At 40.1% G+C, this 72,089-nt stretch overlaps 1 protein-coding gene across 1 annotated transcript; it reads left to right on the top strand.

The window, feature by feature from the left end:
- The first annotated feature begins 49,559 nt into the window (after positions 1-49,559).
- On the top strand, positions 49,560-52,522 carry LOC118839504 (phospholipase A2, membrane associated-like). Its single transcript, XM_036746973.1, has 4 exons — positions 49,560-49,599; positions 49,896-50,040; positions 52,023-52,129; positions 52,380-52,522. Exons 1-4 carry the CDS (start codon positions 49,560-49,562, stop codon positions 52,520-52,522), a joined length of 435 nt encoding a protein of 144 aa, XP_036602868.1.
- The last annotated feature ends 19,567 nt before the right edge of the window (positions 52,523-72,089 follow it).

The following is a 72,089-nucleotide window of genomic DNA, read 5'->3' as shown; positions in this document are numbered from 1 at the left end:
TTTGAAGTACAATATTCCTGAATTTCAATTTCATGCCATTTTCACTAAGTACTAAAGTGACAGCACCTGATCCTGCCCACAGCTTTGCCTATGATAGGTGTCCTAAGCAATACCAGGAATTGTGAAAAGAGCACCAGGTTAAAAGGCAAGAGCCTGGAGGTTTTGTCCCAGCTTTGCTATTTATTCCCAAAATGACCTTGGGCTACTCACTTACTTTCACCATTCCTCTGTACCTTTTTCTATAAAATTAAGAACTCATACCAGAACATCTCTCTGGTCCCTTATAGCTTGAAATCTCTGATACTCTTTTTAAGCCCCTCACAGATCTAACATTCTGCATTCTAAGATCCCATGTACCTAGAAGATGTTGGAGGGAGAGAGAAGAAAAATGACCTAGAGGGCCTCATACAAAGAGGCAGACTAAGGGAGATGGGACCCACTCCTGGAACAGCGGATGAGAGTTATCTTTTTCAAAAGAAACAAGGAAAAACAATCGCATTCTTCTTCCTTCTTCATTCTTCTTTTATCTTTTTTTTCCTCCTTCTTCCTTCTCTTCCTTTTTCTCCTTGCAGTATCACAGTACGTTAAGAATATTTTCTTAGATGAGAAAATCTAGGAAAAAGAGAGACAAAGGATGGAGAAACAGTTGAGTAAATATCAATGGAGGAAAAACCAGAATATTGTCAGTGGAGTATACCGCAATCCACCTAAACAGAAAGAGGAAATAGATGAGGCCAATCTAGAAGAAAAGTTTCCAAGCCTGGCCTGAGAGTATGTTGTAGTATGGGGAGTGGTGGAAGATGGGGGACTTCAGTTATACATACATCTCCTGAAACTCTCTTAGTCAAAGCAAAGCAACTAATAATTTCTTGTGTTGCCTGAATGATCATTTCAGTCACCAAAAAGGAGGAGGAATCTATTCTGCTTTTCTTCAAGGAGTAACTAGGCACTGCAGTAGAAATGAATGGAACCTTGGAGGAAGTTACCACTCCATTTTTGAGGAGTCAGTCAGTCAATAAACATTTATTATGCACCTACTAATTGCTTGGCACTGCATAGGACACTGAGAAGGACAAGAAAGCCCAGCATAGTCTCACATGCAGCCCAGATTTTAAGTATATTTCAAAGAGTTTAGAGGGCTGAAGAAAGGCAGGATCCCATATCCTAAAATTCTACAAGGAAGGTCAGCCCAGGAAATATAGGTCATTCCCAAGAATGAAATTCTGAAGGCACAAATGGAAACAATTGTGCTGTTAAGTAAAGGGGAGAGTCCTCTAAAGAGATTGGCGTGAGTGTATAGGGAAACCAATGAACAGCCTAGATATTTAAAAGATGAACAGAAGAGGGAGGAAAGGAATGATAGAAACCAAAGTGAGTCACAGTCCTATATACTTAGCGTCACTTAATCAATTAATCACTTACAGCCAGGCACTGTGCCAAGTGCTGAGGGTACAAAGAGAAAGCAAAAACTGTCCCTATTCTCAAGGTCTTGCATTGTAATAGGGGACACCGCATAGACATAAATCAGTCCACAGCATTGGAAAATGAAATTTCAGAGGCAGAGGCCCTAGCAGCTGGGAAGAATAGCAAAGACTCCTACAGAAGGTGGTGCTTGAGCTTCATCTTAAAGGAAGCCAAATATTCTAAGAGGCTGGGGTAAGGAAAGAGAATATTCCAGGGATTGGAGAGAGCCAGGACATAGGCAAAAAAAAAAAAGGAGATGGACCATTTGTTATGCTAGGAACAGCAAGTCGGCCAATACGCCTGGATACAGAGTGAAAGGAGGGAAGGAATGTGTTAAAAGATGGGGAAGTCAAGAAGAGGCCAGATTGTAGGGCTTTAAAGGCCAAAAAGAGCATTTTATATTTGATCCTGGAGGTGACAGGAATTTACTGAGTGAATTGCTGGGGCTTATGGGGCAAGAGTGGCATGGCCATACCCACTCTTAGAAAAATCACTTTGGCAGCTGAGCAAAAGATGGACTGGAGCGGGGACAGACTGGAGGCAGGCAGACCCTCCCACCACCAAGTTATTGTCATAGGCGATAGGAGGCTGCAGCAGGGCAGTAGAGAAGATGGGGAGGAAGAAAACATCTGGAATAGCTACTGGGTTTCTTGTGAACAGATTGTGAGGTTTTGTTTTCTTATCCAAGCAATCATTTGGTTTCTTTTTGCTAGATTGCTGCACCCATTCATATTGAAAGTTAGGAGATGTAGGTTTATATTTTCCTCCATTTGTCTTTAATCTCCCTCCACCCCCACCCCCCACCCAATTAGGACTTTTGGGCTGTTGTTCTTCTTCCTCAGTAAAGTCACTACTTTGTCTAGCTATTCTTGCCTGATCTACTTCAATGCTGCCTGATTCCCAGAGGCTCTCCCTCCCATCCCCCTCCAATCCCACTTCCTTACATATGACCCCTTTCTCTCGTTTTGGAGTTTTACTCATTCATTTCTTTTTCTTTCTTCTCCTCCCTTCTATTTCCCATTCAGTTAAGTAGTCAAGTGAAATCCCCTTCTTTTCCTCCCTTCAATTTCTTTAGGCTTTAAAAAATTTTTTCTTTGCCCTTTTCCAAAAAGGATTTCTTTTCCTTGCTCTATTCATTAATTTTCTTCCCTATCTAATTCATTGTCCTCATATTTATTTATTTCTTCTTTAGTCTCTATATTCCTGACAGAACGAAAGCTTCTAAGGCACCTATTTTAAGTTCCATCTTCTTCAGTTCCTGGATTATTGCCACTCCCTTCTCCCACTTCTTTTCTGTACCTCACTCTTAGAAGGATCAATTCCTGCAGGGAAATGCTAGCTATTGTTAGCTGTGATTAATTAAATATTACCTCTTATTAATAATATTAGTGATGTTAATAATAGCTAGCATTGCTGTCGCTGCTTTTATTATACCCATTTTACAGATGGTAAAAATAGTTAATATTTCTGTAGCACTTGCTATGTGGCAGGCACCGTGCTAAATATTTTACAATTATTATCTCATTTGATCTGCACAACAACCTTGTGAGGCAGGGATCATTCTTATCCACATTTCATAGATGAGCAAACAGAGGTTAAAAGACTAATCCAGGGGCCTATAGCTAAGAAGTGTCTGAGGCTAGATTTGAACTCAGATCTGCCTGACTCCAAGCCCAGCACTCTAACCACTGAGCCACTTGGAATTGTTGTTGCTGTTATCATTATAATTAGTATTATTAGTATCTCTCTGGCATTAATTGGAAAAACCAAACAGTATCTGCTTCTCAAGAAATTGCCAAAAATGCGAAGAAATGAAAAATCAATGAAAAAGGCATTTATTAAACTCTTCTGCATTAGAAGTTGTCCCAAGTGCTAGGGACACAAATAAAGCAAGCAAAATGGTCACTGCCCTCAAGGAATTCCCATTCAAATAGACGGAGATGACACACAGCCAAGCACTAGCATTGGAAAGCCAGGTTTAACAGAGTCAGGGAAGGAGACAAGGTATGAGCATAGCACAAGGGTCTGGCACTATCCAGGAAGGCTTACCTGTCAGAGTCTGGGGACAGGAATCCAAGTCCCAGTGGGCCACAGGGCAGGAAGCATGGATTGGAGCTGGCTGGAATGTTGTGTGGTGGCCTGGCTCTGGGCAGTGTAGGAAGAAGGCTCATCTATCAGTCCAGGGTTTTAGGTGCAGGAGTCCGAGTTCCAGTGGGAGGAGGAAGTGAGCCAGAGTGCAGGTAGCAAGGTTTAGAACTCAACCAGAAATCTTCAAAATATCAAAACTCCAGGGAAATTCAGAGAATTCTCTTAAGAAGACTTTTAAAAATCTTGGATTGGGTGACTAAAAGTAACCCTGAGGGATACTGTTCTCTAGTTGCCTGATTCTGTTCACTAATAAGGGTCAGATTTATGGTCACCCATTCTCCTCAGAAGGAATGTGCTCCAGCCAACACCAGAAGGCACTCTTGGCCAACACCAATCTATCTCCAGCTCTCTGAGACCTGGCTACCTCTTACCCTTTGTTCTGTACCTTTTATGGGTGGCAATGCTCATCTAGTTAACAGACCTCTTAGAAGGGTTGGTTTGTATAGATTTATCCAGTTAAGACCCTCAGCTCAGCCTCCTGCCTACTCTGCCCAGTTCCCTTCCCCGCTACGTTTCAGTGAATGTCCATCACATAAGCATGGCATAATGCATACAGTTATGTCACAAGCATTTAAAAGACAAAAGAAATAAACTTAGGTATACTAAATACTTAGTCTGAACCCACGACTTCTTTCCACACTAGGGTCTGCAGGCAAATCAAAACCCAGGACTTTAAGGAACATACTTCATCCAGGTGCTCAGATTCAAATAGCTACGTTCAGGCCAAAACACCAGGAGTTTAAAAAAGACAAAGTTTGGGTCCTCATGCTCCTTCAAATGGTAGTTCACACCCCTTCCCCACACCTCTCCCCACTTAAGATCTTTCTTAGAGGTTGATTGCTCCTTGGGAAATCTCATCTCACTACCGTTGCCTCTGTCTCTGCCTCTTGTCTCTTCCTGCCTGCAATCCACTACTCCACTCTTGACCTCGCCATCAAAGTCTCATCCCAGAATGGATCCATGCTTGTGGCCATTTGGCCTCCTCTACCCTCTTCCTGAAATGTGGCACTGCCCCATGTACTCTGAAACATCCCAAAGGCTCCTCCCCTCTGGCTCTCACCATATCATCTCAGCTTAGATAGGTACCCATCAGACTCTGACAGACTCCCTCCTCTGCTTGCCAGCTCCAGAGACTTTTCTTCCCCTTTAGTTACAGCAAGAAGGAGAGAACAGATCAGTTAGAGGAAGAGTTCTAGGACAGCATTTTTAAAAATCAGCTTCAAGATGCAAGATGTGAAGGACATGACTAGGCAGCACTTCATCCCCAAAGGGGTCTCTGGGTGTTAGTGGAAAGCAGGCTCAATTGGAAGCCAACAGCGTGACATGGCATCCCCAAAGCCCCTTGGAAGGGCTATATCTTCCAGGAACAGGGTGGTAATGATTCCACTCTATACTATGGCCTGGTCAGAACACATGGGAGATATAATGTTCAGTTCTGGGTATTACTGTTTAGGAAAGACATTGCTTGATGAGCTGAAAAGCATACAAAAAAGCATAACCAAATGATTGAAAGCCTTCAAAATTATGTCGTGGGTTCCAAGACCAGCTGAAAGAAATGGGGGTGTTTAATCTGGAGCAGATTTAGGGCTACCATGACACCCGCCTTCAAGTATTGTCATGAAGAAGAGCTATTGATCTCCTTAGTCCCAGAATGCAGAAGTAGGAACAGAGTGGGAAAATTACAAAAGTAGATTAAGGCTCAATATCAGGGACAATTTCCAAATAATTAGAGCTGTCCAAAATGAAATGGGCTCTCTCAGGAGGCAGTGGGTTCCCCTTCACTAGAGATCTTTAAACAAAGGCTAACTAACCACTTGTCACATAAGATGTAGAGGGGTCCTTTTTCAGGTATAGGTTAGACCACAGGTTCCAAAGTGGGCAATGCCACCCCATGGAGGGCACTGGAATAATCCAGAGGATCAGTAGTAGCCTTGGGCGTAGTTGGTCAGTGTTGAATAAAAATAAGGGGACAGTGGAAGCATAAGGAAAGAAAAGATAAGAAAATTTTGAAAAAACATTTATACGTTTCATCTGTTGTGTAACAGAGTTAAAGTTGCAGTGATTACATTATTTTCCAAATAAACACACAAAAGGCACAGTACAACCCATCAAGTGGTCACGTCTTCCAACAGGTCTTATAGGCAAGTGTATCGTGCATTGTTGGAAAGACCAGCATGCGTTGGCAGGAAGATGTGCATGTAATGGCTTGTTTACAATATGATACCATGTGGTTATGTGATGCAATATTGCATCATCAAAATTTCAATGCAGGAAAAACCCCACAAATTTACAATAAATTATTAAATTTTAGATGCATCACTTTTAAAAATAGTTTATATTTTTTGAAATGCTCCAAATTTAAAAAAAATAACATTAAAGGTTTAAAGGAAGTAGATTTCCAGGGGGTACTGAGTAATTTTTTTAAAGGAGGCAGTAGGCCAAATAAGTTTGGGGACCTCTTGGTGGGACCAAGTGGTATCTGATCTCTCTTCTAACTGAAATCCTTTGATTGTTGATTTAATGTCTTTCATCTAAAATGGGTTATGACTTCATGATTCTAAATTTGACTTGAGGGTCTCCATTCTATTATTTTAGTGAACCCTCAACCACAGTCAACATCTGTTACTCTGGCCCTGGTTGCCAGAGTTCCCCATTGCCACACACAAGAGTCCCCAGATGCTTCCTAATTCCTGGCTGTGCCTTCATTAGATACTAGATCTAGAAGCAGAGAAAACCCTAGAAATCCTCTATCATCACTCTTGCCATTTTGCAGATAAGGAAGCTAGATCCCAGGAAGGTTAAGTAAATTGCTCAACATCACATAGGTTATGAGAAGCATAATCAGGATTTAAGCAGAGGTCTGCTGGCTCCACACCCAGGGCTCTAGCAGCTTTACCAGGCTGCCTCTGCCTTTCTGAAACCCATTCCCCTCTACTCCTGTCCTAAGGAACAGAGCACATTTACTAACCCCTTTGCTCACGTGTTAGTTACTTAAGGTGAGCAGAATTTCAGCCACTGTGGTAGGCTTTTAGGGGGATGCTCTTGGAGGGAGGAAATCCTTTCAATGCCCCTTCATCTTTCCTTATACAGGCCTCTTCCCCCCTACCCCTACCCCAACTCTAAGGTCTGTGGGTTATGCAGCCATGGTAAGAGGTCATGGTTCAGAAGTTATGAGGTTGGCACTTACCAAGTACCAGGAACCAGCACAGCACAAGTACTATCTTCATCTTGGTGACTGTGGGGAAAAGAGAAGTGGGGAAAGGAGAAATGGGGAGGTGGGGGACAGGGAGGGAAGGTGAAGTGGAAAAAACCCGGTACCCTTCAATCATCCCTTCAGACCAGACCCTGTTATTCTAGTCACCTCCCACCTGACTCTACCCCACCCATTTCTGAGAGGGGCCTGCATTTCCTGCTACTTTCCTCCTCAGGTTCAGCCCTCACCAGGATCTTTCTCAAGCTCAGTCCAAATATGGACTCCTGTCTTCTAGGAGTGCAGTCCCTCCCCACACTGTGCCCCTCATGATGAATTCTCTTCACCCATAACTTCTTTTCACCACTTCAAACTAAGCAGTGTGACCCAAACAGTTCTGAAGGCAAAGAAAATTCTGTTTGTCACAGATAAGAGCTTTTTGTTGAGCCTGACGCGTTTTTTTAAAAGCCTCTTGCCAGGCTCCCTCAAGGCCCTGGGATATGTCCTTATTTCAAAACTAAGTAAGGCTTCCTTTCCTCATCTTATTTTACCTCCCTCATTTATGGAACTCGTTAATTCTAAGTTAGCATTGTACCCAGAACCACCCTGTGGCATACCAAGAAGGATCGTAGGATTTAGAGTTGAAAGGAAACTTGGATGTTGGTTAATCAAATTTTCTTATTTTAGATAAGGAAGCTGAGATCCAAATTTGGCAGAGGTTCCTGAGGTCCCGGTAGTAGGAAGGTAGGAGAGATTTCCCTGACTTGTCCATGTCTAAGAGCCAGCTCACCCCCAGATGCCCTAACTCCCATCTAACTGAAACTCTGGGTTCCAGAGACATTGTTAAAGGTGGCCAAGGCCTGAACTTTAATGGCTCAGGAAAGCAGACTCCTCTGTTAGTGAATGTAGGGGCCTTCAGGAGGTCCTATCTTCTCCTGCACTTTCTTTCTTTGTGTTCTCTTCTTCCCTAGTCTCCTGACCAATCCCAACCCCAGTGTCTCTGTTTAGAATGGTGATGCTCACCTGGAAATACTTGGACAGAGGGCATTTGGGAAGAAAGAACCAAGGATGAAAGAGGTGGAAGAAGCAGAAAGCAAAAATGAGATCCCAGGTGAAGAAGGTATTTTATTTGACTTGTCACAGAATGAAAAGCTACGTCAAACAAGGAAGAAAGTACATCAAACAAGGAAGAAAGTACATCAAACAAGGAAGAAAGTATTGGACTGACTCCTGAGGTCTACAGCGGTTATGATAATAACACCTTTCAAGATCAATAGAGACAGACAGGCTGATAAGTAAACTATAGACTACAGGGCTGGAGGATCAATGGGCTGGACGGGGTTGGGTTGGGTTGGTCTCCCAGAAAACTTCCAGGGTTCCTTCCAACCACAACCTGGAACTCATCTCCCCAATCCCTGTTAGGAATTGGGGAAGCACATGAGTAATAGCTGGGACCATTAGGGCCCAGACAAAAGCAATGATTTCCCTCTAATCTGAAAAAAGAAACTAGGCATGGCACCAAGGAAAGAGTACTTGTTTTGTAGTGGGAAAACTTGGATTTGAGTCCCTGCTCTGTCAATAACCAGCTGTGTGACCCTGGTCAAGTCCCAACAACTCTCTGAGCCTCAGTTTCCTCATCTGCAAAACAAAAGAACCTAACTAGATGACCCTCAAGGTCCCTTTCAGCTCCAGATTCTGGGATCTATGACCATCCTTCTCAATGGTGTCTCATCCTTCACTATCTCCCCCGTAGCTCATCTTACCCCATTCACATTCTACCCTTCACAGTAGGGGTAGCCTGCACAAGAAATTCCATTCACCTGAGATCCTTCTTCCTGTGGATGAGAAGCCCAAATGGCAGCAGGTACTGAGATTCTTCCTGCTGGTGCTGTCTCATTTATATTGGCCTTTATATCATCATCTTCTAGCCTTTTTCCCATAGCACTGGCAGTGCCAAATACAACTTTTGGCTATGTTTCTTCTATGCAACAAACCTCCTTCGTCCCTTTCCAGGTCCCCTGCAGGTATTTCGCGTGCAAGACAAACTGTTTCCCAAAGTATATCATGTTGGTTTTCCTGGGAGAGGGCCAATGAAAGATAAACCTGGGGTCAGGAAGTTGTTTCTAATTCAGGACTCATTGGCATACTTTGACATTCTTTATATTCTCTTTTCTGGAATTGAAGCACTGCTTCTGAAAACAGGGGGACTCAGAGGTACTTGCCCCTCCCTAACCTCTACACATGCATACAATTTGGACCATGTTAATTCAAGGGGGCTTGGTTCGTGATGAAAAGGGATTCCCTTATCTCTTACTTTCAATGTACTCTTTTTACTCCTTATCTCTTACTTATCAGGTTAAGTCCTCTATTTTGGCATCCTGGGGACAATTTTAATTATGTTAAATTAGATTATGGCTCACAAGTGTAGGAGTTTACAGAAAAATGAAGGGTAAAAAAAAAGTATTCAATTCACAATATGAATCAGCTTATGAAACAAGTACTTTATTCCTACAAACAAAGGCATGGTAAACATAAAAGACTGGCAGAACATATTAACAGAACAATTAGGACAGAATTCAGGAACATGACTTATAACTGCAGTTACAATCATCTAGAAGGCTGAGACTTAAACATGATCAGAACATAGGACAATTTCCAGGCTTACTAATTTGTCATCTTAACTTTCACTCCACCTCCTGACTGCCTTGACAAGATGCCTAGATGCCTAGAAAGATGGCCAGGCATGGGCTAGTCCTTGGTATCGACCCCACTGATTTAGAAACTTCCCCTGCCACGAATTAGCTCCAACCCAATGAGTTCCAACGTGGCTAGACCTCTCAAATTCACAAGGATGCTTCCGAGCCTGGACACATCCATTTTGGGCACCCATTCACATAAGATCAAGAGACAGGAAACACAAAAGAGGCAAAGGCTATATACCAGGGACTCAAGTTCAGGTTTGGCTAAGCAGAATATGCCTCATGGCCACATGGAAGTCAATGGGGAGACTGTTAGGAACTATCTCAAAACAGATCTCTCTGGCTTTGCAGCCATAAAGTAAGGGGGAGGGTGAAGGGGGAAGAGTTAGAGCAGTCTTTTTTGTACTGCACTGAGTCATCATTCCCTCTGTCTCAGCAGTCAGTCAAGAGACTCTTTTCCACCTAGGTACAAGCCCCTCCATGATAAGCCAAGTCACTCATGGCTGAAGGCTGGCTCCAAAGCAATCACTTGGTCAACCAGAACCAGTAATGACAAATCAAGACCCTTGTTACACTTGAAGAACAGAAAAAACACCTGCCAAAGGGACTTGCAATGTTTGCCTGTTGTGACTTATCTTAAGGGTAAGTCTCTACTTACCATAACTTCTACTAGAGGGGAAACCATTCTCAGTGAATAGTTGAATTAAATCTGGAATCTTGTCAGCCAGTTGCAGTTTTAGGGACTGAGCTAAGTCACCGTAAGGGTCTTAAAGGATAAAGTTCCCTCAGCCTGGGTGTAGAAATATAAACAGATAATTTATAGATGTCTATTCACATTTACAGGCTCCTAGGTGACATATTGGATACAGCGCCAGGCCTGGAGTCAGGAAGACTTATCTTCCTGAGTTCAAATCTGGCCTCAGACACTTAGCTGTGTGACCCTGGGCAAGTCATTTCACCCTGTTTGCCTCAGTTTGCTCATCTGTCAAATGAGCTAGAGAAGGAAATGGCAAACCACTCTAGTATCTCTGCCAAGAAAACCCCAAATGGAGTCATGAAGTGTCAGAGATAACTAAAAAAACCCTACTAAACAATAAATTCACATATACGTACACATATTTGGGTATATATGCCCATGTATTTACATAAGAATATATGTGTATGTGTACATACATATCTGTATAAATGTGTTTTGGGGCTTATGTCTATGACTTTGTACATAAGTATGGTACAAGTGGAGCCCTTTCATTTTTATGAGCCTCAGGTAAGTACATTTGGGAAATATTCCTTTCTGCAACAAAGATCTAAAAGGGAGCAAGCATGATAGAAAAAGTTTGCATTGTGTTTTTTTTTATCTTAATTCCATGTTATTAAATCTACGTGATTACAATACACTGTACCCTGCGGGGATAAAAATTATTCAACCTAATAAGAAAGACTGAGGCAGAGCTTTGAGCCAATGGCACTTTATTAAAGGGTCCATGGTCCCCTCTAATGAAGTGGACCTCAGATCTCCCTCATAATCAGAGATGCCCCCTTCTTCCAGGGCCCTATTTTTATAGAATTAGATATCTCAACATTCAAGAACAGCTATATTAATTACAGAATAATTCCATTGGTTGATATATGATGCATAGGTTAAAATAAGCAAAATGTTACATCAATGGGGTCACAGGTTGGGCAAAGCAGGAAATATCTCCACTAAGTGGCCACTCGATGGATGGGCTTCTCCTTAGGTTAGGCAGAAACGAGACATACACTCCAAGAACATATGGAGGGAAGGGGGTGGAGGGAGGACTTTGCACACCATGCTACCACTCATGCTTGCTTTGCTCATGGAATTTGAGCAAAACAGGATGGAGATATCTTTGTCAGCATTCTTGTGGCTGCGCAAGTGAGCTACACAGCTGGTAAACAAGTAATGAATATTATTACATTAGAGTTTGAGCTATTATAGGGCTCTTCTATTAGAATCTATATTCCTATGTGACTTATACCAAGTATGGATTAACACATTGCTTATTCTTGCCCAAATATGCAAAAGAAGCATGGCAAAATACAGAATCTCATTGGTTGATAGACCTTGTTCTTCACGGTCAAAAACGACATGTTATGGAGGGGGTGGTGTCACAGATTGGGTGAAGCATAAGGGTAATGATTATAAGTTCTGTATATTTGACCCCAGAGCTGTGAGTTGAAGATTGTTAAGTTCACTTCTTAATTATAGGAAGTTAATGAGAGGCCCTCCACCCTTGTTTTTCCTTGTCATAGCAACCAAGCCCAATGTGATGGAGGTGACTCAACTACATGGAAAGTCACCTAATTTATTTTTGTGCCTCTGGACCATTCGCTCTTGTCCAATGTTAGCAGGTGATCATCTTATGACCATCTTATGAATACATAGTGGAGATGCCCCATGCTTCACAAAATAGATTGATACTAATTGGAATAGAGTAGTGGTCCTCAAAGAATGGACTTTCTCAACCTGAATCTTTGGGTGGTGAGGAAAGACCTGAGAGAACAGGCAACAAGCCAAAAATGCAACTAGCAGATTTCTTATTTTAATCTTTGGTCAGTATTTTATCTCCTAAAAAAGATGTGTGTGGGTCTGAGACCACTACTTACATTAAAACTAGACAGAAACTGTTCTAGAGAAAAGGCAAAAAGGAGTTTATTGCTTTCTCATGAGAAAGACACACCCAGGGTAGCCCAAGATGATGCCAGCATGTGTGTGTGTGCGTGTGTGTGTGTGTGTGTGTGGCATACAGCTCAAAGCAAGTTATATAGACCCTAATACAGAGTTCCTCCCCACCACTGGCTCCTCTTCCCATTGACTGGGTTTGGAGCTCAAATTCTAAACGCAGAATTTTCTCCCCAGTAACAGAGAACAAAGAACAAAAAGGCAGGGACTGTGCATTCAGCAAAAAGGGAGTAAAAGCTAGATAAATGGGACCTTGCAGGTGTCTGTCTCCTGATGTAATTTCTTGTCTCTGTTTTCTCAGCAAATAAGTCTCTAAAAATATAGGAGGGGTGCAGGGTGGAGGTGGATAGCACAAGAGGTCAGGTCTTAGCCCATGCTGAGGTGGCTTCACTACTTCAGCATTCTACTCAGATGGGAACCTAAAAGCCAAGGCGAAATAATGTACATGGTAAGACACCTGTTGGGGACAGGAAAAATCACCAGAATCTATTTAGGATATCAATCAGCTACAATTTTTAATCACTGTGTTGGCATGGCAAATCTAAAGGAACAGCTTAAGTAAAACACCAAGTGGTACCTATATCAGATACCGCATTCTACAAGGTGTTCCTAAAGTTTGGACACATAGGCAAAAATGCATATTTCGAAATATTTGGAATATTAACAGAGCATAGCCCCCTTGACTTCTTTTTCTGGGGTATGCTAAAGGAGAAGGTGTATTCAATGAAAATCACATATGCAACACATTTGATTGAACACAAAAGAGAGTGAATGTGCTAAAATTGACAGCAATGTGGAGTTATTGCATTGAGTTCACGTGAATCTTGCAAAGCGCATCAACCTTTGCATCACAAATGATGGAAATCACACTGAAGATGTTATTTGTTAATATTCCAATTAAATAAAATGTTGTTGAAAATTTCATTAATTTCATTTCTTGAAAATATGCATTTTTTCCTATGTGTCCAGACTTTAGGAACACCTTGTATGCTCATTCAAACCCCTGGCTGGATTTTTATCAATGAAACTACACGTATAGGTCAATATACCAAGTAAATACTACAACACAGTATTACCACCATGTTAGAGTCACATTTACTTACAAAATCTATTGGGAACAAGTAGGAAGGATATGTGTTTGTGTGTGTGTATGTTTGTATGTATGTATACACACACGCACACGCACACACACACATATATACATACATATATATATATATATCAATGTGCTTAAGCATGTGTACATGAATTATTGTGTATTGCCATGCTATAGTGAGGGCCCAGTTGAGATTCTCTAACAAACGTGTAGTGGATCCAGTCAACAGGGTTTCATGATTCTCTCCAGCTCCTTACAGTAGCATGTGAGTAGGAGTGAAGGCAATGGGTGATGGAAGTAATCAAAGTGGGAAGCTTAGCAGGGTGAGATTGGTGATAAGGTTAAGAGACAAGGGACTTGAGAGAAGAAAATAGTGTAGAGTTGAATGAGTTCACCAAGAAGTCAAGATGAGGAAGGAAGGAATGGGTAAGGATTTGGTCTGGGAAAGAACTGAGGGGTGGAGGAACTAGAGGTCATAATGATTCCAAAGAGCAGGATTAGGGACTGCATGACTGAGAGTGAAGTAGAATGACAATGGATTATTATCACCTAGGGGAATTTCAGAGTTCACAAACATGAAAGTAGCGTTTGTTTTTTTTCTGTGTGATGGCAGGATCAAAGGTGTGATCATCTCTGTATGTAGCTTAGGTGGAGTGAACAATTAGGTCATGGGAAATGAGTGAGTTGAGGAACTTGGAGGTTAGGGTGTTTGAGGGAGTATCAGTATATATGTAGAAGTTCCCTATTATGAGGGCAGGGGGAAAGACTTAGCCAGGCACTGAACTCATGGAAGAAAGGAGAGTGCAGAAAGGAGAGGTCAGTAGGTTAAAGCCACTAGAATCTTCATTGGGTGATAAATATTGATTGAGTGAACTTCAAAAGAAGAGATGTTAAGAATGATGATGGTAGAAGAGACTGAGAGTGGCAATGCGGAGCAAGTAGTATTCCAAATCCTTTATGTTTGGCTAATGAGTCAGGGATACGTGTGAAAAGTACAACCAGTACTGGAAAGGGTGGCCAGGGAAGCTACATCATCAGGAGGGAGCCAGGTCTCAGTGAGGGCAAAAGATCGGTGTGAAAAGGGGATAGGTTTAAGATGAAAGCACAGAAGAAACAAAATTATTGCTTTTTGCAAATGATATGATGGTTTACTAAGAGAACCCTAAAGCATTAGCTAAAAATTAATTGGAACAGTAACTTCAGCAAGATTGCATGTCGGAAAATAAACCATATCCATCATCAGAATTTCTCTATGTTATAACAAAACCCAGTAAAAGAGACAGAAAGAGTTAAAATACCTGCAGAAAATAAAATGCTTAGAAGTCTATCTACCAAGACACACATAGAAACGATATGAATACAGCTACAAAACACTTTTTACGCAAATAGATAGACCTAAATGATTGAAGAAATGTCTATTGTTCATGAATAAGCTAAGCCAATATAATAAAAATGACAATGTCAAACTTACCTATTCAGTGCCATACCAACCAAACTACCAAACTATTGCTTTATAGAGCTGGAAGAATCAATAACAAAATTCCTCTGGAGGAACAAAAGGTCAAAATGTCAAGGGAAATAACAGGAGGGAAACAAGTAGCAATGAAGTGGGGGCCTAGCGAATCAGATATCAAAAGAGCCACCAAATATAAAGGGCAATCAATGGAACAGATTAGGTACAAAATACATAGGAGCAAACAAACACAGTACCCTAATGTTTGATAAACCTGAAGACCTTAGTTACTGAGGCGAGGACTCACTATTTAACAAAACCTACTGGGAAAACTGGAAAGTAGACTGAAAGATACTAAGTATAGACCAACATCTCATACCAAGACAAGCTCCCAATGAGTACATGACTTAGACATAAAGGATGAAATCATAAGAAAAGCGGGGGGGACGACGACACATTTTTAATTGTATTCTATTTTTTAAATTACACATAAAGACAATTTTTAACATTTTTATAAGCTTTTGAATTCCACATTTTTCTCTTTCCCTCCTCCTGGACAATAAGCAATTTGATATAGGTTACATATGTGCAATCATATAAACCATATTTCCATATTAGTCATATTGTGAAAGAAGAAACAGAACCAAAGGAAAAATGGTGAAAAAAAATTAAAGAAAGTAAAAATAGTACGCTTTGAACTTCATTTAGACTCCATCAGTTCTTTCTCTAGATATGGACAGCATTTTCCACCGTGAGTCTTTTGATCACTGTATTGCTGAAGAGAGCTAAGTCAATCATACTCAATCATTTCACAATGTTGCTATTACTGTCTACAATGTTCTCCTGGTTCTGCTCACTTCACTCAACATCAATTCATGTAAGTCTTTCTAGATTTTCTGAAATCAACCTGCTCATTATTTCTTAGCATAATAGTATTCCATTACATTCATATACCACTATTTGTTCAGCCATTCCTCAATTGATGGGCATCCCCTCGGTTTCCAATTCTTTTCTACCACAAAAAGAGCTGCTTTAAATATCTTTCTATATGTGTATATATATATGTATATATATATATATATATATATACACACATATACATATATGCAGAGAGAGAGAGAGAGAGAGAGAGAGAGAGAGAGAGAGAGAGAGAGAGAGAGAGGTCTTTTCCCCTTTTTTATGATCTCTTTGGGATAGTAGCAGCAGCAGCAGCAGTAGTAGTATTGATGGATCAAAAGGTAGCCACAGTTTAATTGCCCTTTGGTCATAGTTCCAAATTACTCTCCAGAATGGTTGGATCAGGTCATAACTCCACCAACAGTGCATTAGTGTCCCAATTGTCTCACATCTTCTCCATTTTCTTTTCCTGTCATATTAGCCAATCTGATCATTGTGAGGTGGTACCTCAGAGTTGTTTTAATTTGTATTTCTCTAATCAATAGTGATTTAAAGCATTTTGGGGAAAAGAATTTATTAAGAGCTCACTCTCTGCCTGGCGCTATGCTAAGTGCCTTACAAGGATTATCTTATTTTGCTCCTCACAACAACCTTGGGAGTTAGGTACTATTATTATCCCTATTTTTAGTTGAGAAAACTGAGATAGGCAGAAGTAGAGCCATGGACCCAGAGTCAGGAAAACCTGAGTTCAAATTCAGCTTCAGACACTTGCCCAGTATCCCACAGTTAAGTGTCAGAGTAAGTGACTTACTCTGAGGTTGGATTTGAACTCAGGTCTTCCTTATTCCAGGTCTAGTGCTCTCTACATTGTGCTACTTAGATGCCTTTAAAAAATAAGAGGACCAAGGAAGAAATTCCATTTCAGATCTATAGGTCAGAAAACAGTATTTGATTGAAGTATAAAGAAGATCATAGAAAATAAAATGAACAGTTTTGATTCAATAAAATATAAAAGATTTTGCACAAGCAAAACCAATGCAGCAAAATTAAAAGGAAAGTAGATAATTGAAGGGGAAATCTTTCATCAAGTTTGTCTGTTAGGGGACCTAGTTCTAAGATATATAGGAAACTGATTCAAATAAGCATTATGTCCCAGCTGATAAGTGGTCAAAATATATGAATTGCCAGTCTTCTAAGAAAGAAATCTAAGCTATAAGTAGCCATATGAAAAATGCTTCAAATAATTACAATAATTGGAGAAATGCAAATTAAAGAAACTCTGAGGCTCTACCTCATAACTATGAGACTAACACAATTGACCAAAATGGAAAATGACAAATGCTGGAGGAGCTATGGGAATTAAGGCATATTAATGCCCTGTTGATGGAGTTGTAAATTGGTCCAGTCATTCTGGAAAAGCAATTTGGAATTATGTCCCCAGAAGTTATCAAACTATACATTTCCTTTGACCCAGAAATATTACTAATAGGCTGGTATTCCAAAAAGAACCAAGAAAGAAAAAAATAATATGTACAAATATTTATTATAGCTCTTTTTGAGCTAAGAAAGAACTAGAAACCAAGAGGGAGTGCCCATCCATTAGGAAGTAGATGGGCAAATTATAGTATATAAATGGAATAGAATACTATTGTGCTATAAGAAATAATGAAGGAGATGGTTTCAGAGAAACATGGAAAGACGTGTAGGAACCAATGCAGAATGAAATGGACAAAACCAAAAGAACAATTTATATAGCAACATTACAAAGACAATCAATTTCAAAAGCGTAAGATCTTGGGTCAACATAATGACCAACCACAATTCCAGAAGGCCAATGACAAAGCATGCTACTTAACCTCCTGACAGAAAAGGGATGGATTCAGGGTATGAAATACAATACATATTTAGACCAAGCCAATGTGAGAATATGTTTTGCTTGATTATTGATACTTGTTGCAAGAGTTTTCTTTTTCTTTTTGTTTTTTCTTTTTCCAATGGAGAGGGAGAAGAAGGCAGGAAGGAGATAAAATATATTTTTGTTCATTAAAATAATTTTATTAAAAATGAAGTTAAATGCTCTAACATTTCATATTTTAAAGTCTTATTCAGTTCTGGGATTCTATGTTTTAAGATCTGTTCCAATTCTTAAATTCTATAGTTCAAGCTTCCTTTCAACTCTGACATTCTATGTTCTTAAAATCTATGACCTTCTCAACTCTAATATTCCATATTCTAAAGTCTCACCTGAGGCAGTTAGGTGGTGCAGTAGATAGAGCCCTGGGCTTGGAGTCAGGAAGATCTAAGTTCAAATCAGACCTCAGATACTTCCTAGCTGTGTGACCTTGGGAAAGTCACTTAATCCCTATTTGCCTCAGTTCCACATCCGTAAAATGGGGGCATACTAGAGAAGGAAATAGCAAATCACTCCAGTATCTTTGCCAAGAAAATCCCATGGACAAAAATCCGTGGAGTCATGTACTATACACATATACTACTATACACAAAGAATTGTGCCTGATACTGGAGACACAAATTAAAAACAAATGAGTCACTACCCTCAAAGAGTTTGCATTTTACCGGGGGAAGGAACATGTCTGCAAGTAAATAAATATATTTTAAAAAAGAATAGAAGGTAACTGCAAAAGTGAGAGAGTACTAATAACTGAAACAGTTAGGAAAGGTCTGGACTGTGGTACCTGAGCTACGCTTTGAAGGAAGCTAGAGATTCCAAGAGGCGGAGGAGAGCAAGGAAGGCAGAGTATTCCAGACATGGAACAACTTGGCCATGGAAGCAGGGCTGGAATGTGATGTAAAAGGAACAGATAGGAGGCCAGTTGGATTTGAATGGAGACTATATGCAGGGAAATAATATGAAATGAGACCAGAAATAAAGGAAGATGGGGGCCAAAGCCTTTAAGTTCCATGCAAAAATAGTCTATTTTATCTTAGAAGCAACAGAGTCATTGATAATTTGGGAGAGAGGGTAACATGGTCAGACATATGCTTTAGGCATATCATGTTGGGAGTTGTGTGCGCAGTGGAATAGAAGAAGCTAGAGACAAGGAGATCACTTAAGAATGCATTGCATTGGTCTAGGCAAGAGGTGATGAGGTCCTGAAGTGGTTTGAGTGGAGATGAGGGGACAGATGTGAGAAATACTGTGGAGGTAAAGTCAATGTCAGTCAACAAGCATTTATTAAGCACATAACAATGTGGATACAAAAGCAGAAGTCAAACATTCCTTGCTTCCGTTCTAGTAGGAAGATAATATGTATATACATAGATATATACAAAATATATACAAGGTAGATTTTTGGCTGGCTGGGGGGGGATGTTACAGTGGCAGTTGGAAACATCAAGAAAGGCTTCGTCATGTAAAAGGTGATGTTTAGGCTGAATGTTGAAGGACATTAAGGATTCTTAGAGGTTAAGGTGAGGAGGGAGTACATTTCTGGAATGAGGGATGCTCAATAAAAACCCATGGAGATGAGAGAAAGTACTGTGTGTGATAAATGGTAAGGAGGCCAGTTTGTCTAGACTAGGTGTGAGGAACCTGTGGCCTCAAGGCCACATGCAGCCCTCTAGGTCCTTGGGTGCAGCCTTTGACTAAGTCCCAGTTTTAAAGACCAAAAGGGAATTTGTTCTGTGACCTTTGGACTCAGTCAAATGGCCCCACTTGAGGACCTAGAGGTCCACATGTGGCCTTGAGGCCAAAGGTTCTCAACCCCTAGTCTAGACCATAGAGGACATGTCACTCCCAACTTGCACCAGAGTATTGAGTTCCACAGGGGATGACAACTCCATGCTCAAGGTACTATGTAGGCCAATACTCCTAACATTATATATAGCTCACAAGCCCTCAAAGGTACATTCCACTTAAGGCAAAGTAAGATCAAAGCAAAGGCATTTGTTGAAGTGGCCTAGTATGAATAGTAGTTGCAAACAAAGCTTTCTTCTTCTGCAACACCTGGCATGCTCTCCCACTAACCCTTTCCACATTATTGGGAAGTACAAGCATATGGAATACTCTAATGGGTAAGCATACACATGGGAAAACAAGCAATCAAGGCAGCTCTGACCTCTGGCATTACAGCACCCTGATGCCTTTTCTCTTCTTCCAGTTTATTCATGGTGCTTCCCACTGAGCATAATGTCTCTTCTGAGAATGTCAGTCTGTTAGGCTCTCTGGGCCTGCTCCCAGCTGGCCATGGTGATTCTTACTGGGCTAGTTACTCCACTGCAAGACACCATTGCAAAGAAATCCCCTTCCTTGATCTTCTTGCAGCCCTCCCCTGCTGGCTATACAAAATGGTCCTCAGTCTTTCTGAAGTTGTTTTCTGCAAGAGTAGTGACAGTGGAAAAGTAACAGAAGAGGTGACAGAGGGTGCTAAAGATCACACTGTGCATAAATATTAACAGCTGTTGATAATCTAAATGTGAGATCTTTGTCCATTGATCAATGAATGGAAATATGACTAGAGAAAATAAAGTGCTGTTTTTGACATTTTTACCATAAATGGAAACAAAAGAGAGAAAGAAGTTACAGCCCAAAGAAAGAATGGCTCCTCAATTCTCCTTGGAGAGGCAGATGAAGGAGTAGGCTGATTGGTTTTATCATGAGACCAAAGGCAACAAGAAATGTCATTTCAAAAGACATTTGGTCATCTCATATGGCAGTACTGATAGGAAGGATTTGTGAAAAACCAATAGGAAAATAATTGCAGCTTAGGTAACAGCATTGATTGTAGAGGACGAGGAAGTAGAGAAACATTATGCAGAACTCATTAAGGTCTTCCAAGTTAAATGAAGACATACTTTAATACTCAATGTTGTTGTTGTTGTTGGTCCTTCATTCTCAAAGAGGACCATGACATCAGGGAGGTGATGCCATGACATGCAAGTCAATACAAATGTTGGCATTTGGGAAGATGGGGAAAATGTGGTAGAAAATAACATTCTGGAACAAAGAATGAGAAACTCCAGTGGTTCAGAGATTGCACAGATGCCTCCCAACTTCATGTTATGAATATGTTCTTCAAGAAAAGACTCAAGAGATACTGAATAAGGTCCTGACCAAGAGGGAATGGACTCAAAGAGTGCAGATTGAGACATATCGTCTTTGGACATGGCCAACGTGGGAATTTGCTTTACTTGACTGTCATGTTTATAACAGGGGTTTTGTTTTTCTTTCGCAATGAAGGGAGGGCAAGTTCTTACAGAGAGAAGAGGGAGAAATGGGTTTTCATTGATTGAAAAAGAAATAAAACTTAATTTGAAAAAAAAGAGGTACTAGATATGGAGAACACCAAATAATGTCAGAGAAAAGCAGATTATGGATTTTTTAATTCTAAACTTCACAATCATTCTCAAAATATGAGCATTTCCAGAGAGAAAACAAAGCACTAAAAGGGGATTGTATATGAAACTGTGCAGTGGTGGGATTCAAATGAATTAACAACCAGTTCTCCAGGGGGATGGAGCCTCAGCTGAGTTCCAGGGATGTGTCGGGTGCAGGCCCTGCCCTCGCTAACAACTGGGTCTCAGAACTAAACCTAAAATTAGGTACCGGTTCTACTCAACCGGTGCAAACCGGCTGAATCCTACCATTGAAACTGTGACTCTCTATAATATCTTCTATATATATAATATAAAAAATTCAACCTGTTACTTTCAAAAATGTACTGCTTTTCTGTGTTTCTTTCCAAACTTCCTTCTGAACTCCCCTGTGCACTTTAAAAAGTCTTTCAGCGACCCTCCTCTTTTTTCTTTTTTTTCTTGGCATTACCATTATTACCTCTCTCCTTTCTACTCTAACCCCTTCAATCACACACACACACACACACACACACACACACACACACACACACACACACACACTCAAGCATCACCAAGCAAAATAAATCCCTATTTTGACCATGTCCAAAAAGCATACATTTACCTTGACACCTTGTCTCCATTGCCTCTTCGTTTGGAAGTGTAGGCAACATGAGATAACTGGGTTACTGGAAGGATGGTGATGCTCTAAACAGTAATAGGAAAGTTCAGGAGAGAGGAAGGTTTGAGGGAAAAGATACTAAGTTCACTTTTGGACCTGTCAAGTTTGAGATGCAATGGGTCATGCAGTTTGAGAAATTCAATAAGCATTTGGAGATATAAGACTAAAAGGTCAAGAGAGAGGATAAGGCAGGATAAATAAATCTGGAAATCATCAGCACAGAAATGTTAGTTGAAACCATGGGAGATGAGATTATCAAGTAAGATAATAGAGAAGAAGAGAAGCCCCAGGACAGAGCCTCAGGGGCACCTCTGGTTAACAGGCATGATCCAGCAAAAGAGACTGGAAGGAATGGTCAAATGAGTAGGAGGACAAATAGGAGATAGCACATACATTTATAGAGAAGAGATTATCAAGGAGAAGAGGGTCATATTGTCCAATGCTGCAGAGAGGTCAAGAAAGATAAGGCCTGACGAAGGAGCATTCAGTTTGGCAATTAAGAAATCACTGGTGGAGGGTGGATCAAGAAAAGGGGCTTAAAAGGTAAAGAAGAATAAGAACCTGTGATTAGTCTCCAGAAACAAGGGGCAGAGAAACAAGGGTATAAGCAGATTGCGTAAAACCTAGAGCACAATTTCTGAGCACACAACTTCCTCATCGTTGTCTTCTTTATTAAGAGGGGGAATGAAAGAAAGAGAAAGAAACGACTAAGAAAACAGGACAAAGAGAAATGCATAATCAATGACCATAACTATGAGCATGAACAGAATGAATTCACCCATAAAACAGAAGAGGATAGCAGAATGGATATAGCAGAACAAGCCATAAATGAGAAGGATAGTAGTCACTTTTTAGGTACTTAATAAATGCACATTCTCTCCTGTCCTCCCTCCTCCACCCAGGATCCCTTCATTTCCAAACTAGCAAGCAGTTCTTCCCTGTTAGTATCGGATTCAAAATAGAATTTCCTCTTGTTGGTTCTTCCACCTTGTGCTGGATGAAATTCATACTAAGGCAAATCAAGAAGTTATTAGTTGCTCTGCTTTTGACAGAAAGAGAAGGGGAAAGAGACAGAGAGACAAAGAGAGAGATACAGATAGAGAGAGAGAGAGAGAGAGAGAGAGAGAGAGACAGACAGACAGACAGACAGACAGATAGACAGAAACAGAGACAGAAAGAGAGGAGGGAGAGAGAAGAGAAAGAGAACAGAGAGAGAAGGGGGGGAGAGGTGAGAGAGAGAGAGAGAGAGAGAGAGAGAGGGGGAGAGAGAGAGAACACAGAGAGAATAGAGAGAGAGGAGAGAGAATAGAGAGAGAGAACAGAGAGACAGAAAGAGAACAGAGAGACAGAGAGAGAGAATAGAGAGAAGAGAGAGAGAGACAGAACTGAGAGAGAAGAGAGAGAGAGGAGAGAGAACACACAGAACAGAGAAAGAGAAGAAAGAGAGACAGAGAGAGGGGAGAGAAAGAGAGAGAGAGAGAGAGAGAGAGAGAGAGAGAGAGAGAGAGAGCTCCAACAGGTTTCTGGATAACTGAAGTCTCCCATCAGTATTACATCATGCCTCTATGACAACCTTGAGCTGTTTTCCAAAACTCATCTATTTCCTCTTTCTTAGTATTCCTGGACCTATGTGTGGTCTGCAGTACACCCCAATGACAAAATCCTTTTTATTTTTCTCTCCATTGACCTTGACCCAAATGCTTCCTCTTCTATTCCCCGGGTTTCCTCCCATGAGTGTACCTTCTTAATATCAAATGCTCCCCTCCTCCCCCTTTTGACTGTCCTGTTACTTTTAAGAAAGTACACCCACCTAGAGCCACGGTCTAGTCATGGGTTTCATCCCATACCTATGAGGTCCAATTTATCCATTTTCACTGGGGCCTCTAGTTCCTCTAAGCATTTGTACCATGGGTTTTGCTACTGGCTTTTTTGTCTCCTATATCCTTTACCATACACTCTTTGATCCAGTGATTCCGGACTCCTTGATGTTCAACAAATGAGAGACCCTCTCAGGCATTTTCTCTGGGTATCCCCCATTCCTGGAATGCTTTGCCTCTTTATCTCCACCTTGTGGCTTCTCTAGCTTACTGCAAGACCCAGCTAAATTAGTTTCTACAGGAGCCCTTTCCCAGTCCCTTTTCCTTCTGGTGACTTTTTCCAATTTGTCCTGTATTTAGCTTATTTGTCCCCACGGTGAACTCCAGTGTCTGCCTCATCATAGGCCTTGATAGATGCTTACTAATTGACTGAACTTCTGGGTATTTCACCTGCTATCGTTCTTCATAGTAGGTATAATTTATGTAGCTTGGAAGATACATGAAGACAGTCTTCCCTCTCTCCCTCTTCCTTTTTAGTCTAAAGCCTTCACAGAGATGGTCATAAGAGGAAAAGTGAACAATTTCAGTTGACATTCAATTTCATTTGCATGGAAAAAATCATTGTAGTTAAAACTAAGGACAAGCAGCTAATTAGGAAAAATCTTTATACATATTTCTCTGTTAAGGGACCAGTATCTAAGCTATAAAGGGATTTGATATAAATATATAACAAGAGTCATTACCCAACTGATAAGTGATCAAAGCATATAAATAGGAGGGTTTTTTTAAAAAAATTAGAAATGTAAGCTATCAACAACCATATAAAAATGCTCCAAATCACTAATAAGAGAAATGCAAATTAAAATAACTCTGAGGTTTTACCTCATATCCATTAGATTAAGAAAGAGTACAAAAGATGAAAACAGTCCATGATGGAGGAACTATGGTAAAAATAGGTACATTGATGTATTGTTAGGGGAGTGATGATTAGGTCCAATCAGTCTGGAAAAGAATTTGAAATTATACTTGAAAAAAAAGCCACTAGATACATTCTTTGGCCCAGTTACATGACCCACATATATTTTAAGGAAGCCAAAGAAGGAAAGTGGATATTCACCATCAATTCAGGAATTGGTATATGAATGTAAGATAATATCATTATACAATAAGAAATTGCATATAAGAAAAATTCAGAGAAATTTAGGAAGCCTTGCATGACCTCTGAAGATCTTTAAATGGAAATGATACCCATTAAACTGGGGAGATTGAAAAGGTAGTCATGATTGGAGATAGCAAGTGCAAAGGCAGAGCCAAGCACGCCATGGAGGCCCTCCCTAGCTCCTTGATTCAGTGCTTACACATGTTTTCTAGGTTATTACTTTGGGATTCTGAAGTCTGATAGGATTCCAACTGTCTAACTTGGAATAAACCAGGAATGGTCATTTCATCCAGTCTTTTGTCTCTAGCCAGTCAAACAAACCATTCCAGCCAAATACTTTCCCACCTCTTTTTTTTTCAGAGAAGGGGATTTTATAAATTCCTTGAATTAGCCAGACAAGTATTTGACAACCCTCTCCATCAGTAAATTCATCATGGTAATTCCCTAGGCCTATATTTTAAGCATGTTTCTAAGTTGTATTCTTGGAAATGAAGGATTGGAGAATACTTTTCCCCAAACAAGAATCTACAAGAGATTCAAATACCTTTATTAACTCAGCCACCCACCTTCTCTGGTGTGAATTTTTAAAGTTCTCTCAGTTACTCAATCAAGAAACATATGCTGAGTCAGTACAGAGCTAGGCTCTATGTGAGGAACCAGAAGAAATATGGCACACTCCTATTTACAATCTAGTTAGGGAAATAGGTAACAAACATTTAAGAGACACAGATTTTCATGGCATGCTTAGACTCCTAACCGCTTTGTGCCTTGGAGGAGGTCAGTTAGCATAGCAAGTTATTGCCAAAGCCAAGAATTTCCAATCAAACAAATCTTTTTATTGTCTTTCCTACCACCCTCTGGTGCCTTTTTATAACCTATTCTATTATACTTATTTTTCCTAGTTTCAAAATAATCCTATGAAATAAACTGGGACAATTGTATCCCCTCCTGCTTTTCACAAGTAAAGTAGGCACTGGGACTGTGTGGCAAAGTGATTTATGTAGTGTTACAAAACAGAGCCTATGCCTCAATCTAGGCTTCTTGCCCCTGGCTTGAGGTCTCTCCGTGAAGCAATGTTGCTAAAAGGTGAAAACAGAGGGATTCTTCCTGGGATTATGTTTGTCAAATATGAAAAATTAATTAACTAAGAGACTCCCTAAAATGGTTCAGATGAAGTAGAAAGTACTTGATGTTCTCATGATAGCTAAGATAAGAAAAATAAAGGAAGATGGAGAGTTCAACAAGACAACAGTCATCTTGGGCAAATCATTTAACTTATCCAAGTCTTGGTTTTCCACATCTCTAAAATGGGTAGATTGGATGGGTTGGACCAGAAGACTTCTGAAGTCTCTTATAGGTCAAAACTTTTTATTTTAAGATCCTGTTGTCTCTCTGAAAGAACTATCTACACCCAGAGAAAGAACTACAGAGTCTGAATGCAGATTGAGGCAAACTATTTTCTCTCTTCATTTTTTCTTTTCTCTCTCTCTCTTTTTTTTTGGTTTTGTTTCTAATTTCTCATGATTCATTCCATTGGTCATAATTCTTCTTTACAACTTGACTATTATGTAAATAAGTTTAATGTGAAGGTATATGTAGCACATATATCAGATTCCATACTGTCTTGGAGGGGAGGGGGGAGAAGAGGGAGGGAAAGAAAATTTGGAACTCTAAAACTTGTGGAACTGAATGCTGTAAACTAAAAATAAAAAAAAAATTAAAAAAGACCCTGTTGTCTCTAAGATCCTTTTCACGCTCTAACATGCTAAAAAAAATTCTATATGCCAAGATCCCATTCAGGTCCAACCTGCCATGTTGTATGGACACCTCCATCTTTGACATTCTCTCTTCTAAGGTCCAAATCTTGTGATGGGATAGTCTGTATTCTGATCTCTCCTTTGGTGGATATCTTTGATTAGAGGTCCCACTGGCACGTCAAATTCACCCCGTCCAAACTTGAACTCATCCTCTTCCTTCTAAATCAGCTCCTCCTCCAAATGACCCCATCTCTACTGAAGCCACAGGCATTTTTCCAGTCACCTGGTCTCACAAACTTAGAGTCATCGCTGGCTCTTCTCTCACCTCCCATGGCAATCAGTTGTCAGATCTAGTTGTATTTACCTCTGCAGTATTTTCCCCATTCTTCTCTATACTCACTTGGCTGTTACTATAATTCAATTTCTGAAAAAAGAAAAAGAAAACCCTCAGAACAAATAAGCATGATCCAGCAAAACAAATTTCTGCATTGACCGTTTCCAAAAGTGTATGTCTCATTTAATCTACCATTTCTTTAGCAGGGGGTGAGTGGCACATTTCATCTTTAGTCCTGGGAATTTGCAATTATCAGAATTCTAGTCTTTCAAATGTTGCCATTCTACAAATAGTTCTAGCTTTCCTCACTTCACTCTGCATCAGTTCATAGAGGTCTTCCCAGGGTCTTTGAAATGCTCAATATCTCCATTTCTTAAAATTTAATGAAATTCTGTTTTTTTCATATACCGTGATATGTGTAATTATTCCCTAATGGAAGGGCATCCTGTTAGTTTCCAATTTGAGGCTACTACCAAAAAAACTACTATAATTTTTTTGCAAATATGTGGCATATTCCTCTTTCTTTGACCTCTTTGGAACATAGTTGGGTCAAAGAGTATGAACAGCTTAGTGACGTTTGGACTAGTTCCAAATTGTTTAGCAGAAGAGCTAAACCAATTCACAATTCCACTAACTGTGTATTATCATGCGTACTTTCTCACAGACCCTGCCACTTCTGTTATTTTCCATTTTGGTCATCTCTGTCAGTCTGATGGATATGAAATAAAAACTTTAGAACTGCTTTAATTTCCATTTCTCTGGTAATAAATGTTATGGAGCATTTTTTCATGTGATCGTTGATAGATTAGATTTCTGCCTTAAACTTTTTATATCCCCAAAAGATATTTATTAAAGGATATTCTTTATAGTAAGATATTTATTAAATGACATTCTTTACCATCTACCAGAGACAGGACTGAGATAAGGTGGGTCTCTAAATCTATGTCCAGATTGGGGTGACAGTATAGCAGTCTCCCAGATTGGGATGTCACAGCTCCCCAGATTGTGGTGGTAGAGAAGCTTCAAATATGGCTGCCTAGCTTTCCCTTTTTACGCAGGAAAAAAATTCATCTCTAACATGATAGAGATGCTCCCTACATTTCAGGGCTTTTAGGATGGTGATTGGCAGGGGAGCAAAGTGTTATCTGCTACCTCTGCTTCCAAATCTGCTCTTTGGAATCTTCAAACACGGTAACTGGTTGAGAAGGAAGGGGATATGAGATGATGATTAGCTAACAATGGGGATGGAGTGGGTATTATCTATGATGCCAAGTGCTGCAGGTCCATCTGAACCCAGATGGGTACTTAATCTACAAAGTTATTACCAGGCAAAGAGGGAAGAACCTCCTCAGCTAGTTCTGAGAATCAAAACAAAAAATCCTTGGGGCATTTAATACTCACAGAGTACTTATCAATTACCTGGCAAGCACCTAGAGAATGACCTTGGGTTGTGAGGAGTCAAAGGCCTTATAAAGGTGCTTATGGGGTATTTTCCTCTGGGTAAATCTTAACTCAGGTTCTATTGGAGATGGGGAATAAATTTATAAACAGAGATCCTATCAAAGGGATAAAGCCCTAATTATTAATATTTGTTGTCATTCAGTCATTTTCAGTTGTGTTTGACTCCTTGTGACCCCATTTGGGGTTTTCTTGGCAAAGATACTTGAGTGGTTTGCCATTTCCTTCTCCATTGCTATGGATAAATGTGTGTATTCATGTATATTTTCCAAAAAAGTAAGTGATTCATTTACACTCCTCAGAGTAGAGAAGGAAAGCACTTGCAGTTACAGAATTCTGAAACAATAAAATCAAATCCTTATATGCATAATTTCAATGGGTCATAGAAACTAGAGAGACTGGACATTATGGAAAGCATTGGCCCTCACTTGCTTTGCAAGTGCTTTGCAAATTGTAGTTGCTGAGTAAATATCTGGCAGATGTTCCAAGGACCCTCCTGATCATGACATTGTTGGTCTCAGATGCTCTGTGATTAGCTAGCAAACTGAAAGGGCTGGAGAAGAGAGAGAAAACCACCTGAGCACATCCCCCCAAGTAGATTCTCTGGAGAGATGCTACAATGTAGGAAGAAGAGCATCTGATCCATGTGTAAAGATCAGCTGAAACAAGTTTGAGTGTTTTGCCTGGGGAGAGGCCAGGTAACCGATTTCAAGGGTTTCAAGCAGAAGACAGATTAGACTTTTTAGTGTTTGGTCACAGAGGGAAGATCCAGGAACAATGAGAGGAAGTTATAAGGAAGCAGATTTAGAGTTGTATCAGGAAAAACTTCCTAACTATTAGTCCTCTACAAGTGGAATTGTCTCCCTTGGGAGGAATTGAGCTCCCTCTCTTTGGAGATATTCAAGCAGAGGATGGCCAGACACTGGATGGGGGCCTTTGGGGGGCATGGGTTCAACTAGATAGGTGCTGCTGTTTTGGGGCTTTGTGACTAACAATACTAGCCTAAGCCTATAACCACTCTTTCCCTGCTTCTGTAGGGAAATCACCTTGGCTTTTCTGGGGGGACTGAGACCAACTCTGAGATGTTAAAGAACCTGACCTTAGTTTGGGGGGCCTGTAGGACCCAATGAAATTAATAACTATTATCGATGGTGTTTTCGAGGTTTGGGTTGAAGAGTAGATGGGACAGGAAGAGTATTTCTTGTTATCATTATTCTGTGACCACAGGGTGGAGAAAGGGGAAGGGAAGGATTCCAGCAATGTTAGCCCATGTTATAAAAAGTAGTAGAAGTTTCTGCCTCAGAGGTAAGAGCAGTCAAGTAGAAAGAGCAAAGGATTTGGAGTCAAATGACCCAGATCTAAGTCCTGTCTCTGTGACTCACTAGGTGCATGACTTTGAATATTACGTTTTCTCTCAGGGCCTCAGTGTCTACAAAATTGGTGGGTAGAAGTAGAGGGTCTCTAAGGTTCCATCCCACACACACACATTTCTGTTTTAACATTCTCTAGCCTAAGTTCCCTTCCAGCTCTCACAGTCTATATTCTTAGGTCCTTCCAAGTCTGATGTTCTCTGTCCTGAGGCCCCTTCAAACTCTAACATTCTCTTCTAGGGTCTCTCCCAGCTCTGACATTCTGTGTTCTAAGGGCCTTCCCAGCTTTGATACTATGTTCTAAGGTCCCTCCGGCCCTGACATTCTGTGGTCTAAGGTCCCTCCAGCCCTGACATTCTGTGGTCTAAGGTCCCTCCAGCTCGGACATTCTGTGTTCTAAGGGCCCTTCCATCTCTGACGTTCAAGGTCCCTCCCAGCTGTGACATTCTGTGTTCTAAGGGCCCTCCCAGTTCTGACATCTGTATTCTAAGGCCCCACCAGCTCTGACATTCTACAGTCTCAGATCCCTCCTAGATCTGACATTTTATGTCCTGAGGCTCCTTCAAACTCCAACATCCTGTGTTCTAGGGTCCCTTCTAGCTCTGACAGAATGAGCCCCTAAAGGAATCTTGTAGAGAGAACCCGGCTGATGACTTTGTCCAGCTCTCCCCAATCATATCCAATTCATGCAGAAATCAAGATATCATGTCATTGGTCCTCTTCAAGAACAGAAGATCACCATCGTCATCATCATCAACAACCACAACAACCTAAAAGAACAAAAAGATAGTCATACACAAAGAAATGAGGTAAGAAAAAATGAGTCCTCCAGCCATTGATCTCTCGTTGCATAACAGAGAGCCTGTTTAAGATTCCTTATAACAAGATCGCTTTACCTTTTTGTTTACTTTAACCCACATCTGCCTTCCTTTAACTACTACTAGTAAAAACCCATAGCAAATCTAAACAAAAAAGTTTTATGCTTATTCTAGAAACATTTGGACAAGGGAGAAGTTGTGATCTGAGTCACTTTCCTTAAGATTATCAGTGAGAGAAACGCAGGCAGAAGAAAAGGGTTATGGCAGTGATGCCCAGGGTAGGAAAAAAAGAGGGGACTCAAAGACAGAGAAATATCTCCTGGGGCTTCATATCATGTGCCAGGCCTCCCAATCCAGAGAACCTTGGTTCTCTGAGCTGGTGGGTATCTCAGGGGGCATCTGGCCCCTCTACCCGAACAGGGATCCCTTCTACAACAAACTCAATGACATCTTCCAGCCACTGCTTGAAGAGTTCCAGTGATGGAAAACTCACTATCTCCTGGGGCATCCCATTCCATCGGGGGACAGTTCTTGTTGGGAAATTTGTGTTGTGCCTAAATTTACTTGATAGGCAGCTAGATGGCACCATAGAGCATAGAGCACCAGGCCTGGAGTCAGAAAGACTCATCTTCTTGAGTTCAAATATAGTCTCACATGCTTAGTAGCTCTGTGACCCTGGGCAAGTCGCTTAACCCTGTTTGCCTCAGTTTCCTCATCAGTAAAATGAGCCAGAGAAGGAAATGGCAAACCACTCCAGTATCTCTGCCAAGAAAACCCCAAGTGGGGTCATGCAGAGTTGGATACGACTGCAACTACTGAACAACAACAAATTTGCTTCTTGCTGCTTCAGACCCATTGCTGCTAGTTCTTTATTCGAGGACCAAGTCCCATGAAAGTCCTTCAAATACCTGAAGCCAATTATCACGTCATCCCCCTGTTCAACCCTTAAGCCTTCTCTTCTTCAGGGTAAACATCCAAGCTCTTTTAACAGGTCCTCATGGGGCGTGATTTCTGGCCCACTTCCTATTTGCATAGCTCGTCACGGAGCATATTTCTATTTTGTCAATATCCTTGCTGAAATGTGGGACTCACAACTGAACAAGGTGGTCAGAAAGGGACCGTGGAGCAGTCACCCTCTCCATGTACTCTAAGTCACTAGAAGTAACCTGAGATTGAATTAGTCTCATCAGCAGCCATAACACCAGTTGGCTCTTTCTGAATGGTGGTCTCAGATTGGTTTTGGTTTTGAATTTTTTCACATCCCCTCTCATAAATTAAATAGTTCCTAAAGTTAATAAATGCTTGCCAAATTCAATTAAATTGAAGGCCCACATCTTTAAGACATCCTTTATGAACTCTGCAGAAGGGTGGTACCTACACTTAATTTTTTTCCCTCTTACTGTCCTACCACCTTCAACCCTTCCATTACTTCCCACTTTCTATTCTACACACACACACACACACACACACACCCCATCACCTGTTTCACTGTGTCAACTTTTGACTTAATGGTTTAGAACATATGTATGTATTTGCTCAGGGAGGTCTTCAATCCCTGCTTCCTGGCAAGTCTTTGGCTTTTAATATTTCATTTTCCTTTGTTACTTTCATCTTTACAAGCAAAGGGAAAAGAACATGAGCTTTGGAGCCAAAAGACTTGGCTTCCAATTCTACCTTTGGTATTGACTTCAATAGAGTCACTAGACCCCCTGGGGCTCAGTTTCTTCATCTATAAAATGAAGGATTTTGATTGGATGATCTCCAATGTCCCCTGAAGTTCTAATTGCTGTGATTTTTTTTCAGAAGGGTGGGAGTTTTTAATTGGTGGTGGTTTGGGGAAGGGGAGGGGCAGGCGTTGGTGCAATAACCTGGCTCAGAATAACTGTAGTCTTAGAACTTGAGACTCTATAGCCTAAACCAATGGATTTTCTACCCCTACACATCGCAGGGGATTTAAAAAGTCAAGTGATAGAGGAGAAAGCCGAAACAGAAATGGCCATTTGTCCAGTCAATATTTATTGAGTATTTACTATATACAGAGACAATAGGACAAATATTGATTAAGCACTTACTAGGTACAGAGTCAATTCAATTCTATAAACACTTATTGAGCACCGATTATATATAAGGCACTCTGCTACGGAGATATAAAGATAGTCAGGGCTGATTCTCTTATTAAGATGTCTGTAATACAATGGGAGAGGGGCATAGTGGATAGAATGCCAGGCATGGAGCCAGGAGGACTTCTCTTCCTGAGTTCAAATCTGATCTCAGACATGTACTAACTGTGTGACCCTGGGTAAGTCACTTACCCCTGTATGCCTCAGTTTCCTCATCTGTAAAATGAGCTGGAGAAGAAAACGGCAAATCACTCAGTATCTTTACCAAGAAAACCCCAAATGGAGTCAAGAAAAGTCTGATCCTACTGAAAAACTAAACAACAACAAAATATAATGGGAGAAAGATACAAATAACTGATATAATGGCAAACGAGATGAGAACAAAGGAAATGTCAGTCTGAAAAAGGAGAGTTTGCTTTAGCGGTCAGAGAGGCTTTATAGAGGATGTGCCACCTGACTTGGGGCTTGAAGGGAGGGAGAGCTTTTAGATGGAGATGGGAGGAGTCCATTCCAGTCACTGGGAATGATGGGAGCCTTCACAGAGTCCATAGAGGAGCAGGATAAAAGTGGGAACAGACTAAATTGGACTGCATTCTGTCCTATTCTGCCCTCCTCTGTCTCTGTGTGGAATGGCTCATGCCTTGGATCCATGGTCTGGATCCTCCCCATCTCTGGTTTTTTAGACCAGGAGGCCAGTTTGGTTGCAATGCAAAGGACTTTAAGGTTAATAGTGTGAAATTTGTGGGAAGCAGATCAGGATCCAGCCTCACAAAGTAATGGGTCCTTTGAGATGTGGAGGTGAATGGGGTCACCCCACAATTCCAGAGTGCACACAATGAGACATGCTGCCCCCCTCCAGATGGGGAGGTGATAGATTCAGAGAACACAATGGGTTATCCTATTTTTTAAATATGGTCAATTTAGGAACTTATTTTTCTGACCATAGATGTTTGTAACAGTTTTTTCTTGCTTTCTAAGTGAGTGGGGCAAAGGAAGTGAGAGGGAGAATGGAAATAATTCAGACCTGAAAAATGCAGACTTTTTTTAATTAAGAAAAATAGAGAAAGCCTTGTAATCAATCAATCAACAAGTATTTATCAAGTACCTGCTCTATACCAGATAGTGTGTTGGGCTCTCCCTCTCCTTCCCTCTCTCCCTCCCTCTCTCTACTTCTTATTCTGTCTCCTTCCCTCCTTCTCTCTTCCTTCCCCTCCCTTTCTCTTCCTCTCTCCTTCTCCTTCCCTCTTCCTCCATCTCTTTCTTCCTCCCTCTCTCCCTCCCTACCTTTCTCTCTTTCACTTCCTTCAACCTCCGCCCCCTTTCTCACTTCCTCCCTCTCTCCCCTCTTTCCTCTTTCTCTCTATTCTCCCTCTCTCACTCCCTTCCTTCCTCCCCTTCACTTCCTCCCTTTCTCTTCCTCCCTCCTTCTCTCTCTTCCTCCTTCCCTCTTTCTACTTCCTTTCTTCCCTTTCCCTCCCTCCCTCCTCTCCCTTCTGCTTTTTTCCTCCCTCTTTCTCCCTCCCTCCTTGTGTTTCCCCTCTCTCTTCCTCTCTCTCTCTCTCTCTCTCTCTCTCTCTCTCTCTTTCTCTCTTTCCCCCTCCCTCTCTCTCTTTCTCTCTCTTTCCCTGTCCCTTTCTCCCCAAAAGGTAATTGAGAGCATACTAGCTAGTATCTGGGAGAATCCAGAAAAGCTTCATGTATGAGACAGAGCATGAGATGAGTTCTGATGGAAAATGGGGGTTTTCAGAGGTAGATATGAGAAGAAATTGCATCCAGGTGTGTGGGGGGTGGGGAGGCAGCTTGTACAAAAGACATAGAGATGGAAGATAGGATGTCATGTATGAGAAACAGCAGGAAAGACAGTTTGCCTGGACTACCTGGAGCATCAAAGAGAATAATACAGAATAACCCTGGAAAAGCAGGCTAGAGCTAAGCTATAAAGGGCTTTAAATGCCAAGCAGAAGTGTTTGTATTTGATCCTGGAGGCAATAGGGAGCCACTGGAGTTTATCGAGTGAGGGGAAGTGACATGGTCAGATCTGTACTTTAGGAAAATTCCTTTGGCAACTGTGGGGAGGGTGGATGGGAGTGGGAAAAGCTGGAAGCAGCAGAATCAATAAGGAGACTACTGCAATAGAAGTGTGACCAGAGTCTGAACATGGGGTGCTGCCATGTGAGTAGGAAGAAGGGGAACAATTCAATGTTGTAGAGGCAGAATCAGCAAGACTTTGCCACAGGTCAGATTTACCACTGAGGGAGAAGGAGGCATCCTTGAGGTCATGAACTTGCCCACTGAACACAATTTCTGGTAGGGGCTACCACACTGGAAAGACCTCAAATACCAGTCAGTAACAGACTGACTGAGTCTGCTTTCTGAGGACCAGCCTAACCAGGAAAACAAGGCTCATCTGCAGTAGGTTGGTCACTTAATAATTAATCCTTTGACTGGCAGCCTTTGAAATAAGGAAAACTACAAAGTGGCCTTTAGTCCTGTGTTCCCCTTTCCTTTCTGCAATGATGCTGGCAGAGTGGGAGAAAGGGGGACAGAGTGCAAGAATCATATAGTTTTCAGACCATCTATAAACTCCAGCTTAGCTATAAGCACTCTAAATGTGAGAGCCTTGGCCAATGGCCAATGAAGAGGCATACTCCTGTAGGAGCTGAGGCATATCAGTCCTGACATAATTGCTCTGCATAAAACCAGAAGACAGAAGATAATTGCAGTTAAATGGAAGGAGAGTTACTAGGTGCTCCTTAGAAAGGTTTAAAAAAGAGCTTACAGAGTTGGTTCTACCATGCATCCAAAAGCAATAAGAAACTCAGTCTACCCATCACCTCGCCTCCTGGAATTTCCCAGACATTATGACAAGCTTCCCTTCAATTCCGATCTCTTCTTTTTATGTTCCTTCAATTTTCTGACACTCATGGAGACTGACTCACAGTCTTCCTCTCAACTCCAACTCCTTGTCAGTCATGGAGACTGACTCACAGTCTTCTTCTCAACTCCAACTCCATATATGTCGATGTTCCCTCAAATACCCTAACATCCCAGTTTCTCAATCCACTCAACAGCCATGAACTACTCTTCCACTCCACCTGATCAATCTTCAGGAATATTCGTACTCTTAATCTTGCCATCACCCACGGATGATCAAGAACTCTGAAACTCAGTTATCTGATAATAATTTCCTATCACTCCTTTTCTCCCTATACTTTACTCATCCTAAATCTATACTATGACCTTACTTTGACCTCAGATCCCTCAACCAGTCAGTACCTTCACAGGCCTTCACTCCTATGCTGGTTTCACTTTCCTCCTTTCCTAAAATCAACCCTTTAGTTAAGTAGGCTCACCTCACATGCTCCTCTACTCCCAAATCCCTAGCTCCCTTGGCATTACCACTCATACCTTATTAAACCCAAACCCATCATTCACACACCACCACCCTACATCCACAACATGTCTCAACTCATGTACTACTGAACAGAACTGAGGAAGTCACAAAACTGTGCTGACTGGATCTACTACAAATTTGTTATCTAATTTTAACTAGAGTTTCACAACAGCAGGGTAATATTTCTTTTTTTTTGGTACTACTTCTTAAGAATTGACTCCTTTCATTCCTCAAGCTTCCCACACCAGCAATTCCCCTCATCTAGTAAGCTGAGGGTCTTATTTTCTGCTTTACTGAGAAAATCAAGACCATTCTCTATGGATCTCCTTCTTCTTCCTTTATCCTTATCACACAATCCCTCGGCGAGATGCCTATTTTCTTGTCTTATATCCAAGTGGCTGATAAATAGGTGGCCTCTGTCCTCACTGATGCCAGCCCTATAAAATACATTCTTACACAAGCTAAAACAAGTCTGAGTTACCACTTCACACCTATCGGATTGGCTAATATGACAGAAAATGAAAATGCTAAATGTTGGAGAAGATATGGCAAAATTGGGACCCTAATGCATTGTCGGTTGAGTTGTGAATTGATCCAACCATTCTGGAGGACAATTTGGAAACATGCTAAAAGGGCAATCAAACTGTATACCCTGTGTATACCAGCAATACCACTACTAGGTCTGTACCCCAAAGAGATCATAAAAAAGGGAAAAGGACCTACATGTACAAAAATATAGCAGCTCTTTTGTAGTGGCAAAGAATTGGAAACTGAGGGGATACCCATCAATCAAGGAACAGCTGAACAAGTTGTGGTATATGAGTGTAATGGAATGTGATTGTGCTATAAGAAATGATGGGCAGGTTGATTTCAGAAAAACCTGGAAAGACTTACATGAACTGATGCTGAGTGAAGTGAGCAGAACCAGGAGAGCATTATACACAGGATGCCTTCTCCTTTCTAGTTTTCCATGATCCTGCTTTCTCTTTATTCATACTTCTCTGACAGGTTCTCCACAAGCTCCTTCTCTAGCTCTCCTACATATAAAATGCCCTAACTGTGAGTATGTTGGGGTATATAGGCTATGTCAGATTGTCAGTCAAATAAACGCTAGTTGACTCTGCCTTAAAGACTTGACTCCTCTCTTTATACCCTCTCTCTTGACACCATCAGCTCCCATGGGTTTAGTTATTGTCTTCATAATCAATATGGCCATCATTAGTTTCTTTCCTGGCCTCCAGTCTCACATCACCAACTGCCATTTGGACATGTCAAACTGACTGTCCCGTGGGCATCTTAAATTCCACATTCCCGATATCATTTCTTCCAAACTTTTGTTTAGCTTTTAGCTAACATTCGCACAATGCTTTTCAAAGTATTTTACAAATATTATTTCATTTGATCTTCACAGCAAACCTAAGAGGTAGGTGCTATTATTATCCCCATTTTACAGTTGAGGAAACAGAGGCCAATAGAGGTTAAGTGACTGGGCCAGGGTCACACACTAGTAAGTGTCTGAGTCCAAATTTGAACTCAGGTCTTCCTCACTCTAGACCCAAAGCTCTATCCACTGTACCACCCAGCTTTCAAACTTCCCTACTTCTATGTGGGGCACTATTATTCTTTTGGTCACCCAGGTTCTCAGCCTCAGAATCATCCTCAGATTGTCCCATTCATTCATCCTGCATATCCAATCAGTTGTTTCTACATCCGCAGCATCTCTCAATTTCATTTCCTCTTTTCCAAACATATAGCCCAACAACCTCATTTTGCAAATGAGGAAACCAAGACACAGAAAGATTGAGTGACTTTCTTCAGGTCACATAGCTAGTAAGTGTCTGAGGAGGGATTTGAACAGAGGTCTTCCTAACTTACATCCAGTGTTCCACCCACTATCCCACGCTGCTGGCCACCAAAGTGATATTCCTCAAGTGAAAGCCTGATCATGTTGCTCTTCTACCTCTCAGCGCAAATATTAGTGCCTTTATTTGGCATTTAAAGACCTCTCTAAACTTATTGTATATTACTCCTCTTAGTGTGTAAAGGAGGAATGATGAAAGTACAAAGGTGTGATTATACTTCCTATCCTCCTTTAAAAGCTGTAAAGGCCTTCAACCTAATCCGATGAAATGATAGGTTGTTGTTCAATTGTTTCAGGTGTGTGTGAGTCTTCATGGCTTCTTTTGGGATTTTCTTGGCAAAGGTACTGGAGTGGTTTGCCATTTCCTTCTCTAGCTCATTTTACAGATGAGGAAACTGAGGCAAACAGGGTTATGTGTCTTGCCCAGGGTCACACAGCTAGTAAGTGTCTGAGGCCAGATTTGAACTCAGGAAGATATGTCTTCCTGACTCCAGGCTCCGTGCACTATGGTGCCCCCTAGCTACCCAAATTATAATCTGACTGGCCATTAAATGACTGAAGAATCAGCAATACCTCTGGTGGCCTTCAAAAACCAACCTAGCATTGGCAGTGCTGAGATGGCAGAGTAGAAGCAACATTCCAACTGAATTCTTCCAACATTTTCTCCAAACAACTTTAAAATAATGCATCAAATTGAATTCTGGAGTAGGAGAGCCAATGAAAGGTCAAGGTGAGACATCTTTCCAGCCTAAGACAACCTAAAAATAATTCTCCAATTGATAAATGGTCAAAGGATATGAACAGGCAGTTTTCAGAAGAAGAAATCAAAACTATCAATAGTCATATGAAGAAAAATGCTCTAAATCACTAGGAATTAGATAAATGCAAATTGAAACAACTCCTAAGTACTACCGCACACCCATCAGATTGATTAAAATCACAGAAAAGAAAAATGACAAATGCCAGAAGGGGTATAGAAAACTAGGTACCCTGACATGAACTGGTCCAGCCATTCTGGAGAACAATTTGAAATTGTGTCCAAAGGGCTATAAAACTGCACATACCCTTTGACCTAGCAATACCACTACTAGGTCTATATCCCAAAGAGATCAAAGGAAAAGAATGCATTTGTACAAAAATATTTATTTTAGCTCTTTTTGTGGTGACAAAGAATTGGAAATAAAGGGGATGCCCATCCATTGGGGAACAGCTGATGAAGCTGTGGTATATGATTGTGATGGAATACTATTGTCCTATAAGAAATGATGAGCAGGATGCTCTTAGAAAATCCTGGAAGCACTTACATGAACTGGTGCAAAGTGAAATGAGCAGAACCAGGAGAACATTGTACATAGTAACAACAATATTGAATGATGATCTACTATGAATATCAGCTACAACACAATGATCTAAGACAATTCTGAAGGACTTATGATGAAAGGTGCTATCCATCTCCAGAGAAAGAAGCGGTAGAGCCTGAATACAGATGGAAGATAATTTATTCACTTTATTTTCTTGTTTTTTTTAAATCTGTCTTTTCTATAACAGAATGACTTACATGGAAATGTGTTTTGCATGACTACACATGCATAACCTATGTCAAATTTCTCGATTTCTCAGTGAAGGGGGGAGGGGAGGGAGGGAGAGGATTTGGAACTCAAATTCTGAAAAAAAGAATGTTAAAATTGTTTTTACTTGTAACTGGGAAAAAACAAACTATAAAAAAGAATCCTTTACAAAAAGAAAAAAAGAAATGAATGGGAGAAATGATTGTTAATAACCAATGGTTTGGAGAAATCCAGAGTTATCCCACCTTTTCCATGATCATCATTTTAAGGCTTAGCCTCTGAAGGACAGGACTGATGATGGCAGACAGAATTAACATTCTCTTCAATATAGGCTTGTAATGACAAGCAGTGTGGGACTCTTTTGTTATCTTTTTTTGTAGTGCTTCTCAGCAGTAAGGCAATCAAGTGCCTTTGAGTCTTGCCTTTGTTTGAATCAAGAGTTATTGATTGGAAACAATATATATGATGTGGTGCTAGTGATTAAAGATCTTTCCCACACCCTTTTACTAAGTAGGCACGAAGCCCCAGGGCCCTAAACAGGGTATATATGCTCTGAGGTTGGTATTTTGCTTTGGAGACACTCTCATTGGAATAGTGTTGGCCAGACGAGACTCTGGGTATCTGTTGGAGCCCCCGTGGCTTTGAAAATCCAGATGTTGGTGCTTCTCTCTCTGGTAACTGTGTATGTATTGCTATGGTCAGACAGATAGAAGCCTGTCTATTGATTTGTGTTATTTTGCTCTGTTATTTCTGCCTGTAATTTCTGTTTGTATTTGCTCTGAAGTTCAGGGTGCTGGCTTTTTTCCCCTTAACTAAGTGAATGATAAATGTATGTATTTTTAATTAAAGTGAGATTGTTAACACCTTAAAGTTGCTTTCCTTAGAAAAGCAGATCAAAGACCCTGTGCTAGTAGCCCTCTTGTCTGCTTACAGCCACAGTAGTAGCAAGTAGCATTGTTGTTACAAGGCACTGCTACCCCACCCAACCTTGAAAGGAATTTAATCTAAGGTGAAACTCCCAGCCCATTGTGTTCTTCTCAGGCTTGGTTGGGGGATATACATCCTTTGTCTAGATTTCCCTGAGGCTGAGGGGATTTGGAAGTAAATGACATGATCAGAGGTAAATTCCCCCAGCCCCTCATTAGAATGGGTCCATCTCTTATTGTAATATTCATTCTCTCTCACTAATTGTTAACCAATCAGAGTTGATTGCTACCCTCAGGAACATCCACTCTTCCAAGGGCATATAAATTATGAGCCCACCACCATGATTCATCTTTGGTCCAAGAGACATGGCCAAATGACCACTCCTTTTATTAATAAAATGATTAATTATCCAGAAACTATGTCTCTCAAACTTTTAAAATCTTAGTCTGTTTCTTCATCTGTCTGATCAGGCAGGTTAATCCTACTTAGCCTAACAAACTGATATGTAAAAAAAAGTCAAGAGATTTTTTATTTCTATTGTAAATAGATGAAGGAGAAGATTTCAGAAAAATGTGGGAAGACCTATGTGAACTGATGCAAAATAAACTGAACAGAACTAGAAGAGCATTCTACGCAATAATAGCAATATTGTAACGATAATCAAGACTTAGCTACTCTCCTCAATACAACAATCCATGACAATTCCATTGGACTTATGATGAAAAATGCTATCCACATTCAGAGAGAGAACTGATGAACTCTGACTTCAGATTGACACATTTTTCTTGCCTTTTTTAGCAACATGGCTAATGTGGAAATATGCTTTTGCGTGATTTCATATGTATAATGTATATTATATTTCTTGCCTTCTCAACAGGCAAGGGAGGGAGAAAGGGAAGGAAAGGATTTAGAATTGAAAATTAAAATGTCAAAATAATTATTCCTAATAACTACAAGCCATGTATGGCCTCAATAGGCAATGAATGGTTGGTTCAGGATGGTACCTGTGGGAGGTAGAGAGGTCCAGCACTCCTTTCCACTCACCTGACTCTCCCTACACCACCATTCATCCTTATCTGTATGTAGTCACAACCTTCGGGGCCAATCTAACCCTCTTGCCCTTCACAGTAGGTGAGGCTCTGCCACAGGAAAAGGTAGCAAAGGATCCAGGACTCTCTTCAGAGGCTAGAAGACAGTGTAACAGAAGTTTACAGTCAACCTGAATCAGGAATAGCAGTGGTCTCATTCCTACTGTGAATATTCATGGGGTAGTAGCATGGTGGGCTATGTCAGTCCCCTGTGTTCTAATAAATGACATAGGCACCTGTCTCCTCCTCATGCTCTTAGGGAAAGTTGATCTTTGAAAGAGATGGTCTTAACCCAAGACAGGAGGTGGTGAGAGTTTATGGCAGCAATGTCCCTATGCCAAGACAGCCACAGCCTCTGGTACTTTGGTTTCCCACCTGCCCACAAGGAGAGAGGGGATTGACAGCCAAGGTTCATCTGGATCCTGAATATGCTGTCCCACCTCACTCCATTCCTTAAGTGGAATAAGATGCTTCAGGAGGCAACGAACTGACTTTCATTGAAAATCTTCAAGCAAAGACTAGATAACGGCTTTTCAGGTCTACCATGGCAGGATGGGGGTTCATTTTGGGGTATGGGTTTGACAAGATGGCTGCTGAGGTCCCATCCGACTCTGAAATGCTATGATTCTGCTGCATGCCTAGATTTACTACTAAATCTGCAGTTTATCTGGGAATAAAGTCTAAGTCTTTTATTTACCATCTCCATGTTCCTTCTATCACACTGTCTCCATTTTGTTTACAACTCATTCATTTTTCAAAATATATTCCTTCATTTTCTAATAAAAGGACATCTTGAAAGAATTTCCCTACAGCAAAACCTATTCACTGCTTTCCCCACTAATGAAAGAACTTGGCTTTCTTTGCTCTGTAGAGAACAGGACCCACTGTACTTTATGAACCCTGTCAGCTGTCCTCTTGCCAGAGGCTGGGTTGTATGTCTGGCTGTTGGCAAGGATGTGCTAGCTGTAAGAATGACCTGGCTTTAAGAACTGAGTGACTAGGGAATAAGACCAGGGACCCGTGATCTGTGCTAAAGACAATAGGAGGACCCTATTCTAAGAGCTGTGCCTTTGGGGTCTCTGAAGGAAGCTCAAGGAATGAGTTTGACTTGTTTATAATCTTAGTCTGTTTCTTCATCTGTATGATGGGGCAGGTTGATCCTACTTAGGCTTACTATTTAATAGATTGATATATTTAAAAAATTCAAAAGATTGTTGATTTCTATTGTAAACAGGAAGTGCTACTTGAGTAGACTTTATTTAGAGCTAGAAGGATAGGAGACTATAGACTTTCAGAGTTCAGAGATACCTCAAGAATGTTAGAGGCAGGGAGGAGCAATGGCAAGATGAGTGGAATTAGGAGTCAGAAAACTATGTTTGAGTGGCTCTCTACAGACTGCCTGACTCTGGGCAAATCACAACTGATCTGTTTCCTCATCTAGAGAGTTGGAAGAGTGAGATTTGTACTATTCACCTCACAGAGTCAATGTGAGACACTTTGTAAACCTTAGCAGTGGCATCAAACTCAAAGGAAAATTGGGCCTGCAAGAAAATCACACATTAACATTATCTACAATCCATTGTATTTTTATTTTTTTGTTAAATGTTTGATAGTATTTCCCAAATACATTTTAATCTGGTTCCCCAGGAAGGACAAGTATTTGATACTTCTGGCTTAAAAAACCACATAAATATAAGGTATTGAAGTAGAAAGGCACTTTAGAAAATAGAATGTTAGAACTAGAAGAGACTGGAGAGATGACCTATTGTATCAGTAAGGCAAGGTTCATGACCTCGAGGATGACTATGAACATTCTTGTATGATTCAGAATCACAATGTATGAAAAACTCTGTAGGGAGAAGGCAGAGGAAGTATAACATTGATTTAGACACCAGAGGATCAAATCCCAAGACCAATAACTCCAATTCAATATAGCAGTAATTATATTCCAAAACCAATAAGCCCACCTCAATGTAGCAACAAGGAAATTATAACACAGTATTATAGCAAGAAACCGAGTCATCCTGTAACTTTCCTCCCTGCTGGAGCCTCCCCCTAAACACTCATGAATCCTAAGTGTCTGCTTGCCTTCATTCTCTCTGCTCTGCACTCTTTCTGCAGCTCTGTTGTCTTGGAGTTCTTAGTTCTCCTCCTTGGGCTGGATTCTGAACTCTAGCTTCTGACTTCTGGATTCTCAGTTCTCAATGGCTACCTTCTGGGTGTATATGCTCTTTTTAGGGCCTGAGGGCTTCACGCCCAATCAGCAAGAGGGTGTGGGCCTGAGGCTTAGTGCCTAGTAAGGAAAAGGAATAGGCCTGCCTACAAACAAACCTCTAATCAAGCTTCCCTTAATTGGCCCTACCTGAGGTCTATTGAATGGGTGGGACATCACAAAGGCATGGGCCTGCCTCTAATCAAGCCTCCCTTTGTTGGCCCCACCTGAGGCTTATTGAATGGGTGGGAAAGATATTTAACCACTGATTGGCATCACACCTAGGCCAACAATGGCCAGCCTTTTCAAGTCTGAGGACTCACTCTCAATGTCAAAAAAAATTTCATATTCACACAAGATAGTAAGTATACTATTGATATTCAGTATTTGGCAAAATACAAAACAGCCAAAAGCTTGCTATAAATTCAGTCATGCTTTTAAATGCTCTATATTTTATTCACAACTACAGCATCTACAGACATTTGAAAAATAGTAATACACATGGGTATAAGGCATATTATTTATCCATTCTGTTGGAGGTATGTTTGATTATTCATAAATTCACAGATCACTTATCATAACATTCATCCACCCACTTCTCCCTCAAGCTTCTTGATCCATAGGTTGTGAACCACTCCTCTAATCCAATCTTATTATTTAATAGATGAGAAAATTCAAGGGTTGAGAGTCAAGTCAATTTTCCAAGGGAACATTACATATGGGAGTACTGAAACTAGAACCCAGGACTTTGAAATCTCAGTCTACTGTCTTTTTACCAGCAGGAAAGAGCTATTGCATTTGGGAACAGCTTGGTAATCATGCCTGAAATTCTCTTTGAAGATACATCATGTTCTGGTAGCCTTGTCAGATGTCCGGAAGGACCCAAGGACCTTGCTCAATTACCCTTCAGGGAGTTTCTATTTTTGTAGGCTGTCTTTTTCCTCTAACCCATACAAGTTTGTCTTCAGTGGGTCTGCGTATCTTCTCTGCTTTCTTCACTATTGATTTTCAGGTAAGGTTATCACTTAGCATTTATTTATTGAAAGAAAATCACATGAAAAATGTATTTTTTCATCCACATGGGAAGTCTTTCCCAAAGTATGGCCCTAGTATGTTACCTACAGGTAACACTTGTATCCTTCCACCTCAATTCTTATGATCCATATCACAGGTGTCAAACGTGTGACCTCTTTGTGGCAAGAAGCCAACATTCCGAAGTACAGAATTGAACCAGATTAAAATGTGACTAGAAAATGTTTAGCAAAGTAAATAAATATATAATAGAACATGGCTAATCTTAAAATGTGATTTCCTAAGTCAACATGCTACCTGCAGGGATCTGTTTCTATTTGAGATTGAGAACTCTAGCCTATATGACTTTGGGCAAGGCACTCTCTCTCTCTGAGCTTCATCTCCCTCATATGTAAAATGAAGTAGGTTGGATGAGATGACCTATGAGTTCCCTTTGATGGTCCTAGATGATCTATAAAGTCCCCCCTTAATCAATCATCCCATCTAGAAAATACAGGAAAAAGTCCCCTTGTGATGCAAAAGAATGTAATGTTATCTTAGTGTGTGTGTGTGTGTGTGTGGGGTGGGGAAGCAATAGGATGGAGCTAGTGGGCATGGGTTTAAGTTGTAATTCAGACATCCATTGACTTCACGATCAAGAACAAGTCACTTAATCTCAACCTCAATTTTCTCATCTGTAAAATAGAGAATATCATACTTCTACTATGTACCTCACAGGGCTATTGTGGGGAATCAAATGAGAAAATATAAATAATGTACCAAGTTGTAAGCCCATGTAAATTTTGCCTACACTCACTGTTAAGCCAAGACCAAACCCTAGGATTCTAGTCAATCAGGCTAAATAAGATAGGAACTTAATTTTTAACACCTCTCGGGTGTTGCTGTCTGCAGAAGAAGAGAATGTGGCCCTAAAATTTTCAATCAGAGTCAATGAACTCTCCTACATCTTTCACCTGCAGCTCATTCTAACTCCCACCCTCACCCCCACCCCCACCCCATGTGTTGGTTGGGAATGGGAGATGGGAGTGAGGGGTGGGGAAGGATAATTCTTTCATCTAGAGACAGTTCGGGAATTTCATCTAGCCTGGGACTAACCAGGACTTGGGAATGACCTGGAATTTACATTGGTCATTGTCCAGAGGATGCATGGTTTTCCAGACTTGCCCTCTGGCAAGGCTCTGATTAAAGATATTTTCAACGTAGATGTTCATGTTCATGGGCAAAAATACTGGAGCGCTTTGCCATTTACTTCTCCAGCTCATTTTACAGGTGAGGAAACAGAGGCAAACAGGATTAAATGACTTGCCCAGGATCATGCAGTTAATAAGTGTCTGAGGCCAGATTTGAACTCATGAAGATGAGTTTTCCTGACTCCAGTCCCAGAGCTCTATCCATTTCACCACCTAGCTGCCCCCAGATGTTAATATTATGTAAATGTTAGTCTTCTTGTTCCCCCTCGCAACATTCACCTTCCATCTCCACTACCCATAACCTCCTGACCCCAAGTAAAGCAAGATAGGCTATATAAGGGGATGGCAAGGTAGGCATAAGCAGTGGTGTCAACACCAAAGAGAAGGCTTGTCTATCCCAGGTGAATCTCGGGTGGTTGCTGAGCAAGCTGGTGTTTTGTTTTCTCATCTGAGAGAAGGGAAAGGGTGAGGGGTGAGAGGACAATATGAGGAAGGGCATGTTACTCTAGTGTGAGGGCTATCTCTTGGGAAGGTCTAGAAACACTAGAAGGGGAATGATTTATAAGACAGGCAGTCACACAATCAACGGAGCCTTGAACTAGATGCGAGACACAGAGGGAAGGTTAAGGTTATTGAGCCTTATGGAACCAAGAGGAAATCGGGTCCCTTCCTTGAAAAGAAGTTCCCGCGTGGTATATAGGCTGCTATCCTCGGGGAGCTTCCATACTGACGGAAAGTCTTCTTTCTAAGCCTCTGGCTTTGAGAAGTGAAGCAGAACATGCATTTGAAAGGCATGAGAGGAAAACAACATGGTCCAGTGGATGGAGAACTGGTCTCAAGCCAGGAAAACCTGGCCTCTCTGACACATGGCACCTGCACAACTCATAAATTTCAGTGTTCCCCAGGCAACTAGGATTGTTAGCAGAGGAGATCAGAATCTGCTTTGGTTGAAGGAGTTTCCTCATGGACCCTATACCAATGAAATCACAGCTCCAGACTCTTCCCCCCGAAAAAGCATCAAGAATGTGCCCTCCAAAATAGACAACTTAAATTATACAGCTGTATAAATGTAGAGGTGATGTTCAAATGGACGTTGACTGGGACAGGTGAATATCTGAAGGAGGAGAAGAACATGGTTTTTTTGGAAGAGAAAGAGAGGCAGCAAAGAGAATAGAGTATGGGTCTCAGAGTCAGAGGACCAGGGCAAAAAACCTGACTCAGCTATTTCCTAGCTGACTGTGGGATCATGGACAAGTCAGTTCATTCTCTCAGAGCCTCAGTTTTCGCATTCATAAAAAGGGAATAATAAAACTTGTCCTACTCAAGTCCTAGAGTTGTTGGAAGGAAAATGTTTTGCAAGTCACATAGAAATATCAGTGACTGTTGTGGAATGTACACAGTAGGCACTCATTTGGAGTGTTGGCCTGATGTTTAAGTGTTTGACATGAGCAAGTGGCTGGTCAGTCTGACAATGTGTACAGAGCCCTTTGGCATCTCACGATCCAGCCTCTGAGACAGCATGGAGTGTCCTGAGTTGGAACGTGAGGGTGTCCACTTTCATCCTCGGAACGTGATGGCCTTGACTCTAACCCAGCTGGGGATCAGCGCCAAGCCTCTCATCTCTAAATCCATTCAAGGTGGCTGCTTTCCCCTTCAGAGGTGGGAGAGGAATCCTCTTCTGGGCTCCTGTGCTAAACTTGGGCCCCAGCCCCTTTCTGGGCAATGTGAACAGTCTATGTTAGACAGGATTGTGAAAGGGCAGTTGGATGGGAAGTGGGCACCTCAGCTACCACCTAATTTCCATGAGGACTTCTGAGTCTATTTCTAGGACTTACCTAGCCTAAGGCTCTCTAGGTCTCAATCCTCCTGCAATGCAAACATTTTTACCAGGAAATGACTTAAGCAATTTATTGACTGATTAAATCTATCACAATATTAATAGTTCATATGTATGTAGCCCATCAATGTTTGCAAAGCATTTTGCATACATTTATAAACGAGGAAATTAAGGGTCAGAAAAGTTAGGAGACTTGCCCATGGTCATATAGTTAATGTCTAAGGTGAAATTTAAACTTGTCTTCCCAGTTCTAAATATACCATTCCACTGTGCCAAGGTGCCTCCGGGTTATATGCCAATACTTCTTTAACATATGTCTTTGGGTGATCTGAATATGTGTTTCCATGACTAGCTAATAGAGTGTGCACATATTTGTGTGGGCATATATACTTATATAGGTTCCTTATTGCCACCAGTTCAACACTGTGCCTGCTGTATACATTCTTACTGCACCTACTGTGTACATCTCAGACTACTGTGTACATTCTTACTGCACCTACTGTGTACACTCCAGCCTACTGTGTACATTCCTACTGTGCCTACTGTATACACTGCAGCCTACTGTGTACATTCCTACTGTGCCTACTGTGTACACTGCAGCCTACTGTGTACATTCCTACTGTGCCTATTTTTGTCTACTCTATACATTGCAGCCTACTGTGTACATTCTTACTGCACCTACTGTGCCTACTGTGTACACTCCAGCCTACTGTGTACATTCTTACTGTGCCTACTGTGTACACTCCAGCCTACTGTGTACATTCCTACTGTGCCTACTTTTGCCTACTCTATACATTGCAGCCTACTGTGTACATTCTTACTGCACCTACTGTGCCTACTGTGTACACTCCAGCCTACTGTGTACATTCTTACTGCACCTACTGTGTACATTCCAGCAGTAGTCACTGACATTTATGTAGTGCTTTGTGACTTGAAAAAGATTTTCCTTCCAACAACTCTCTGACCCAAGTAGGACAAGTTTTATTATTCCCTTTTTACCTGTGAGGAAATTGAGGCTCTGAGAGATTTAACTGACTTGTTCACAGTCACATACAAATTTAGCCTGGCATTCAAGGCTCTCTACAAACAGGTATCCCTATATCACCTGGCTCTCCTTCACATGCTCCTCTACATTCCAGTCACAGTGGACCATTAGCTGTTCTCTGAACTCCATACTTCATTGCTCACTTGTGTGTCTTTGTACAAACTGCTTCTTCCATATGTGGAATCTATTTCTGTTTTTCCCTCAAGATTCAGTTCAGGTGCCATCAACTCCACCTTGAAACCTTGATCCCTTCAGCTCCCAGGACATCATTCTTCCTCCAATTATCTTGTATTACGCCATCTTTATACACGTTGTATTATTCTCCCAGTAGAATGCAAGCTCTTCAGGGGCAGGTACTGTTTCCCTCCTATTCTATCCCCAATGTCTAGCAAATTTCCTTAAATATCTGTAGGGGATAAGGACTAGACCTGCAATTTCATTGGTATAAAGAACTTCCAGGTGAGGAAACTCCCTCTATTAATGAAGCTTAGCATGTGCCCTGTAATTTTGAGTCCTAGTTTCCCAGAGCACTGAGAGGTTAAGGGCCTCATCTAGGGTCACACAGCCAGGATAGGTCATAGGTGGTACTGGAATCTTGGCCTTCCTCCTTTGGAAGCCAACTTTCTCTCCATTACACTGTGTCACCTCACATATAGTAAGTGCTGAACAAATGTTTATTGAATGGAACTGAATAGTGGCTCTCCATGTCTGTGTGTTTCTGTGGCTACAAATGTGCCTTTTTGAGGTTGGACCAGGATACCTTGAAAATCTCACTCTCTCCAGCAGATACAATTGTCTTCCCTCATCTTCTCAAAGCTGTAGTCTCTGCTTCCTTCCTTTCCAAATGTCCTAATGCTCTTGACTGAGAACTTTTTCTCCCTTCCCTACAGAGGGAAGACGTTTGTGCTTTCTCCCCCATTACCTTCAAAATGAAAACCTTCCTGCTGCTGGCTGTATTGATAGCCTCTGGTAAGAGCTGACTCTTTGACTTTTCCTCATACATGAGCCCCATGGGGAACACATCCTTGGGTTGCCCCCACTACCACCACCATGACAGCTCCTGGGACTTCTGGCTCCCCCCAGTTTTGCTTCCAATCCCTTTCTGTAATAAGTTTGAAAGATGAGAAAGAAAATGAGATCCCTTATCCAACAGGGAATATGAGAGAGAACAGTCAGTGGAAGGGGAAAGGAAAGAGGGAAGGTCAGTCACTACTCGCCCCCAGGGAGGGGGCTAAAGATGACAATAGACTGTATCTGTCTTGCAGGTATATCTCAAGTACAGGGGAGCTTGAAGCAACTGCAGGAAATCATTCAGAAGTTGACAGGGAAGAATGCCCTGCTTAATTATGGCTTTTATGGCTGCTACTGTGGCTTGGGGGGGTGGGGGACCCCCAAGGATGCCACTGACAGGTGAGTTGCTCTCTCTTGGCCTTGCAAGGGTGGCTCTAACAGCTCCCAGGATCAGCCTCTAGCTCTGAACCAGGCTAAGGATGGGGCAAGAACCAGGGAACCAAAGAAAGACATTTTGAGAGTAGAAATTATAGAAACAGGAGCCTGTGAAGTCTTTCACAAGTAGAGGCTAAAGAGATGGCAGCCAGATCAGATTGCAAATCCCTACTAGATAGTGCAGGACTTCAAGCTGGGAGGGATCTTAGAAATCACCCAGGCCAAACACTTCATTTTAAAGATGGTGAGACCAAAGCTTCAGGAGGGAAATGACTGGGCCCACCCAAATCACTCAGGTACCATTTTGTTTGAGACAGGCCTAGAGAAGCCCATATGGAGTTGTCCCAAAAGGTGCCCAAGACACCCAAAGCTCTTCAGATTTTCACATATGCCAGTACCAAAGGCTGGGAGCTGAGCCATGAGGTCCATCATATCCACTGAATGGACATACAGGCACTGGAGGGAAGGACTCATTGGTGTTAGCTTAGATTCAAGAGAAGAAAAGAGAATAGTGTTCCTGGAAGAACACTAGAGAAGAAGAAGGAATGGAGAAACTCTAGGAGGGAAAACAAGGTATGAAAGACTCAGCTGGTATGTAAGCTGTCTTTAAATCTTTGGAAGACCATTATGGGGAATAGGAATCTAACCTATCTTGCTTGGTCCCAAAGGGAAAAGGTAGGGGCAATGGGTAGAAGAAGCAAAGAGGAAAATTTAGGCACAACATAAGGAAAAACTTCCAAATAATGAGTCACCACAAAGTGGAATAGACTGCCTAAGGAACCAGCCAAAGCTCAGTCTGGGATGTTATAAAGGGAGATCCTTGGGTCTACTGGATTAGATGACCTCCAAGTTCCTTCCCAATTTTGAGACTGGGAATCACCACCATCATCTTCATTTTATAGAGGTTCAGCTTTTGGGGGGGCAGGAGCTGCTTTGTTTGATTTTTGTATCTCTGATACTAGTATGACAAATAGCATATGTCACGTCTAACTCATCTTGACCCCGTGGACCATAGCACACCAATAAAGGCCATGTGGTTTGCTTGGTAGAGAGTGAATTGGTTTGTCATTTCCTTCCCCAGTGGTTTGAGGCAAACAGAGGTTAAGTGATTTTCCCAGCTAGTATCTAGATTGGGATTTGAACTCAGATCTTCCTGACTTCAGGCCCAGCGTTTTATCCACTGAGCCCCCTAGCTGCCCCAAATTGCACATAGTAAATGCTTATTAAATACTCGTTGACTGACTAATTGACTGCCAATGAGGATCCACAGTGCCTGGTATTGTGTAAGCCCTTGAGACACCCACAATGGAAGACTGAGAATGAAGATGATGATGATAGATAGATAGTGCTTTGAGATTACTCAAGTACTTTATGGGCATTAACTCATATGAGGCTGGGACTTCTTTAAAGCAAGATTTTAGGGCCAGGCCTGAATTCAAAAATGAGGAATTTGAATCACTTCTCTTGTAGAGAATTGATTTTCTAAGGCTTTTGTCCAGAATTTCCAAAGGAAATACAAGTAGACCCCCTTTCTCTCTCACCTTCCTCCATGTAGTAGGGGGGCCTAGAACCAATCCGTTCTTGCACTGCCTGAGGAATGCTCCCTGAGTTATGGGTAGGCTTGTCTACCTCTGCTACCCAAGATCATATAAGAGGTCAGTGACAAAACCAAGACCAGGTCCTTGAACAAGTCCCTTTAACCCTTTGTTTTATCATCTATGAAAGCAGAGAGTTGGTCTTCCCTTCTAAGGTCCCTGCCAGCTCTAAACCCTAAGATCCTATGGATCCAAGTGTGCCGACATCCAGACCTGTTTCGTCCATTGCCTTCTTTCATGTCTACTGATTCTTGAATAATCCTGCATGGGAGCTGAATACTGAATACAATGTCTGTTGACTGACTGCTCCCCCTGGGAGAAAGCAGCTCTCAGCAAGGGTCCTCACTACAGGTGCTGTGCAAGCCATGACTGCTGCTACTCAAAGCTGATGAAGAATGGCTGTCACCCCAAAAAGGAGAAATATGATTACAGCTACCATAATGATATCATCACTTGTGGTGAGAGGGCATCTTCACTGACTGAGCACCCTATATGGGCAAAGCCATGGACTCAGGATCTGCCCCTGAGCTCCTCAAGGTCAAGGGCAGTGTCTCATCCTCTTGGGATGGAGGGACAAGGGCACATGCTTTTTCTGAATCTTTCCCAAAGCACCAAGGAAAGGGCTTGGTCTACACAGGGCTGGAGGGCTCAACAGAAGGGAGAATTAACCAATTGTCTGTGTCCTCCAGTGATTTTTTCCATTTTCAGGGTCTGGAAGCAAGTGCCAACATCAGATCTGCTCCTGTGACATAACTGTTGCCTACTGCATGTTGAGAAATCTAAGGACCTACAGTCTCAAATATCAAAGCTTCCCCAACATCCTGTGTGTGGGGAATAAGCCCCAGTGCTGAGAGCTCAAGCTCTCCTCCATCAGCAAGGCAGAACAAGAAGGAACCTTGAGGTTCCCTCTCCTTGTCTGGAGCCTTGCCTTGTGAGAGGCTAAGAAATCTGTTCTGTGGGGGCCAGATGGTCTGGGGTGGGGAGCGGGGAAAGAATGAAGAACGGAAGCCTAGCTCTTCTCCTCTCCCACTTTCTGGACCAGTTCCTCTGACTGCTCAAGGATTCCTATTGAATAAAACATCCAATTGGCTGACTCTGTGTCTATGTCTGCCCTCTAGACTCCTTTCTTCCTCCTCTTCTTTCAGCACTGTTCCCTCAGGCTCACTGCTTACCCTCCACAAGGGAGGGATATCCTTCTGTCACTTATCCAGGGCAATTCTTATTTCCAGGTTCCATTTCCCAAAGACCACCAAGCATTCCTTTGGCCTGCCTTCCACAATGCTCCAGGAATGTGGATTCAGGGTAGTATCCACCTCAATCAAGCACAATTAGGAAGGTGGGGACCTTGCCACCAAGAGTCACATCCAAAACCCCAGACTTCCCATTTGGGGATTATCCATGCTCTCACTCCCATTTTTGTACAGATAAAAGAATGTCCTAAATTATCTAGACCAATTCCCTTATTTTGCAAATTAAAAAACTGGGACTCAGAGAACATAAATGATTTTGCCCAAAATTACACCTGTAATAAATGGAAGAGCCAAAATTTGAATACAGGACTTCTGTTGCAAAAGCTGGTTCATTTCTCTCTCTCTCTCTCTCTCTCTCTCTCTCTCTCTCTCTCTCTCTCTCTCTCTCCATATATATATATATATATATATATATATATATATATATATATATATATATATATGTTTCATTGTCTCTCTGTTTCTCCCTACTTCCCTTTCTCCTTCCCTCTCTCCTCCTTTTCTATCTGTCCCTTTCTCTCCCCTGTTCCCCTACCCCCATCTGTCTTCCTCTCTTTCTTTCTCTCTCTCTCCCTGTCTCTGTTTCTCTCTCTCTCTCTCTCTCTCTCTCTCTCTCTCTCTCTCTTGCTTTCTCTCTATCTCTCTCCCCTGCCTCTCTCTGTGTCTATATCTCATTGGCTCCAGAGGAGAGGGTGAGGCTGGTGACCTTGCACAGCCTTCCCTCACTTAAATCCAATTCACTTGCAAGCCATGGCATTACCTTCCTGATACCATGGTTCTCTTCAAGAATGAACAAACCACACTAAGAGAAAGCAAGAAAAATAAAACCCTTGTTGTAAACATGTATAGTCAAGCAAAACAAATTTCCACTTTAGCCATGTCCAAAAAAAAGAGTCTCATTCTGCCTTCTGAGTCTATCACCTACCTTTCTGTTAGAAGGTAGATAGCATGTTTCATCATGAATCTTCTGTAATTGTGTTCGGTCATTGAAATGACCTGAGTTTCTAAGTATTTTAAAGCTGTCCTTAAAATGTTGTTATTATGTAAATTGTTCTCCTGATTCTGCTCACATCACATAGAATCAGTTCATATAAGTCTTCCCAGGTTTCTCTGAGACCATCCCTTTTTCATTTCTTATAACACAACAATATTCCATCATTTTTACATGCCATAATGTGTACAGACATTCCCCAATTGATGGGCACCCTCTCAGTTTCCAGTTCTTTGCCACCACAAAATTAGCTGCTATACATATTTTTGTACATATGGGTCCTTTTCTTCTTTGATTTTTTGAGATATAAACTGAATAATGGTATCACTGGGTCAAAAATCTTTGCACAGTTTAACAGTTTGGGGAGCTCAATTTCAAAATACAAGATTATTCAAATTCAGGATAGAAAATAAACCCATACAAATTATCAGAATTTCTGTATGTTACCAACAAAACCCAAAAAGAAGAAAAGAGAAATTCCATTTCAAATAACTGGACAGTATACATATACACAGGAACTATATTAATACAATTAAAAAACATTCTTCATACAGATAAATACAGATGCACATACTTAGAATGTCAATTGCTCATGTGTAATAAAAATGACAGTACTACCTAAATTAATTTCCTTATTCAATGCTATGCCAGTCAAACTAACAAAATACCATATTATTTACTTATATGGAGGTTTCAAAAATAATAAAATTGATCTTATGGAGCAAAAGATTAAGGGAACTGAAAAAAATGGGAAGGAAAGGAAACTTGCAGTTCCAGATCTCAAACTATACTATAAAGCTGTATCATCTAAATGATTTCACACCAGGTAAGAAATTGATTAATCAGTGCTAGGCACATAAAATACTGAAGCAAATGAGCACAGTAACCTAGTTCTTGATAAACCCAATTATCCCAGCTATTGTGGCAAGAAATCGTTGTTCAACAAAAGCTGTTGGGAAAACTAGAAAGTAGTCTGGCAGAAACTAGGTATAGATCAACATTTCACACTGTATGATAAGATAACCTCCAAATAATTTAGATATAAAGAGTAATATCATAAACAAATTAATGGGGCCTGGAAGAAATTACATGTCAGATCTATGGGTAAAGGAAGAGTTACTTGACTGAACTAGAGATAGAGAAGTTCACAGGAGGTAAAATGGAGAATTTTACTTAAATAAAATTAAAAGGTTTTTGCACAGACAAAACCAATGTAGCTAAAATTAGAAAAAAAGCAGGAAACTGGGAAAAATTCTTGAAGAACATTGCTCTGATAAATGTTTCATTTCTAGGATATATGGGGAGCTGAGTCAAATTTACAAGAATCAGAGCCATTCCCCAATTGATAATGGTAAAATATATTAATAGGCAGTTTTTAAAAGAAGAAATCCAAGCTCTCAATAGCCATATGAAAAAATGCTCTAAATCACTAATAATTAGAGAAATCTAATTAAAATAACTTTGTAGTACAATGTCACACCTATCATATAGGCTAAGATGACAAAACAGGAAAATCACAAATCATGGAGGGACTGTGGAAAAATACATACACTAATGCACTGTTGCTGGAGCTATGAATTAGTCCAACCATTCCAGAAAGCAATTTGGAACTATGCCTCCAAATTACTGACCCAGTGATACCACTACTAGGTCTATACCCCAAAGAAATCTAAAAAAAAGGTCACTCCATTTTGCTGCTCTGCCTGGTTCCAACTTTAAACATGATACCCCTCCCAGGATACACCCAGTGATACCAGTACTAGGTCTGTACCTCAAAGAGATCAAAGAAAGCTCCTTCTGCTTTGCTGCTCTGCCTGGTTTCAACTTTGTATAATATAATGCCCCTTTCAGGATAAGTTTAGCACTTCTAAACTCACCACCTTCTGCTAACTCAAGCCCTGATTGACACCACCTCCCTCGGCACTTCTCCCTTCCGATTGGAGGACTGGAGGCTGGAGTACCAAACTTCTCCCCATGCCCTCCTATTTTATAGAGGGTAAAAACAGGACTTTGGGGCTCATTCTATTTGCTGCTTTGCCTGATTTCCACTCCATAGAATATATTGCCTTCATGACCCATTCTACTCTCACACCCCTCCTCTCCTTTCCTGCCCCTTTTTGTATGTTGTCTCTCCCTCTAGGTTGTAAGATCTTTGAAGGCACGGACTATCTTACTTTTTTATTAATTGTATCTTCAAGGACTAGCACTGTGCCTGGTACATAGTAGATGTATAATAAATGTGTATTTGGATTGGATGGGAAAAAATCCATAAGTACAAAAATATCTGTGGCAGCTATGTTTGTAATGGCAAAGAACTTGAAACTAAGGGGATGCCTGTTGATTGGCAATGATGGAACACATGGTATATGACTGTGGTGGAAAACTAATATGCTATAAGAAGTGATAAAGTGAATGATTCCAGAAAAACCTGAGAAGACTTGTATGAATTGATGAAAACTGAAGTGAAGAGGACAATTTATACAGCAGCAGTATTGTAAAGATAATACAATCTGAAAGACTTAGTAACTCTGATCAACAAAATGACCAACCCCAATTTTAAAGGACTCACGACAAAATATACTATCCACCTCTAGATTGAGAACTGATGGAATTATAGTGCATCTTGAAGAATATTTTCTTCTTTTTCTTTATTTTTTTAGACATAGCTAATGAGCAAATTTTTTAAAATGACTATACCTTATTTTTTCTTGTCTTCTCAGTGGTTGGGGGAGGACACAGAGAAGGAAATAATTCAATATTGAAATTGAAATAAAATAAATGCAAATGTCCCAGAATGAGTGTATGATTGCGATAGCTGAGGTAGAGTGGAGATGAAACCATGGAGATTGAGGAGTCCTTGTGTAGGAGATACTGATTTCACTGAGGTGTGATTTGAAGGAAGTTAGGATACTAAGAGGTGGAGGTGAAGAGATGTACAAAGGCTCCAACAGAGGAACTTGGCCTTTGTTTCTCCAGATGATTTTCGAAAAAGGAGGAACTGCTGCAGCCTCTGGATAGGGAGTGTCCTCAGACTTTTTCTCCCACCTGGTTGCCTGTAGGTTGTAAAAGCTGGTGTTTTTCACTGTTGTGTTGAATTGTTCCCTATTCATAGGTGAATGAATACTAGAGGTAGAATGGGTTAGATTACGACCTTGTAAGATTTGCAAGGTCAGAAGTGCCTAGGTCTAGTAAATGGGACCCTTAGCAAGGTTTGCTGGCAGCCAAGCCTAGTGAGGAACCAGCTCCGAGGAGCAAGGAATTGTCCTGGCTTCCAAGACACTGTGCCCAGCAAGCAAGGAAGCAATTTGTGCACTGGCTGGTCCTGGAAAAGGCTATCTACAAAAGATGCCTCCCCTTTCTCTCCTATCATTCTCTTCTTAAACTCTTACAACCAGGCTTCCAACTTTAGCATTCTCACAAAACTACTCTCTTCAAAGTCATAACAGCCTTTTTTTCAATCTTCATTCTCCTTGTTCCCTCTGCTGCATTTGACACTGCTGGTTACTCTATCCTCCTTGATCCTCTCTTCTCTCTAGATTTTTGGGACACTGCTTTCTCCTGGTTCTCCTCCTACTTATCTGACTGCTCCTTCTCTGTCTCCTTTGCTGCATCCTTCTCCACATCATGCCCTCTAACCATAGGTGCCCTTCATGTTTCTGTCCTGTACCCTCTTCTTTTCTCTCTCAATACCACTTCACTTGGTGATCTCATTAGCTCCCATGGATTTAATTACCATCTCTATTCTGATGATTCTCAAATTTACTTTTCCTTCCCTATTCTCTCTTCTGAGTTCCAATCTCAAATCTCCAACTGCCTTACAGACATTTCTAACTCAATATCTCATAGGTTTTGGGGATGACCTAGGTAGGATCCCCCTGACTCTTTTCCCCCACCATGTTGTTTCCTTTCTACAAAGGAAATTTCCTTACCTGGTTGATCCTAAGCCTCGCCTTTAACACCCAGTAACTACATGACTGGCTCTCAGATATGTCTCATGCCTGGACTCAGAGTTAAGGGAATTCCCCTCCACCCCCACTATGATATATGACAATGTTATAACCATGTCCCTCTTTTTCATTTTATACTAAAACCTTTCCCAGGCACAAACACCGACCTGTAAGCAGTTCAGAGACTGTCACACATGCCATTTCTACTACTGGCTTCATAACAATTCAGATGACTATCCTTTTAATCAAAGCTCAAAACAATAGTAAATTACAATCCTGGAAATGTTTTTTCACCTTAAATAGCAAAATTTCACTAACTACAATTTATGGCTTATACTTTCCTGATGTTTTGCTAACAGTTAACATTTCATTAATCCTTTACTTATAACAAAAACTACCCATATTCTGGGGTTTCAGACATATAGCAAATACCTAATAGTTAACTCATCATTAATAGGCTGGAGCTACATCTTATATAGCTTCATAATAGCCAACATTTTCTTTTTATAAGTTTTTAATTAGCATTTTATTTTTCTCCAGTTACATGCAAAAACAATGTTAAACATTCGTTTTTAAAACTTTGAGTTCCAAATTCTCTCCCTTCCTCCCTCCCTACCCCCCTCCCCATTTAGAAGGCAAATGATCCCATATAGGTTATACATGTATAGTCATGTAAAACATCTTAATAATAGTCATGTTGTGAAAGAAAACAGACAAGAATAAAAGAACGAGAAAAATAAATAAAATAAAAAGTATGCTTCAATCTGTATTCAGACACCATCAGTTCTTTCTCTGGGGATGGATATAATTTTTCATCTTAAGTCCTTCACAGTTGTCTTGGATCATTGTATTGCTGAGACTAGCTAAGTTATTCACAGCTGATCATCTTACAATACCGCTGTTACTTTGTGCATAGTACATTTCACTTTGCATCATCTCATGTAAGTCTTTCCAGATTTTTCTGAGAGCATCCTGCTCACCATTTCTGATAGTACAATACTATTCCATTATAATCACATACCACGACTTGTTCAGCCATTCCCCAATTGATGGGATTCTCCTTAACTTTTAATTCTTTGCCTCCCAGAAAAGAGCTGTTGTAAATATTTTTGTACATAAAAATCCTTTTCCTTTTTTAAAAACATCTTTTGGGATACAGACCTAGTAGTGGTGTTGCTAGGTAAAAGAGTATGCATGGTTTTATAGCCCTTTGGGCATAGTTCCAAATTGCTCTACAGAATGATTGAATCAATTCACAACTCCACCAACTGTGTATTAAAGTCTCATTTTTCCCAAGTCCCCTCCAACATTTGTCATTTACCTTTTCTGTCCTATTAGTCAACCTAATTGGTATGAGGTAGTAACTCAGAATTATGTTTAATTTACATTTCTTCAATAGTGAGTTAGAGTACTTTTTCATATTCATTCATATAGATAGCTTTGATTATTCCATCTGAACACTGATAATATCTTTTAATCTTTTACCAATTGGAGAATGGTTCTTATTTTTATAAAGTTGACTCAGTTCTCTGTATGTTTGAAAAATGAGGCCTTTATTAGAGAAACTTGCTTCAAATTTTTTCCCTAGTTACTATTCCTAACTGGGTTTCCTTCCATCCTATGCCCCTCCTTTATTCTATTCTTCCTCCTTTCACCCTGTCCCTCTTCAAAAGTGTTTTGCTTCTGACTACCCCCTCCCCCAATATGCCCCCTTCTATCACTCCCCCTCCTTTTTCTTATCTCTTTTCTACTTTCCTGTAGGGTAAGACAGATTTCTATACACAATTGAGTGTGTATGTTATTCCCTCTTTGAGCCAATTCTGATGAAAGTAAGGTTCATTCCCTCCCCCTAACAACCCCCCTCTTCCCCTCTTCTGCAAAAGCTTTTTCTTGCCTCTTTTACGTGAGATAATTTACCCCATTCTACCTCTCTCTTTCTATTTCTCCCAGTACATTCCTCTCTCATCCCTTAATTTTATTTTTAGCTATCATCCCTTCATATTCAACTCACACCTGTACTCTCTGTCTACATATACTCCTTCTAACTACCATAATAACAAGAATGGTCTCATGAGTTACAAATATCCTCTTCCCATGTAGGATTGTAAATTGTTTAACCTTATTAAGTCCCTTATGATTTCCCTTTTCTGTTTACCTTTTTATGCTTCTTTTGAGTCTTGGATTTGAAAGTCAATTTTTTTTTTTTTATTCAGCTCTGGTCAAACATCAAGAATGTTTGAAAGTCCTCTATCTCTTTTCATGTCCATTTTCCCCAGAAGGATTATACTCAGTTTTGCTAGGTAGGTGATTTTTGGTTGCATGCATCAAAGCCCTATTACATCACTAAGGCAACTGCCCCTCTACTTGTATCTTCGATCCTCTTCTCTCCTATCTCCTCTAATAGCTTGTTCCTTTGATCATCCTCTCCCTCTTTGTAATCTTAAATCTCCCCTATCTATTAGCTTCTTTCCTGATGGGGGACAGATATGCCCATGGCTTCCCTATTCTTTTTTTTCCACATCACATAGGATATTTCTCTCTCCCCATTGCCTCCCATTAAAACAACAACAAAAGGACAACTTTATAACAAATTTTGTTTTTTATATCTGACTCTTTGTGACCCCCATTTGGGGACTTCTTGGCAAAGACACTGGAGTGGTTTCCATTTCCTTTTCCATTCACTTTACAGATGAAGAAACTGAGGCAAATAGGATTAAGTGAGTTGCCCAGTGTCACACAGCTAGTAAGTGTTTGAGGCTATATTTGAACTCAGGAAGATGAATCTTCCTGACTCCAGGCCCAGAACAAATATGCATAGTCAATTGAAGTAAATTCCCTCATGGATTTTGCCCAAACGTAGATATCTTCTTCTACATTTTGAATCTGTCATCTATCTGTCAGGATGTATGAAATATGCTTTATCTTTGGTTAATTATTATTCCAAAATTCGAAGCTACACTTTCTCATACCATTGATCAAAGTTCTAAAGTCTTTAAAAGATTTTTTAAAAAATAATTTTGTCACTGTAAAAATTGTTCTTCTGGTTCTACTCTCTTCATTCTGTATAAGTTCATTTATTCTTTCATATTTGCTCTGAAACTGTCCATCTCACCATTTCTTCTATTCTATTAATATATCATAATTTGGTTAGTTTTTCCCCAATACGTGGGCACTCCTTCTGTTTCCAGTTTTTGCTAATGTGGAAAGAACTACTACAAATACTTTCATACATATGGGTCCTTTTCCTCTTTTTCTGATCTCTTTGGGGTATATGCATAACAGCGGTATTGCTGGGACAAAGGGTATGCACAGTTTTGTGACATTTTGCACATAGTTCCAAGTTGCTTTCCAGAATGGTTGAATTAATGCATAGCTCGATTGCTTTCATTGTTGTTATTTGTCCTTTGTGCTTGAGGAAAACCACAATGTCATCATGATGTTGGTTAACATAGAGCTGTTACTGATCATATCAACACAGACTCAGAGGACTCTACCACAGATCAGTCACAAATAGTCCATATGAATATTTGGTAGAGAGATGTTTCTAAATTTGACATCTCACATTTATTTTAAGCTACCTCAATTCTGCTTTGCTCCTATAATACAGAGCCTTCTTTAATGTGGGCATGCCATGCTGGACAGTCTTGTGCCGATGTCTCTTATGTTTCACAATCAATACCAAAGTTCTTCATAGAGACTCTAAAACTGTCCTTGAATTGCTTTTTCTGACCACCATGTGAGTGGCTGCCTTGTGTGAGTCCTCTGCAAAATGGTCATTTAAGCAAATACGTGTTTGGCATTCAAAAAAGGTGGTCCTCCCATTGGAGTTGTGTTCTCTGCAGTAGAGTCTGAATGTTTGGCAGTTCAGCTCAAGGAAGGACCTCAGTGTCTGGTACCTTATCTTGCCTTCAGAATCTCTCTAAGAAAATTCAAATGGAAGTGGTTTAATTTTCTGGCGTGATGCTGGTAGACTAAGTTTCACTGGCGTACAACATTAAGGTCAGCACAATGGCTCTGTAGACCTTTGGTTGGCAGTCTAACATCTCTTCTGTTCCAAACATTTTTAGAGCCTCACAAACACTGAGCTAGCTCTGGCAATGCATGCATTAACCTGATCATCTATGTGTACATCCCTGGAAAGTATACCATCAGGAAAGTATACTGTCAAGGTAAGTGATTTATCCACAGCACTCCAAATTTTTCCATTTGTTGTAACTTATGTAACCACATGTAGATGGTGTGGTACTGGCTGGTGGTTCTCTTGATGTTCATTGTTAGGCCAAAATTAGCATAATTGGCAGAGAGCTGATTCATACTTTGTTGTACCTCAGCCTCAAAGGCTGCATCAAGTGCACAAACATCTGCAAACAAAAAGTCACACACCAATCCTCTTTCCAATTTCATCTTGGTTTGTGCAGGAATTCATGTTAGTCAGCCAGGAAACAGAAAGGAAAGGGGAGAATGGAAAGCAGGAAAATGAGGAAGGATTAAAGGAGGGATTCATTTTATGAAAAATATAATCTTAAAGAGGGAGCTGGAAACAAAGGTGAGAAAAGGAAGAGGAAGGAAGGAAATATACAATTAAAAATTATAATTGCAAACATGAATGGGAAGAACTCACCCACAAAATGGAAAAGGATAACAGAATGGATTAGAAAGAGGAATCCATCAATATATTGTTTATAAGAAACATATTTGAAATAGAAAGATATACACAGGGTTAAAATAAAAGGCTGTAATAAAATCTATTCTGCTTCATCTGATGGGGAAAAGACAAGGGAAGAAATCATTCTCTCTGACAAAACAACAATCAAAATAGACTTCATTAAAAGAGTTAAACAAAGAAACTATATTTTGCTAAAAAGTACCATAGAAAATGAATTATTATCAATGCTAAAATATATGCACCAAACGGCATAGAATTCAAATTCTTAAAGAAAAGTTAAATGAATTACAGAGAGAAATAGACAGTGAAACTATAATAATGGGGGATCTCATTTTGACCCCAGATTTAGATAATTTTAATAAAGAACAAGCAAACAACCAAAAAAAATCAAAGAAAAGATGGATCTGAATAGAATTTCAGATAAGTGAGATATGAAAAACCTCTGGTGACTACTGAATGGGAATATAAAAGAGTATACATATTTCTTATGTATGCATGACACCTTTGTCCCAGTTTTGTGGTGTGTTGTGGGGGTCATCTCAAGAATTGAGACTCAGACCTCCAAACCAAGCAAAAGCATTTATTGAGAGTGACAACTCTCATGAAGTGGGCTGAGTTCCAAGAGGAACTGGCAACTTCAGTAAGACAAGACAGGCAATTTTATAGTATAATGATGCTGATTACACAACAGAAATTATGAATATTAAAAAGTCAGGAGGGCAGGGCAGCTAGGTAGCGCAGTGAGTAGAGCACCAGCCTTGGAATCAGGAGTACCTGAGTTCAAATCTGGCCTCAGACGCTTGACACATTTACTAGCTCTGTGACCTTGGGCAAGTCACTTAACTCCAATTGCTCTGCCTTTCCCCCTGCAAAAAAAATAAAATTAGGGAAAAAAAGACAGGGGGGGGTTTGTCAAGTGATTCGGTATTATGGGAGGGGTCTGCACTTTGGTGGAACTGTGCATGTAATTACCCACAATGCCTACAGAAAAGCCCAAATGGGGGGCATTAATATATGATAATGATAGTATAATAAGACTCTCTATATCATAAGTTCACCTAAAGGGCAATTATTGCTATTACTTCACAGGTGCCTACTGAGGGAAAGTCCCTTGTATTGTTTTGAGGTCCACATCCTGCTCAAACATCCTGGTGGTGCTGCTTTCTGATCAGCTGACTATTGTGGTGCTGTCTGAGATTAAATGGATATGGTTGTGGGTGAGTGAATGGACACCCCTGTGGGAAATATAAGGAATGGGTCTGGGCGCAGTGGCTAGCTAGAGGTAGTGACTGGGATCCCATCACAAGGACAGGCCTGCTGTTCTAGGGGGACATGACTTCATGGACACACCTGCTGTTCTAGTGAGGCAGTAAGGCATATATGAGCATGTTAGGATATTGAGTCAGGGGGGCAGTGGCTAGGTAGGAGCAATAGGCCTGTATTTCGGTGAGGCCTATGATTGAGTCTGGGTGGCCTGTGATGTGGTTAAAGCCAGATTGTGTGGTTAAGTCAGGGCATGCTTGCTATTCAGTGAGGTCCATAAGAAAGTTATAACACTGGGGATGGCGGCAACTTTATTAGGATTCCATCACCTTCACAGATATTAATCAATTGTTAGGGTATAAAAATTCCACAAACAAATGCAGAAAAAATAAATATTAAATGTATCCTTTATGGACTATAATACAAAAAAGTTATTCAACAGAGGTCCTTCGAAACAAAGATTAAAAAATAATTGGAAAACAAATAATTTAATTCTAAGAAATGGGTGAGGCAAAAACATTTTATAGAAAATAATGATTTTTTAAAATTATATATGACAACAATGAGATAATACATTTTGGGATGCAATGAAAGTACTACTTAGGAGAAAATTTATATTTTTAAATACTTCTATTAATAAAAGAGAAAGAGTCAATTAAAAAATTGAACACGCAACTAAAAAGAATAGAAAACTAACAAATTAAAAACCTCCTATTAAATACTGAAATAGAAATCCTGAAAAGTCAGAGAGAGAACAGAACTGAAAGCAAAAAATTAAATTAACAAATAAAATGAATAAAATAAACAAATGAGATAAATAAAATTTAAAAATTAAATTTATAAATAAAATAATAAATAACAAATAAAATCTAAAACTGTTTAAAAACAACAATAACAACAAAACAGATAACCCATTAGCTAAATTGATTAAAATAAAGAATGAAAGAATTATTGGGATCCAAAATGAAAAACTGAATTCACAACTATTAAAGAAGAAATAAAGGAAATCATTAGGAACTATTTTACCAATTATATACTTTAAAAAAAGCCCTGCCAATCTAAATGAAATGGATAAATATTTACAACAACATAAAATCCCCAGATTAACAGAACAGGAAAGTAAATACAAGGAAACTTGGAAGGGTAGGGAGGAAAGGAGGCACTATCAGCAAGGAGGATGAGAAAGAGTCTTACACAGAAAATGTCACTTGAATTGAGCTTTGAAGGAAACTAGGGATTCTAAGAGGTAAAGATGAGGTGGGAGAACATTTTAGGCATAGGAGACAGCAGTGTCAAAGCACACCGCTGGGAGCAAGAATGTCATGTATGAAGAACGGGAAGAAAGCTGGTTAGTCTGGATTATAGAGAACGTAAGAAAGAATGATGCATAGTAAGCCTGGAAAGGTATGAAGTGTGACATGCCTACATACGAGTTTGTATTTGACCCTAGAAACAACAGGGAGTCTCTGGAACTTATTGAGTAGGGTAGTGATGTGAGTTGATATCACTCTCACAGCTGCATGGCTATTGGAGATTGGAAGAGGGAAGAGATTTGAGGCAAGGAGTCCAATTAGTACTCTATTGCAACAGTTCAAGTTAGAGTGATGTGGGCCTGAACCAGAGTTATAAATTTGTAAGTGGAGATGAGACACATGTGAGAGATGCTGTGGAGTTGGAACCAACAAGATGGTAACTGAATGGAGATGTGGGATAAGAGAGAGTGAGGAGTTGAGGATAATGCCAGGGTTGCATGCCTGGATGACTGCAATGGGAAAGAAAGGGATCTAAGGTTGAGGAAGAAAGACTTGATCCTCATCAGGATAACAGAGAATGAAAGAGGATGGAATGAATTAAAGGAAAAGGACAACTGTACCATTAGAGCTTAACAACTGATTAGAGGTTCATGTCATTTTTTCTTAAGGTTATTGATATCTTGCTTTCCTTCTGTTGAGAACTGCCTGTTCATGTCTGTTAACCATTTATCTATTGGAGAATGACTCTTGTTCTTATCTATTTGAATCAGTTCTTTAGATATCAGACCCCTTTCAGAGAAAGTTATAAAAATTTTCCAGTTAATGAGTTTTCTTCTGTTTTAACTTCATTGATTTTGTATAAAAGTATTTCAACATTATGGAATCAATACTGTCCATTTTATGTCCTGTGGCCCTCTTTGACCCTTGTTTGGTCAAAAAATATCCTCCTGTCCATACTTGTGAGAGGTATTGTTTTTTGTTCTCTTCTAATTTATGATATGACCTTTCACATGTAGGTCACATATCCATGTGGAGCTTACTGTGGTACACAGTGTGAGATGCTGGACTAAACCTAAATTCTTCCAGAAATCTTTCTAATTTTTCTCTTTACCTGTTCTTCATAGTCTCTCAAAGATCACTGACCTTGGCTCAGTGGTCACATTTAAAGCTCTTTTAGTTCTCTGGGATATAGTTCATCCAGATTTGGTGGCAAACTCATTTGAGGGTACTTAAATGCTCCTCACCAGCTCATCTTGGAATTCAATCCTCTTTTAACAATCTTTGTTATGACCTTCCCAGGCCAAAAATTATACTTAATGTCAAGAAAACAGAAATAAAAGTTGAGTAGATGTTTCTGCATTATATCCCATACATCTCAACCAATAGTTCTACTCCTTTTTCATCTTCCTCTTGCCCCCAACATTTTTAAAGCTCTTTTTATTGTCTTTAGCATTGAAGGACATCTGGTCAATCTTTGGTCCTTGCTACTCCAGACTGACGTCTTTCAGAAGTCATATAAGACTAAGCCAAATCAACTCCTCTAATACTTCTCTATCATCCCTTCTAGCATCTATGTGCCCAAAAGTGTTTTGCTTCAGACAGTGTATGTGTTGCTGAAAAGTATACATTAAATTTTTTTTGTTAATCAAATAACAGTTTCCATGCAAAGAGGAGTTCTTTCTGCACAGAACTACTTGTAAAATTAAGAATCATTTTGTCAAAAAGATTTTTATATATTTTGTAATTTTTCTCTTTTAAAACTAGTACTTTTTCTTCAAGGGCAACCCACATACATAAAAAGCCCTCTCCACTTGTGATGTGTTACATGTTTTGAGTGTTGAATTTTAAAATTCTCTTTCTTCGTACATACATTTCGTGTATGGAATGGATCCTTCCCATCAAAACTGAGGACTTCCCTAAGGTGGGGTCAGTGTTGGTCCTTCTTTAGCTACTCCAGATATATAAGGCATTTAATTCAGTCCAATATCTATCTTCTATGGTCATCCTCACACCTTGTTGCAATACTGTGTGACCCACATACTTGACAGAGGCTCTAAAAAACAGAAACTTGTCAATAGAAAGCTTTAGGCCATTGTCCATTCCAATACAATCCAATAAACATTAATTAAGTGCCTACTGTGTACCGCTGGGGATACAATTAATAAACACAAAGAAAGCTCCTGCCTTCAAGGAGCTTATAATCTAATAGAATGGTTCTTCCAATCCTTACTCCATTAGTCTTTGGAAAGTGGTGAGTGCCCCACAGATGACTTAGAATATTCACTCTAACTGGTAAAATTCATCTGGGTAAATAATTGACCTGGAACAGTCAATTGATAGTTAACAGTTCCCCTCTTTTCTCCTCCCACTATAAGAATCTAGTAATAGCTACCATGCCAGTTCAATCCTAAGTAGCCCTGGTGGTGATACTATTAAACAACAGGTTAATGAGATGGTCTTGGACTTCATCCATCAATAGACAAAGGGATTTTTGAAAAAAATGGATTTTACAATTCTGCAGAGGAGAGATCAGATTGCATATCAACAGTTGAAGAAATTGAAAGAAAAACTCCAGTAAAATAAAATTTGAAATTAAGAAGAAAATTCAGTATCTAACAATTTTCCTCAAATGTATCCAATGTTGGATTAAACTTAACTTTAAACTCAAGATGTAGAAAAAATAAATTTTCATAAAAAGGAAACAAAATTAAAATTCACAAAGAATTAAAATTCTTATAGTACAAGTATATTGAATGCATACACCAATAATGCAAGAAACTGTTTTAAAAGAAGTAAAATGAAGAATTATAGTAGTATTTAAGCTTTAAAGCAGAAAAAAAAATAAACTCAAATATAAAAATCTGTACAAATCCCAGGATGAGGTTCTCATTTGCAACCAGCAGGTGTCACTGTGGAGTCCAGTTTGACTGAAGTGGGAGATGATTCCTCTGAGAACATGCCTTTTTCTTCCCAGTGGACCCACTCTGGGGCTTGCCCTTCCTTTTGATCACTGCCTTCTGCACTGCTTCCTTCCTGTTCGGTGCTGGAGGTTTAACCTGAGCCTCCCACCTTGTACAGAAATCTAGGAGCTCAAGGTTTTTGCCTAGGGCTTTTGTTGTTGAGTCCTTTCCATCATATCTGACCCTTTGTGACTTCATCTAGGGTTTGAGACACTGGAGGGGTTTTCCATTTCCTTCTCTTGCTCATTTTACACATGAGGAAACTGAGGCAAACAGGTTTAAGTGACTTGCCCAGGGTCACATGGCTACTAAGTATGTGAGACCATATTGGAGCTCAGGCAGATGAGTCTTCCTGACTCCAGGCCTGGTGCTCTATGCATTATGGGGCCCCCTAGCTGCCTAGGGCAGTGGCCTAAAACAGATACCTGTGGATCACCTTCTTCTAAGGCTGGATCCAGATTGTTTATGGTGCACTGAGTCTATGGACACTTACCCTGAATACAAAGATTAGTCCAGAGTGTGATTCCTGAAAGGCATATTTTAGGGATTAGAAAAGCAAAGTCTGTAAACAACACACACACACTTTGGTTTGATCAGCATTGATGTGCTCACTAGTCCTTAGTATGTTAAGGAATCTATGATCCCTCTAGGGAATGTCTTTCTGTTGTCCATGCAGTTCCCAAGTGAGATGATTTCATGACTTCTTGTGGCCAAAACAATTCATCACTATTGACTGGTGCTGCTGGTGATGATCCTGTCAGTCAATAAAAGTTTAGTAAGCTTGTTTTTTCTTATTATTAGTGATTTGGAGAATTCTTTAATGTGGTTGTGAATACTCTGCTCTTCTTTTGAGAAGTGTTTGTTCAAATTCATTGACTAACCTATCTATTGGCAAATGACTAGTAGTCTTATATTTTGTTAATTTTTTATATCTTGGATACAAGCCTCTTATTTGATACAAATATTTTTTCCCATTTGACCACTTCCCTTCTTATCCTAGACATATTAATTTTGTGTGTAGAAGCTTTTCATTTTCATGTAATCAGCATTATATATTTTATCTCTTATAATTGCCTGTATCTCTTGTTTGGTCAAGAATATATCTATCTTGATTAACAATTTTAGCAAAGTTGCAGTATAGAAAATAAACCCACACAAATCATGGGCATTCCTATATATTACGAACAAAGTCCAATAGCAAGAGATAGAAAGAGAGATTCCATTTAAAGTAACTGTAGACAATATAAAACATTTGGGAGTGTACCTACCAAGACAAACCCAGGAACTATATGAACACAATTATAAAATACTTTTCGCACAAATAAAGTCAGATATAAATAATTGGAAAAATTTCAGTTGCTGATGGGCAGGCCAAGCTAATATAATAAAAATGACAATTCTACCTAAATTAATTTACTTATTCAGTGCCATACCAATCAAACTACAAAAAATTATTTTATAGAGCTAGAAAAAATAACAAAATTCATCTAGAAGAACAAAGGGTCCAGAATATGAAGGAAATTAATGACAAGAAATGCAAGGGATTGTGGCCTAGCTATATCAGATCTAAAACTATATTATAAAGCAGCAATCATCAAAACTACTTGGTACTGGCTAAGACATAGAGTGGTGGATCAGTGGAATAGGTTAGATATATAAGACACAGTAATAGGAAAAGAACAACTGTACAGTTAGAGCTTAACAATTGATCAGAGGCTCTTCCTGAAGAGGAAGCAGCTGTTTGATCTCCCAAGAATACCATAGGTGAGCCAGGGAAGTTATCAGATAAGAGATTATCCTGCAAGAGGCAGAGGAAGAAGAGAAGAATATTAGTAATTAGTGACTGCCTACTCAGTGGTAATAATTTGCTAACAACAATAGACGGGGCCATTGACTTTCTGGGGCATTTATCCACAATATATCAGAGAACCTCCCAAGACAACTACACACTGCTGGTGATTATGGGTACAAATGACATTTCCAGAAGGAATCTAAAAATACCAGCAATAGTGCAGTTTTGAGTAAAGAACTATAGGTCATAAATACTCATGGTTGTGTTTTCCTCACTTTTGTCCATTGAAAGTAATGGATGAAAAAGAGAAAAATCCATTGGTAAGTGAACTACTGACTTAAAATATGGTGTCTACGGGATTTGGATCTGGACCATAGCTTACATTACAGGGCTGACAGATTCCTGGCCATAGATGTATAACAAAGGCTATTAAGAAGGTACCTGCAGTTGGCTTTCAAATTTAATTAGAAAGGCTTTAGACTAATATGAATGAGGTGAGGGCGGGAGATGACTGTTTATACACTTACCATAAGTTAGACACTATGGAGAGTGTCCTATAAAAAGTTAGGAACTTATAAAGTTCAGAATGAGTTGAGGTTGGCCAGGGAAGCTAAGAAGAGAAAAAAAGAATTTTTAAAAAGATCTATTAGGAGAAAAAAGTAGACCAAAGAAGGGATAGGAGTTTTGCTTGGCATCTTCATGCCCACTAACCATGGGTGTCCGACAAAGTTCTATCCTAGTCACTCTTCTCTCTTCCCTTTACCTTATTTCACTTTGGTGATCTCATCAGCTCCTTTGGATTCAGCTATAATCTCTATCTTGATGACTCTCAGATCTATTTATACAGTTCTAGTCTCTTTCCTGAACTCTAGTACCAAATCATCAGTTGTTTTGGACATCTCAAACTGAATGTCCTATAGAAATCTTAAGCTCAATTTGTCCAAAACTGGATTCTGTCTTTTCTTCCAAGCTCTGCCCTCTTCCTAATTTTCATATTATTGTGGAGGGTACTACCATCCCCCAACTTACCCAAGCTTGCAAGCTAGGTCTTAGTCTTGACTCCTCACTTTCACTGTTGTCTCCCACCCCCATATTCAATTTGTTTCCAAGTCCTGCAAATTTTACCTTCAAAACATCTCCCTTATATGTTCCCTTCTCTCATCTGGCACTGCCACCACCTTGGTGTGGGCCCTTGTCACTTTGCACCTGAATTATTGCAATTTTCGCTGGTGAGTCTCCTTGTTTTGAGTCCATACTCCACTTAACTGTCAAAGTGATCTTAAGGAGCTGATCTGGCAGGGATAGAAAGGAATATACCTTTTTCTCAGCAGTGCATGGCACATGCACAAAATTGACCATATACTAGGGCATAAAAACCTCACAATCCAATGCAGAAAGGCAGAAATATTAAATGCATCCTTTTAAGATCATGATGCAATAAAAATTATATGTAATAAAGGACCATGGAAAGACAGACTAATAATTAATTGGAAACTAAATAACCTAATTCTAAAGAATAAGTGGGTCAAACAACAAATCATAGAAACAATCAATAACTTCATTCAAGAGAATGACATTAATGAGACAACATACCAAAACTTATGGGATTCAGTGAAAGCAGTTCTTAGTGGAAGTTTTACATCTCTGAATGCTTATATGAATAAAATAGAAAAAGAGCAGATCAATGAATTGGGCATGCAACTGAAAAAGCTAGAAAAAGAACAAATTGAAAACCTCCAATTAAATACCAAATTAGAAATATTGAAAACCAATGGAGAGATTAATAAAATTGAAATTAAGAAAAACTATTGAACTAATAAATAAAAATAAGAGCTGGTTTTATGAAAAACCAATACAATTGATAAACCTTTGGTTAATTTGATTAAGAAAAAAGAAAGAAGAAAACCAAATTGCCAGTATCAAAAATGAAAAGGGTGAATACACCACCAATGAAGGGGAAATTAAAACAATAATTAGGAATTATTTTGACCAATTGTATGCCCACAAATTTGATAATCTTAGGTAAATGGATGAATATTTACAAAAATATAAATTGCCCAGATTAACAGAAGAGGAAGTAAGATACTTAAATAAACCCATATCAGAAAAAGAAATTGAACAAGCCATCAATGAACTCCCTAGGAAAAATCTCCAGAGCCAGATGGATTTACAAGCAAATTCTATCAAACATTTAAAGAACAACTAATCCCAATACTATACAGACTATTTAGGAAAATAGGTGGAGGAGTCCTACCAAATTCTTTTTATGATACAAATATGGCACTGATACCTAAAC

Source organism: Trichosurus vulpecula, chromosome 2 (assembly GCF_011100635.1).
Source record: "Trichosurus vulpecula isolate mTriVul1 chromosome 2, mTriVul1.pri, whole genome shotgun sequence".
Classification (NCBI taxonomy): Eukaryota; Metazoa; Chordata; class Mammalia; order Diprotodontia; family Phalangeridae; genus Trichosurus; species Trichosurus vulpecula.
Note: the sequence above shows the minus strand (reverse complement) of the source record. Positions and strands in the feature narration are given on the sequence as shown.

Coding starts and splice junctions, on each gene's coding strand:
- LOC118839504 (XM_036746973.1), top strand. CDS start 49,560: ATGAAAACCTTCCTGCTGCTGGCTGTATTGATAGCCTCTG. Junction 49,600..49,895: donor GGCTGTATTGATAGCCTCTG/GTAAGAGCTGAC, acceptor TCTGTCTTGCAG/GTATATCTCAAGTACAGGGG. Junction 52,130..52,379: donor TAATGATATCATCACTTGTG/GTGAGAGGGCAT, acceptor TTCCATTTTCAG/GGTCTGGAAGCAAGTGCCAA.